Source organism: Mytilus californianus, unplaced genomic scaffold, assembly GCF_021869535.1.
Source record: "Mytilus californianus isolate M0D057914Y unplaced genomic scaffold, xbMytCali1.0.p SCAF_18, whole genome shotgun sequence".
Classification (NCBI taxonomy): Eukaryota; Metazoa; Mollusca; class Bivalvia; order Mytilida; family Mytilidae; genus Mytilus; species Mytilus californianus.
This window is the reverse complement of record NW_026262666.1, coordinates 9,957,146-10,021,574: the sequence shown is the minus strand read 5'-3', so window position 1 is coordinate 10,021,574 and position 64,429 is coordinate 9,957,146. Positions and strand designations below refer to the sequence as shown.

The 64,429-nt window shown below is 31.0% G+C and overlaps 1 long non-coding RNA gene across 2 annotated transcripts; it reads right to left on the bottom strand.

Moving 5' to 3' along the window:
- Positions 1-30,794: 30,794 nt before the first annotated feature.
- On the bottom strand, positions 30,795-41,153 carry LOC127726696 (uncharacterized). Of its 2 annotated transcripts, XR_007993645.1 has the most exons (6): positions 41,078-41,153; positions 40,579-40,642; positions 39,726-39,797; positions 38,970-39,040; positions 31,329-31,441; positions 30,795-30,895 (listed from the first exon to the last, which is right to left on the bottom strand). It is a non-coding gene; the product is annotated as an uncharacterized LOC127726696 (long non-coding RNA). The 2 variants fall into 2 exon arrangements; XR_007993646.1 differs by lacking the exons at positions 40,579-40,642; positions 41,078-41,153 and adding an exon at positions 40,202-40,258.
- Between the last annotated feature and the right edge of the window lie 23,276 nt (positions 41,154-64,429).

The following is a 64,429-nucleotide window of genomic DNA, read 5'->3' as shown; positions in this document are numbered from 1 at the left end:
GTTCGCTACAAGATCGCCTTGAATTTAACATGTTCAACTTAAATATATACAATCAGCCATGCAAAAAGGCATAACATTTGTGTCAACTAATTCTGCCTCTTTAAAGGTCAAATGAAAGTTAGTCATTTCACTCTTCTATGGAATTAAATGAACGAGAGAACTTTTGACGTGGTATAGTTATAATATAACTGTTCTTTATACTTAACATACTGAGTTTGTACTGCAAGCCGAAAAATCCACTTTGCTCTCTGGTTGTCTCTTGGTTTTTGTTTTTGTTTTTGGTTTGTTTGCTATATTATTGACGTAAATAAAACCAACAACTCCTTTTATTCAGATATATAATTTGAGTTCTGTAAATTTCTAGACGTACGTAAGAATGAAAGACGAAAATGCAGGTTTCATAAATGGTCATCAAAGAGCGACACAATTAAAAACAAATAAAAATATAGTTATTACAGCTACAGTCATTTTTTTTTCTCTATTAAAACATATTTGATACTTTTTGCGCTATTGTCATATATCAAAAAAAATCTAACATTTCCATAAGCTTTCTGTGATTTCCCCGATTCACCATTATGATGTCATGCCACTTGCTATATGGATTCAGAAAACAAATTTACGAAATCTATGACCACACAATTGTAACTGTTCCTATCTTTATTAACAAAATTTAGCGTAAATATTTACAACTATAAAAATTAGTAACAGTGGTGGTCTATTCTGCCCGGAAAACAATGCGGACTAAATCTGTGTACAGTGCACGTGGCGGATCCAGTCTTTTTAAATGGGGGTTCCCAACCAAGGATAAAGGGAGGGGATCCAACCGTATGTCCTTATTAACAATAGGGGGTCCAAAATCCGCCCCCCCCCCCCCCCCCCCCCCCCCAATCCGCCACTGTGTGTACCACTGACATTAAATTTTACAAATATGCAAATCGATACTTGTTCTGTTAGGACATTTTACAATTTTATATAATAGAAGTAGGTGAATTAAACAGCAGACATATTGGTTTTCTTGGTTTATATAGAGGAATTGTCTACCCCCGATCAATAATCTCATTAAATTGTACAGATGTGCATACGTATTAGTCTAATATAATCTTTCATCTTATCAAATTTGAATCTCATGATTTTTGTAAAAAGGCGGAATTAAATTTCCAAAGTGATATTCAAACTTATTATTCAAAGACAAACTGACAACGCCATGGCAAAATAAAAAAAAGTCAAAATGACAAACTGTACAGATATGCTAACTTAGAATATATAGAACATACTTTATGACTTCATAACCATAGAAAGACAACGAAAGATCATATCATAAACAAAATTGTATTGAAAGGTCAATGATGAGAAAATTTTAACATTTGTTATACCTAGTACTTCATAATCTTTTTCTAAAAAGTTTTGTCGTCCTGAATATGCATGAAATGTTTGCCACTGGATGTTAAGCAACCAACAATCAATTAATCTTTTGCTCTAAAAAATTAATTAAACAATATAAGCCACAATTGTATCCATCACTTGGTGTCTGTTTAGGGGCCAGCTGAAGCACGCCTCCGGGTGCGGGATTTTCTCGCTGTGTTGAAGACCAATTGGTGGCCTTCGGCTGTTTTCTGCTCTGTGGTCGGGTTGATGTCACTTTGACACATGCATTCCCCATTTCCATTCTCAATTTTGAATAGTATAAAAAGTTGTTTTATTTAAAAGAGACTTTGAATAATAACTTTAAAACACAGTTATATTATAATTGAACGAGTTCATAAAAACTAGAAATAAAGGACTATATATATACTGGAGTAAAACCAAAAGTTTGTTCCGACACTAGACTTGTAGGCAACGGCTCAGATGTACTTATTTATACTGGATAACCTATATGTGTGGTCATAAAAATTACAGACTAATTTCCTCTATGTAAACACAAGGAGATGTGGTATATTAAGAATTGCTTATGAATTTACAACTATCCGTAAAGTTCAAATGAGGTGGACGAAAGCCACCAGAGACAACCGTACGGCCTTCTAAAAACCATTCCGTTAAGTTGGCTAAAAACGGTCCCAACATGAAAAATATGAAATAATCAAACTCTGAGAAAACTAACGGATTTTACTCAGATCCATCCATCTTGACACCTCAAACATTCAAACACTATATAATTTTAAACCTAACTGACTCGCAATTTTATAATAAACAATAATTATGAACTTTTTAAAATAAGTTATCCATGGGGAATACTTAAAAAATCATCTTATTCACGATGTAAAAATGAATATTTAAAACTTTTCCGTTATATGTTACCTGTGAAATGGCGCCAATGTAGTTTTATTTTTTTGGCGCAAATGAAAGATTGATTTTTTTTTTCAAAATTGGCGCAAATGCAATGCACCCCCTCTTTGGAATCATTTAAAAAGGTAAAATTCACCTGTATTGGTATTGCTGGTGTATATTTGTCACACGTTCCATCTACAATATACGGAAATGACACGGCTTGGTATTGTAAAGTTACTGAAGAACGTTTAATGTCAAATTCATATCCCCGGGCGAAAACATGATTATTTACCGGTTTGTCAAAACGCCGTTTGTACACTTACCAAAGTGTATTGATCTTTCACGCTGTCTAGTCTAAGATTAAAAGTTTAGGCAATTTTTGTAGGTTTTTAAAGTGAACGGAAAATGAGCTTTGCAACAGTGTCTCTAACGATAAAAAAAAATAATGTGGTCCGTCAATATGACATATTACAGAGGCAGGTATAAATATTTGTAAAATTGGCTTAAATATTTCATTTAACAGCAATTTGTAGAACTGATTATTTTGATCCCTCGAATACGTGTAAAATAATGAGTATTTATATTATTTAGATTCTTTCATATAATTGTTTTTGTTTATTGTATTCACGAATTTTATATAAACTCATGACGTTTAGACCTTGACATTTCGTGTAGACACCTGGGGCACTATTTGATTTTTAAGAATAATCTTAAACTGCACAAAAATTCGTCAATGTTTGTCTCGAATATGATCAAAAAGGACATCTTGTTTATTCAATTTTTTTAAAGTAACCAAACTGGATTATTTTTGTATAAAGCAAAGATATCGGAAAGTTCTCAAAATCATTTTTCTCTGGTGGTCCTTGAAGAAAATCTTCTGTTCCTAACTATTATTTCTATTGCATAATTTCGATGGTCAAAACCTTCGGACCACCACTTTTCAAAAATTTTCATTGTATATGGATCTATATGCAAGTATATATATACAATGTATACCAGACATTTCTCTGACTGTTTTTTCTTCTTTTTTTTTAATAAATCCGTTGGTTGTGTACTGATTGATACTTCAGTCTTGGAGAACAAGATTTATTTCAGTACTATAGTTGTAATTAGCTTTGAGCAAACTTCCAGTAATTGCAAATACCCTTATTTCCCTGCTTTGTGTCTATTGTCTTAATGTAAGTTTTTTTTTGTGTGTCTCGTACCGATCTTTTGAGTTAATCTAATTGCAATTGATTTGTGCAGGTTGTTCTAATATTGTTCTGTTACACCACTGTCCCAGCCTCGGGGAGGGTTAAGCGCTCACAAACATGTTATTGTACTGTTACACCACTGTCCCAGGTTAGGGGGCTGGTTGGGCCGGATCCCGCTAACATGTTTAACACCGCCACATTCTGTATGTATGCTCTGTCCAAAGTCAAAGTCAAATGTAATTCAGTGGTTGTCGTTTTTTGCTGTGTTACATATTTGTTTTTCGTTCATTTTTTTTTGTACATTAATTTGACCGTTAGTTTTCTCGTTTGAATTGTTTTACATTTGTGATTTCGGGGCCTTTTATAGCTGACTATGCGGTATGGGCTTTGCTTATTGTTAAATGCCGTACGGTGACCTATAGCTGTTAATTGCTGTGTCATTTGGTCTCTTCTGGAGGGTTGTCTCATTGGCAATCTTCGTTTTTATATCAACCCTGCCATATTCTGTGTGTGTCTATCCCAAGTCAGGAGCCTGTAGTTTAGTTGTTGTCGTTGGTTCATGTCTCGACTCATATTTGATATTTTGTAAATTATTTTGTTATATATAATTAGGCCGTAAGTTTTCTCGTTTGAATTGTTTCGCACACTTTTCACGTCGGGCCTTTTGACAGTATCGGGTTTTGTCATTGTTGAAGGCCTTAATTACGGTTGTCTATAACTGCTTACATCCACTTCATATTTGAACTCCGGTGGATAGTTGCCTCATTAGCAATCATACATTTCTTCGTTTTTATTTATTTACCTGACTTTTAAACTCGTGTTTTGAACCGAGTCCTGAGCATGCATGACATATTTGTCACTGGGCGTTAATAATTAGCAACAAACAATCAACCAATTAAACTTGTGTTAAATAAGAAGAAAAACCATTTGATATTCATTCATTTAGTGGGGTGGGCTGGTAATTAAGAGCTGAAAAATATGCATAATAAGCGAAAGATTAAAAATGTTAATAATGCCCTCTATAAATTTAAACTGACCACCACGGAATAGCCCAACTTAGTGTTGAAAGTAGCGTTAAACACCAATCAATCAAAATCCCTTCCCTAGAATATCAAATAGTCGTCCCTTAACATTTTTTGTCCGTGTAGTTCTTATATTTATCCAGCTTATCGTCATACAGGGATGTCCTATTAAGACTGTCATACCATAAAAACGTTTATAACACAGCTCACATTCCAATATATCTGCATTCATAAATTTATTAATGTCATTTAGACTAAACGACGCCATGTTTGTTATGTGCCTCTGCCGTTTAAACTACCTATCAAAAACGAAGAGGTGGAAGAGGGCCAGAAGATCTTCCCTATGCAACAAAACAGAAATGGACCTCTTCTGGCTCACTACCGAAGAACAAAAAAACACGCCCCTGTTTCTTGTTGAAGACTGATTTACCCGGTACGTCTAAACACCACCTAGGCCGCCTTGGTGCACTAAGCTCTGAAAACTGCACTAAGCCCATGATGGAACAGTCATATAAGTACCAAGGTCATTCAGTATGATAATGTTGTAAATAAAGAGCATATATTTAAATTTTGGTGTAAATATATTTAGAAATGAAAGAGTTATAAACATTTTACATGGCACGCGCCGACTTTTGTATAATGTGTCCAGTTATCATAGTGTTGATTGAATCCACCGAAGCTTGACGAGTTCATATAAACCAATACCAATATCTTTATTCCCATAACCATTGCAGATACATAGGTACAGAGAGAGTGCAAAATATGTACATGAATATGCATCTATTTACAAAACATATATACAATACAGTGGTTTCCAAATAATATACATTTTAGCTAGGAGGACCCACATGTTTATTTATACACTTTGTAAACTTACATAATCTTTTTAGCTCTGAATTTTTGTTTAATTTGCTCATCAATTTTCTAAACTTAAGTGTATTAACATAAGCCAAATAGTACTTATCAAGGTATAATTTTCTACTGTCGTTAAAAAATGGACATTCTAGCAGATAATGAAATTCGTCTCCAATGCTACCAATATTACAAAGATGACATTTTCTATCATTTCTATTAACATTATTCCTCCTCCCTGTCTCTATTGAGAGTCTGTAGTTTGTGGTTCTATATCTACACAAAATAATACTTTCGTGCAACATATCAAAATATTTTTTTTCAAAATTTAATTCTAACTTAAAAATTCTATAATCTACTGATTATGTAGACTCTTGAAATTGTGTATTCCACAACTGTTTGTATTGGTCTTGTAATCGCAACTTTAGTGCATTTTTTAATCATATATCATTACCAAAACATTGAGAAATCCAAATATTTGAAAAACCACATTCATCCAATATATTTTTAACTTCACTCACAAAAAATGTACATACATTATTAACAGTAAATAGTGTTTTTAATAGTGTATATGCGATAGAAGATAACTTAGTCTCTTTAGCAGATACTAATTTACACCAATAAGATACTATTTTTAATTTAAAGGATATCTACCAAGTTCTCCGTATACCATATAGCTAGGTGTGGAATTTTCAGTTTCAAAAGAAGTTTACAGAATTTCTGATGGATTCTTTCTATAATTTCAACATCACCATGCCCCCAAATTTCACATCCATACAAAAGTATGGGTTTCACAACTTTATAGAAAAGATCTAAGTGACACTGAGTGGAAAGATTATGTATGCGGCCTGATTTCAACACCTTAAACATAGCTTGTGTGGCTTTTTCTGCTAGGTGTTTCTGTGCTATTTTAGTATTACCAGTTCTAGATAATAATATGCCCAAATAGTTAAATTCTTTTAATATTTTCAATGTCAGTGCCGTCTATAGCTATATAAAAATGTAAATTTGACGGCATTCTGCCTCTAGAAAAAATCATCACTTTAGTTAACTTTAAGCTTCCAAATATTACAGTATTCACTGAAAGAATCCAGCTGTTTCTGTAAATCATCAGCACTTTCTGCCAATAGTACTATGTCGTCTGAACTAAGGATATGAATGGAAAGGTTAAATATGCACCAAGATCGTAAATTAAGATTGATTATTATAATGTAAAAAAATATGTTCAAAGTTGGTTCGAAAATCTTAAGAGATTTAAAATTATCATAAAAAAGAAGATGTGGTATGATTGCCAATGATACAACTCTCCACAAGAGACCAAATGACACAGAAATTAACAACTATAGGTCACCGTACGGCCTTCAACAATGAGCAAAGTCCATACCGCACAGTCAGCTATAAAAGGCCCCGAAATGACAATGTAAAACAATTCAAACGAGAAAACTAACGGCCTAATTTATGTACAAAAAATGAACAAAAAACAAATATGTAACACATAAACAAACAACAACCACTGAATTACAGGCTCCTGACTTGGGACAGGCACATACATAAAGAATGTGGAGTTAAACATGTTAGCGGGATCCCAACCCTCCCCCTAACCTGGGACAGTGGTGTAACAGTACAACATAAGAACGAACTATAAAAATCAGTTGAAAGAGGCTTAACTCATCAGATGGATAAAAATACAAATACTACAAATACAAGTTAACATTTTTACGGGGCACGCGCTCTTCTTGTGTAATGTCTGATCACCTTGAAAATTGATCCAACCAATCTTTAACTGGTAAATTATGTTTCCTTGTTGCTAAGTAGTAATGATAAAAGGGCTGTTGATCTTTTCTTTGATGCTTTGTTAGAAAAAATATATTTGGAAAAAGTGATTGTTTAATTGCGCTAGTTGAAATAAAAACAGTGAAACAATAGAAATTGGCTTTTACTCAAAGACATATCTGATTTACCTATGGCGTTTTTGTCGTTTGGTTGCTGTCAAATTGAAGTTTATTCCACATCTCCTATAGTTTGAGTTCTGTTTGATTACTTTTTATTACCGTCTCGTCGGAGACGGTATTAAGAGTTGAACGATGGACAGTCTGCGGGCTGAAGGCTTTCTTACTACCTAATTGGAAGATATTACTTACGCTGTCATAATTAAATTTCGTTCATTGGTTGGGACAATTCAAACCTAGTAAATGTCTTTTAATCCCGTAGAGTGTCGGATCTGAACTCTTTATTTTAGTAAATAGATTTGCCTCGTTACCAATCATGCATATCGGTACACAGGTAACACTTATCTATAAATAGCCAAATCTCCTGAAGATTTGTAAACACACACGTGATTATTTCATGTTACGTACATTTTATACGTGAAAACATAAGAAAACTTTTAGGAAAATGCCTTTTTCTTAGGTTATATTTATTTATACTCAGTAAGATTTGATTTGATTTGATTTTGGTGTTTTAACGCCACTTTGAAGCACCGCTTTTGGGCTATTTCGTGGCGGCCAGTTTTTATTGGTGGAGGAAGCCGGAGCGCCGGGAGAAAACCACCGACCTTCGATAGGAAAACTGACAATCCTAGTCAATTAAGATTGGAGTCGAGTGCACCCGCACGAGCGGGGTTCGAACTCACAACCTCAGTGTTGACTGGCTAGTGATTACAGTAGTAACTACTTAGACCACTCGGCCACCGAGGCCCCCTACTCAGTAAGATAATCTAAAGGCAACACAAACATTTTAAAACGGAGATATCAAATAATTTCTGTTCGATTAATATTAATTTACACAAGAATTTTTATCTCAGGGGGCGGGGGCGGCGGCGGCGGCACTTCGACCTTTCTATGGCAGAGGTGAGCAGCTGAGACATCCAATACCCCACCCTTTATATATGTAGTACAGCTTGATTTTATCATTTATGTTAATAAATAGTATTTGTACATATTTGTTCATGCATTGACTTGTTGACTGACTCTGACAGAGTATACAGTATGACAGTACTTTGATTTTCTATTCACTTGGGTATTTACATCCTGGGTATTCTATTTCTTTATTCTGATTGGTTACTCTGTGAACTCCTTTGATATTGAGGCACTCTTTTCAAATTCTACACAGAGATATAGAACACTGACACTTTATTGTGATTTATAGATATTTATTCTTCTTATTCTGGAAACCATTCTTTATATTCAGGTCAGTTATATTCTTTACATTAGTATTTGATGCATGTATTTCTGTATTTTTATCTTGGTATAAAAGATATGAATGTGTTATGAAAATGTGTATGAAAGTCCACTTTGATTTCCATGAGTATGAAAGAGTTCATATTTTTACTTTAAGTTGGTATTTGCAAGACAGAAAGAATATTACAGCTATTATATTATTTTTCATATTTGGCTGTTATTAGATTTCAGCATAGAATATTGTCTTGCATTGAGTTTAACTATATTATTTACTAGTTTTGACATTAAGACTTATGAAGTCATATTTCTTTATATTCAGATTCCAGTATGTGAAGTATAAGAGTATACAGTAACTTTATAGAGGAGCACTGCTCAGCCCTTGTATTATATACACGGTAAGCTGTGTTCTGTGTTTACATGTTTATTTATTTACGTGTTGTCTATTTGTCTTTATGTGTTTTAATTAATGTGTGTCTTGTCTGTGTTTGTAATGTGTTATTGTTTAGTTTACGAATATCTCCGAATAGAATAGTGTATCAGAATTGATTACTTTAGATAATGATCGTTGACACAAGGTGTTATTGATATCTGTAGAATTGCATATTGAACAGTTACCGGAAATAGATTTTGGTATAGATGCTTATGATTTGTAGTTAAACATACTTTATTAAATATGGTATATTTCGAACTGAAGTTAACTACTTGGATAATTTATATTTTATTTTATTAATATGGAGATTATAATTAGAGTTATCGTTCTTTGAACGTATGTATTGTGTCTTATTGTGTGTTTTATATGTTACAGGGTGTTTATTTGAGATTACTAAAATAAACCAATAGAACCTTACTCAGATGTTATTTACGCCCAACTTGTTGAGTCTACAAATGGCGCCCAACGTGATTTTGGTAATGGTAATCGTTTGCGCTAGTGTACCCATACAGACCCCCTCGGTGGTGATACTTGCGCATGTGTGAATTGTGAAACCGGAACATCCTAGATATTGACATCAACAGAAAAACAGTGTGGTTTTTGTGAATGAAGATTAAATTTTCAAATATTTTAACCCGATACAGTGATTATAATGTAGCGAAGATTATTTATATGGTGAGAATATACACTTTGGTAATGAATTGAAGTATTGTCATAAAAATTATATGATTTATTTATGAAATACACGTGTTGAAAAACTTAGAAAACAAATCCAGAAAATTTATTTTGGTTTTTGTTATTGAACATTGGGTATTGTGTCATTATATTTTGAATTTCTTGTGTTTATTCCATTTTGACATAGTCATCTTGCATAAACATTTGAATTTCTGAGATAAGCTAGCTAGCAGTAAACTATTTATGTGTTGATTCTTTGTTTATTTGTGTGTGTTTGTACTTAGTGAATTTTGTGTTGATATTGTACTTCAACTTCACTGGATGTACAGTTTACATTTATGTTGAAATGTACATACATCGCAGTTGATTATTGTGCACATTTACATTAAACCGGTTACATTTATAAGGTTTATTTACTTGATCAAGTGTATGTATAGAATATTTGGTATAACATTTTTGTGAATTTGAAAATAGGTCATTAGTATAACCTTGACCTTTATAGATACTTGGTATTGGGTACATGTGTACTTGTGTACTTTGTAAATATTAGATATTAGTGGGTATATCATAGCATTTGACATTGATTTTAGTTATGCTACACATTATTATTTGCGATTAGTGTAGTTAGGGTATACATTTTTTTTTTATGATTTGAATCTGTGTTTGTGTCCGAGAATGTTACTGTGAGTGTTTGAACCCTTATCTACTACTTCATATACTTATACCTGCTTGTGCCCGTTACACATTTTGGTATTTGACTTTACTGTTTTATAGTGTTACTTCACACATCTAGACTTTGCTAGTTGGCATACTATTGACCCATCCTTGTACTTAGTTGTCATTTTAGTGATTTGAGACTAGTGTCATATTACGTGCTTGAGACTTATCGTACTGAGTTTGACATTTTACATTCGACTTAGACTAGTTTATTCGTTTTGATAGATAAGATTACTTGAGTTACTATTTATGATGGTACTGTAGATATACGTATACATTGACATTAGTTTGAGAATATTTTGATACTAGTATTTTGAGTATTTTAATATAGAATAAAATAGATATTGCCCAAGCCCCATATTGAATTTTCAGATATTTACGTGTCATCTAATATCAACTATAGATACATCGATAAATAGTCAGCGATACTTTACTTGATTATATTTAGTATAAGACAATTGCGTACACCGTAACATATATCTGAGTCATCACGTTATAATTAAATTGGAAAAATGGCCGGTCTTGGCGAGAAATATAAGGATTTGTTAGAAACATTAGAAGCAATGAATGTTGAACCGAAAGCGAATACTCCTGAGGAATTTGCTGCATGGATGCAGAGCTATTTACAACAACAAGGAAAGCAAGCGGATATTAAACCGAATGTTACTGAACCTCAACCTAAAACATCAATACCTTACGTTCATCCACCTAGAGTAAATACTTTTCAGGGAAATGATAAGACAGTAAAAGGTGAAAACACAAGGTATGATTTATGGAGACATGATATCAGATGCCTATTGAATGAGAAAACACATTCCATTGAAGCTATTACTCAGGCCGTCAGGCGATCAGTCAAAGGTGAGGCAGGTGTGGTACTTATGCATTTAGGAGAACATGCATCAATATTTGACATATTACAAAAGTTCGATTGCATATTTGGAAACATCGATGAGAAAGAAACTATTATGTCCGAATTTTATAATGCCAAACAGAAAGAGGAGGAAGATGTTTCAACATGGAGTTGCCGACTTGAAGATATATTGAGTCAAGCAATATTAAATGGCAAAGTGAAAAAAACTGAATCTGACGAAATGCTTCATGATATGCTGTATAAAGGTTTAAGACCTGAATTAAAAGACAAAGCGCATTATGAAAAGGAGAAATATAAGACATTTGATGAATTTAGAGTGGTACTTCGAAAGATTGAACGAGAACATATAGTGGATAACCCATCATTGAAAACCAACACTAAAAACATATGTAAGAAATCAACAAAAACTGAAGATGAGGAAACAGAACCTGATTTGAAAGCGCTTATACAGCAGATAAACACTAGATTAGAAAAGATAGAGAAAGGTGCTCCGATATATACAGGTGCTCCGGAGAACTCTAATGCTCAAGGATTCTTAGGTGCTCAGGGATACTCCGATACTTCGGGATACACAGGTGCTTCGGGATACACAGGTGCTCCGGGATTCAATAATCCATCGAGATATTCTGATGCTAGAGGTAGGCAACCGTATAGAGGAGGATATAGAGGCAATAATAGACGATATAGAGGTTATAATAGAGGATTTCAACCAAGGTACAACAATCAGAACTTTAATCCAAATACTAATTACAACAAGGATACACCAATTATATGCAGGAGATGTAAGATGCCGAACCACATTGCAAGATTTTGCAGGGCAACACACGATAAAGATGGCAATCTGTTAAACCGGTATTAGCCTGTGATGCGAGGCCGATTACAGACTTCCACATCAAAGGCCCAACAACCGAAAAGAAAAACATAAATTTTACTTTGAAAAATATTCTACCACCTGGACTTTTAGGTACACCAACAGAATCAGAGGTAAGTATAGAAGATATCAACGTTAAGGCCCTTTTGGATACAGGATCAACTGTTTCAACTATAAGTAGATCTTTTCATCAAAATTATTTGAGCAACATAGAACTTCAATCTTTAGATACTATACTCAAAATTGAATGTGCAGGAGGAACAATGCTACCGTATGATGGTTTTATTGAAGTAAACATCAGTTTAAAAGATATAGGAGGACCACATCCATGTATTTTACTTGTAATACCGGATAGTCCGTATAACAACCAGGTACCGTTATTACTAGGAACGAAAGTATTAACATCAATTATGGAAAAATGTCGATACGAATATGGAGAAAGATTTTTACAAACTTCTAAATTGACAACTCCGTGGTATTCATCGTTCAGAAGTATATTACTTAGAGAAAAGGAACTTAGCCGAAACAACCATCGTTTAGCTATTGTCAAATTTGCTGGAAATACCAACATTATTATACCACCAAACAGTAATGTTACTTTACCAGGCTACATAGATAAAGAAATTCCGTACTGCAATACATCAGCTATGATACATCCAACTAAAAATTCCGTTATACCATTTGATTTAGATTTATCACCGTCACTCATTGAGTATAAATTTCATCAGAATCATGACATCTCAGTTGATATTAGCAATGTAACAACAAGAACAGTAAATATTCAACCACATGCTTTACTTTGCGAAATACAGCCTGTATCTATTGAGGACAATATAGGATCTGAAAACTTGGAATTTACTCCACCTCTTTTAGAACAAGTTAAGGTTAGCGCTGATAACTTAACAACTCAGGAACTTGAAAAAGGAAAACAGCTTATCCGTGATTACTCAGATATATTTTCGAAAGGTGACTCAGATATGGGACATACTACAATTGTACAACATAAAATAGAACTAGAGGATGATAGACCGTTTAAGCAAAAATACCGCCGAATACCGCCTTCAATGTTTGAAGAAGTCCGATCCCACTTACAGCAATTAATGCGAACAGGTATTATAAGGAAATCACATAGTCCTTTCTCATCAAATGTAGTTCTAGTAAGGAAGAAGGATAAGAGTCTAAGAATGTGTGTAGATTTTAGACAACTCAACAAGAAGTCTCGTCTTGATGCATATGCTATTCCCCGTATAGAGGAAATACTCGACTGTCTTGCAGGAAACAAGTATTTTTCTACCGTCGATATGAAATCAGGCTATCACCAAGTGGAGATATACGAACCGCATAAAGAGCGCACAGCTTTTACTGTAGGCCCTTTAGGATTTTTCGAATTTTGTAGAATGCCGTTTGGGTTATCTAACTCACCTGCAACTTATCAGCGTCTAATGCAAGATTGTTTAGGAGACTTACACTTGAAAATATGTTGCATATTTATAGATGAGATCATTATATTTTCTAGGACATTTGAAGAACATATGGAGAGATTGAAACTTGTTTTTGACAGAATTAGGGATGCTTGTTTGAAAATGGCACCAGCTAAATGTACCTTCTTCAAACCAAAGGTAAAGTATGTAGGTCATATAGTCTCAAAGGAAGGAGTTGAAACTGACCCCGATAAAATAGAGAAAATTAAGAATTGGCCAACACCGAAAACTCCAGAGGAAATTAGGCAATTTATTGGTTTTGCAGGATACTACCGCAGATTTATTCGAAACTTCAGTCAAATTTCTAAACCGTTAACTGAATTAATGCCGACACCAGCTAAAAAGACCAAAAAGAAAACTCAAACTCAAAAATCATGGACTTGGGGAGAAAAACAGGAAAATGCATTTGTAAAATTAAAAGAACTTCTATCAACAGCACCAATTTTAGGATATGCCGATTATACAAAACCGTTCGAATTACACACTGATGCTAGTGGATCAGGGTTAGGTGCTGTATTATATCAACATCAAGAAGGACACGACAGAGTAATAGCATATGCAAGCCGTGGACTATCGAAATCAGAAAAGAACTATCCCGCACACAAATTAGAATTCTTAGCACTCAAATGGTCAGTTTGCGACAAATTTCACAGTTATCTTTATGGACATGCATTCAAAGTATTAACCGGTAATAATCCGCTCACCTATGCGTTAACAACTGCCAACTTAGATGCCACAGGACATAGGTGGTTAGCTGCTCTTTCAGTATATGACTTTGATATTACATACCGTCCTGGCAAAAACAACTCCGATGCAGATGGTTTATCAAGGATACCAACCAACAAAGAGACAAATATACCAATGGAATCTATTAAAGCTATATGTAGAATGATTTCAACACCATTAGTGGAAACTCTATCAATATCACCAGAAGTAGTTGATGAAACAACAATAGATACTCAACATCAAGTTTACAACGACATAGATTGGGTAAGTATACAACATCAGGATAAAGAACTTCAACCATGGATTGAATGTGTTAAGATAGGAAAGAAACCGAAGAAGGGAGAAATCATACACAGTCCGTTACTCAGACAGTTTGAACATCTGAAACTGATCGACAACATCTTATACCGAGAAGTAACAGATAGGATGGTAAGATACTAAATCAGCTTGTACTACCATCAGATTATGTTCAAACAGTATTAGAGGCTCTACATAATGAAATGGGACACCCTGGACGTGATAGAACTACATCATTATTGCGTGATAGATTTTATTGGCCAGGTATGTCGAAAGATATTGACAATTGGATTGAGAACTGCGATCGGTGTATAAAAAGAAAAAAAACAACCATCAAGAGCACCACTGGTCAGTATTACAACTTCACAACCTTTGGAATTGGTATGCATAGATTTTTTAACTTTGGAACAATCAAGAGGAGGACATCAGCATATGTTAGTAGTGACAGATCATTTCACTAGGTACGCTCAAGCCTATCCGACAAGGAATCAGACTGCTAAAACTACAGCAGAAGTTTTATTTCACCAGTTTATTGTCCATTACGGAATACCGAAACGCATACATTCAGATCAAGGAGCAAATTTTGAAGGGAATTTAATACAGGAACTTTGTAAACTTTTGGGAACTAAAAAATCTAGAACTACACCGTATCACGCAATGGGAAATGGAATGACAGAAAGATTTAACCGTACTTTACTCTCAATGTTAGGAACTTTGGAACCGAATCAAAAACTTAATTGGAAATTACATGTAGGATCACTTGTTCATGCGTATAACTGTACAAAACACGAATCAACCAATCAATCACCATACTTTTTAATGTTTGGAAGAGAGCCGCAATTACCTATAGATTTAGCTTTTGGATTAGTTACAGAAAAACAACGCAAACCGCAAACAAAATATGTTCAGGAGTTAAGAGAAAGATTAGTTAAGGCGTATGAATTAGCAGCTGCACACTCAAGGAAAGCTCAGGCGAAACAAAAGGAAGGTTATGATCTCAGAGCAAGAGGTGCAGTGATTGAAAAAGGAGATAAGGTTTTAGTTAGGAAAGTTGCATTCGACGGAAAACATAAAATTGCTGATAAGTGGGAGGATGAACCGTATATAATTTTATCGCAACCGAATTTAGAAATACCTGTTTTCAATGTTAAAAAGGAAAATGGAGAAGGAAGATTAAGAACACTCCATAGAAATCTACTTCTACCTATTGGCCATATTTCAGACAAAACCGTTAAAACTCCACCGAAACCGAAACCTAGATTAAAACCGACGAAATCACCACCGAAACCGAAATCAGTTATAGTTACAGACACTTCAGACTTAGCTAGTGAATCTTCATCAGAGGATGAATATTATATTGTACCTGTTATGACAACAGATAGTGCTCCAACAAGTACTGAGGATACTGTTGCATTACAGGAAGTGGAAATTGAACAGGATACAACAGAATCAGTTGGGGACGCCCAATCTGATATTCAGGAAATCAGAGATGATTCTGAATTAGGAAGCGCTTCTGGAATTGATGAATCTAGTCATGAATTATTGAACGCAGATGAAACCGTTCAATCTGATAATGATAGTGATACATTAGATGATTTGGTTCTTACTCCGATACCTCCACCTAGAAGGTCGCGTCGTGCTAGGAGAGAACCAAAGTGGCTAAGGTCTGGAGATTTTGTTGTAAAAAGTGCAGTGATTTGTGATTGGAAAGCAAAAGCAGAATTTATGGCTTCTGCAATTAAGGATGGAACTCTATCTGGATTAGAAAAAGAAGCTGGGAAAGCTTTAATAGACATTATTTTGAAATCATCTTAGAAATTCAGTGATTGAGATCTGTGTTTTATCTTTTTATATGTTTGATAGTTAATTTCATGAATTGTTATTAAAGAAGTACTGAGAGTCAGAACTTCACATGTGTATTATATATTGTATTTTGTTAAAACTTGACTGCAATGACGGGGACGTCATTTCCCAATGCAGGGGAGTTTGTAGTACAGCTTGATTTTATCATTTATGTTAATAAATAGTATTTGTATATATTTGTTCATGCATTGACTTGTTGACTGACTCTGACAGAGTATACAGTATGACAGTACTTTGATTTTCTATTCACTTGGGTATTTACATCCTGGGTATTCTATTTCTTTATTCTGATTGGTTACTCTGTGAACTCCTTTGATATTGAGGCACTCATTTCAAATTCTACACAGAGATATAGAACACTGACACTTTATTGTGATTTATAGATATTTATTCTTCTTATTCTGGAAACCATTCTTTATATTCAGGTCAGTTATATTCTTTACATTAGTATTTGATGCATGTATTTCTGTATTTTTATCTTGGTATAAAAGATATGAATGTGTTATGAAAATGTGTATGAAAGTCCACTTTGATTTCCATGAGTATGAAAGAGTTCATATTTTTACTTTAAGTTGGTATTTGCAAGACAGAAAGAATATTACAGTTATTATATTATTTTTCATATTTGGCTGTTATTAGATTTCAGCATAGAATATTGTCTTGCATTGAGTTTAACTATATTATTTACTAGTTTTGACATTAAGACTTATGAAGTCATATTTCTTTATATTCAGATTCCAGTATGTGAAGTATAAGAGTATACAGTAACTTTATAGAGGAGCACTGCTCAGCCCTTGTATTATATACACGGTAAGCTGTGTTCTGTGTTTACATGTTTATTTATTTACGTGTTGTCTATTTGTCTTTATGTGTTTTAATTAATGTGTGTCTTGTCTGTGTTTGTAATGTGTTATTGTTTAGTTTACGAATATCTCCGAATAGAATAGTGTATCAGAATTAATTACTTTAGATAATGATCGTTGACACAAGGTGTTATTGATATCTGTAGAATTGCATATTGAACAGTTACCGGAAATAGACTTTGGTATAGATGCTTATGATTTGTAGTTAAACATACTTGATTAAATATGGTATATTTCGAACTGAAGTTAACTACTTGGATAATTTATATTTTATTTTATTAATATGGAGATTATAATTAGAGTTATCGTTCTTTGAACGTATGTATTGTGTCTTATTGTGTGTTTTATATGTTACAGGGTGTTTATTTGAGATTACTAAAATAAACCAATAGAACCTTACTCAGATGTTATTTACGCCCAACTTGATGAGTCTACATATATATATATATATCAAGTCTAAATTGAAAACAACGTTCAAACCTATGATTGGGTTGGATAAAAACCGCAATTTTTATACGTGTGCATGCAAAACAAATTTCTTGGTAGAGGGGTCTAAATACAGCACAAACAACATTTTCCAAAAGACCAAATGAGTGAAAAAGTATATTTTAACAAAACGCATTTGACTAGCAGGTCGAACAACTGATGTTCTTAAACCCTGCTGACTGCCATTGGCGATTGACAAATAAACGGATCACAAGATGTAACAATTAGATCTTATCATTAATTTATTACCAAACAGAAAACAATAAACTTGCGGAAAAGATGGTATACCGCAAACATGAGGTGCAAACATTTGTACACCATATCCGGATTTCGACAATTAATGTCTCTTCAGTGATGTTAGGAATCGAAACGGTATTTGGAAGGCCATATAATTTACCTCAATTTAGGATAGACTCTTGAATTTTGAAAGAGTCAAAATAGGATGAACGGATCATATAAGTCCGAAGGCAAATATAATACAAGCCCAAACGAAAAAATGTAAACAAGTCTAAATTGAAAACAACGTTCAAACCCATGATTGCGTTGGATAAAAACCGCAATTTTTATACGTGTGCATGCAAAACAAATTTCTTGGTAGAGGGGTCTAAATACAGCACAAACAACATTTTCCAAAAGACCAAATGAGTGAAAAAGTATATTTTAACAAAACGCATTTGACTATATATATTGAATGATAAAAGAACATACATGCAGTTACCCTAGCTATCATATATGTTTTACAATACGTATATATACCTGCCGTGACATAGCTATCATTGTTACGTTATTTCATGGGGAGATACTAGTAAATAGATTTGACAAATATCTTAAACATTTACGAAAGTGATTTTAGAGACATATATACACAATCTCTGGTGATTTTAATTGCATCTGTAAAAAAATATCGACATCTGATTAGTTTCAGATTCAATCATCAACCTTGTCTTATATTTCACCTAAATTTCTCGACCTCATGCAATTTCATGAAGCTTCAAACAGTGACCTATCCCAGCGACTCATCCATTCCACTCATTACATAATAAGTGCCCCCACACACACCCCAAGATCGTTTGGCTGAGTTGGATGTTGTCTAGATCTACCTAGCTAGCTCTTCCTAGCAAGATATAGCAGAGGTTGAAGAACAGAAGACTAAAAATATATCTAAAAGGGAATATAAGAAGAGCAAAAAACTACTCTCAGACGATGTATGCTAACATATTTTAAGCAATGTTTAATTTCTATGAATGATTTTAAAGGAGATGTGAAGTATACATAATTAATTTAGACAGCAACCCAATTAAGCAACAAACAAAACGTGACAATTTACTTCTAAAGTTCAATCTACGGTCTTCTTCAATGGACATGTCATTACAACATTTTAAAGTTTTTTATCCTCCCAAGTCTAACCATAATATATAGAATAGTTGTGAATATGTGAGCCAAAATTAGTTCCTGTGAAAAAAGTTCCAGTGGAACAAATATCACAGGAAATATATTCTGGGAGAACTTTTTTCACAGATAATTTCTATATGATTTGTTCCATCTCTATAAAATAAGTTCAACAATTTACCTGGTGAAATAAGTTCTGGGTTTGTGAAATTTGTTCCTTACCTAGTGAAATAAGTTCCAGGTTTGTGAGATTTGTTCCTTACCTGGTGAAATAAGTTCCTTGTCTGTGAAATATGTTCCACTGGTTATACAAGTTATCTTTTATACTGAGCATTGTTATCAGTGAGCTTAAAGTTATAATTCAAGTTCATTATAAAAACATGTATTATATTGATAATGTAATAAATAAAAGGTGTAAACATCCAATATGGATTCTGTGGAGTATAGCAAAATGTTTAATTACATTATGCATACAAAAATATCCAAATGACAATAATTTAATGAGGCAGATAAGCGAAGAATAAGAAAAATCCGTCAGAAATTTTTTATAGATCAATCATTTATTTATGAATATTGCAATTCAACATATGTTACTTCATATCAGAATTTGTAGATAAACTGTTATCACAGAAATATGTCTCATCCTTTTGTAATTTTGATTATGCAAATGTTGAAATTAAAATAGCAATACTTTAACATGTTTCATAAGTTATGCAAATATTCAAAGTCAATGAACCATGACTGAAGTACATGGCTAAACAATTTCCATGTAAATGAGATGTGCCAAAGCTAATACAACTGCACACCAAATACCATTGAATTATTATAAGTCGTTCCCTTTAAACAAACCTAAACACAAACATTAACTTATAAACTATGTAAAAGTTTCAAAGTCAATGAACCATGAAGAGGGGGTGAGGCTATATAATATCCATGGAAACGATATTTGCAAATGCCAATAAATTTGCATACCAAATATCGTTTACTTAACATTAGCAGTTCATCTTAAACTGATCTAATCACAAACTAATACATGTAAACTAAGCAAAAGTTTCTTAGTCGATAGACAATGACTGAGGGGGCGGGGCCAAATATTCTCCATGGTAATGAGATGTGCTAATGCTTATACAACTGAATACCAATTAACATTTGCCTACCCTAAATGGTTCCCCTTGAACTGACCTAATCACAAACTAATACATGTTAACTTAGCAAAATTCTCAAAGTCAATAGACCATGACTAAGGGAGCCAAATAATCTCCATGGAAATAAGATATGCCAATGCTTATACAACTGCATACCAAATATCATTGACCTACCACTAGTGGTTCCCCATAAACTGACCTAATCACAAACTAATACATGTAAAGTAAGCAAAAGTTTCAAAGTCAATAGACCATGACTGAGGGGACAGGGCCAAATAATCTCCATGGAAATGAGATGTGCCAATGCTAATACAACTGCATACCAAATATGATTGACCTACCACTTGTGGTTCGCCATAAACTAGACCTAATCACAAACTAATACATTGTTGACGACGCCGCCGCCGCCGACGCCGGAAACAGCATACCTATGTCTCGCTTTTTGACTCCGTCAAGGCGAGACAAAAAATGAAATAGTGTGTTTTAAATATTTATCGCAGTTGTTAATAATAGTTGTGCATTTGTTTTTTAATCATATTATCTACGTACAATATATATGCTGACTTAATTTGAATTTCTCAAAGATTTACCTTATTTTGAACGTTGTCGTGTTGTTTAAAGACTTCAATGTTGAATATTAAACTTGTCAGGTACAACTATAGAATGTTTTGCTTGATATAAAGTTAATGCATCATGTTAATCTATAACACCCGGAACTTATTTAATATTTAGTAAAAAAATTAGTTCCGGAACAAATTTTACAGTGCTGGAACATATTTTCTTAAAATATATATTCCGGGTAAAAATTTTCTGTGATATGAATTCCGGTGGAACATATTTCCTATGAAATAAGTTCCAGCGGAACAAATGTCACGCCGGAACATTTTTTTTGTTACAAAAAATAATCTTAATAGCAAAAAATAATTCAGATATTACTTGGAACTATGAGCAGGGTCAGGAACAAACTTCTAATGTTTGTTTTGAGGTTTATTGACTATTTATACTAGACATGCTAAATGAGAAAAAGAGAAAGAAAAGAAAATTATAAATTTAAAAGACGAAAATACTGTTGGCACTTTAAAAGATTATTCTTAATTGTATGTTTTCTACAAGAATTGTAAAAACAAGTATAAACATACATATACTATGATCATAAAACAAAAAGACATTTATATGTCAACATACGAACGGTCTCCCACAAAAGATTATGTCAATCCAGTATGTCAAGCTTTTAAGGGTAAGTATGATAAGGGCCTTATTCGTCATCCAACATTAAATGGTATAGTAAATAAATATGAAGATATGTACAAGTAAAACAATAACAAAAGATACAGTATCAAGCTGTATGCTTGATTAAGTTTTGGTCAAATTTGTTGATTCTCTTATGTTGATGGCCTCATAGTGAACTTAAAGTAGCTTTGCAGAACTTATCACCTTCTTTATAACCAACGACGTCTATTATGATTTGAAAAAAAATGGCGGCAAAACTACTTTGTTTTCAGGCGCTTACAATAGGTCTTATATAACAAATTACCCGTCTCACGACTCTGAGTATTTTTCATCAAAAAATAAAATCAAGAAGTCCAATAAAACCAAATAATCTGAAAAAAGAAACATTTAATTGTTAAGGATACTCATTATTCAAATATAGAAAAAGAGGCGTGGGGCATTCCACATTGCAGTCCAACTACAATGAATAGACAAAATCTTCATCGACAACAAAAATAACCATACATATATGTGAAGCTTTACATTTTAAGGATCATTTTTGAAAAGATGTGAGATACCGTTGGAAATATATTAATTGTGTTCTTATATGTTTAAATTTTACTACGTTTCACTCTCTATCAGGCATGGGGCGAATTACATTGCAATGTAATGCATTATATTACAATTACTTTGACCAAACCATGCATTATATTACAATTACAATTACATGCATTTATCAAAGTAATGCATTATATTACAATTACTTTTGCAAAGTAATGCCTTGAATTACACATTACATTTGAAAATTTTATTAGTGAATAGAAAAATTAAACATTTTGAAAAACAACTACATTTCACAAAAGATTATAGCATATGCAGTAACTGTTCCATGAATTGAATATAAGTATACATGTAAAAAGTCTATTTAATTTGACTTTTACAATTTTTAATTATTTTAACTTAATGTTGACTTTACTTTTATAAAAATATTTTTTGTTGTTTTTCTTTAAATTTTAAACGAAATATTTAATTACTGTGAATTACTTCCCTAATTATAAAATAAACATAGACCTTAATTAAAATTAACATATTCTTAATTAATCAAGAAATCTTAAATTTGGTTTAGTTAAAACTCCAACAATATGTTAAAGATGTAGTATGTGAAAAAAGTAATGACATGTAATGCCATGTAATGCATGAAATTACACAACTTTTTGCTAAAGTAATGCATTATATTACAATTACATGTAATGCACAAATTGCTGCATTACACATTGCATGCAATAACTTGGAAAAATGTAATGCATTACCATGCATTACAATTACAAATTTGCATTACCCCATGCCTGCTCTCTACACTTTTCGATGCCTATTATGAACGCAAAACTTTCAGGTGGAAGCGGCCATACTTTTCTAACACAAATAAACAAGCAAACAACCAAAGAAAAAGCCAACGAACAACTCCGATATCTGTTTGAAAAAAAATAATCGATAAAAAGACATTACCCCCAATTTCCAGTTTTAATACTTTCCCCCAAAAAAAATTGGTAAATCTAAAAAAAGGTATAAGCCTTTTATAATTTTTGTTATCTACTACAATTTACATACAATTTTGAACGAATTGAACTACAAAGAGAAAACATTTTCCACTTTCATCAGCTATGAGACGGCTAGCTTTTTAGAAAAGCTATTACTTGTTCAGTTTATAAGAATTCATAATTGAAAGGGTTATTTGCATGAGTATAGATCAATTGCTTTTCTTTCACCCAAGCCATGCATATACTCAGAGGACAAAAAGGATAAAAAAAACTTGAACACAAGTACAGTATAAGTAAACTTTTTGAAAATAAAATAGTTCCCTACTTTACCATCTTACTATTTTATGACGTATTAGGACCTAAATTAAATAAATTTTTTTGCAAAGTTTTAAAATATCCAGTTACCTTTAAAGAATAATGATAAGATCCGAAATAAGGTAACTTTAAACTGTGAAGGAAAACATGTATATATGATGAATCGTTCTAAACCCCAACCCTTTTACATAAGTCTTATAAAATAACCTTCTCATTATAAATTCTGATGTACGTATAGCACCTTTAACTAACAATTATAAGAAAGTTTAATTTAAGACCACTTAAATTCTAAATTCTTATTTGTAAATATATCCAGTTCTTACTTAACTTATTCTTACACTTCAGCACATTATGAATATTATTTTTAAAATTTTATGATGACAATCCTATGAATTAGTTATAATATTAATTATTTAGTAATTATTATTGCCTAAATTCAGTCATCTGTACATAATTAAATGTTTCCTTATGTTCTAAGGTGTATATAGTTGCTACAATTATACCCTATGGGTAATGCTCCACAATTAATGGAGGAATATACAAGAAACTGAACTGAACTGAACTGATTAATCGTAGCATGGAAGTACTATATTCAATATAGTACTTCCATGGTCTTAATATCCATCCAATGCATAGTAATATTTCTTTTTCATCACTTTTTTTATTCTTAAATATAAGCGTTGTCTATTTCTATCTGACAAGCACACACATGGACTTTTTCATTAGTATAGAAAGTCCCTGGCCAACAATAGCAACAACGTCCTTTTGATGACCAATTCATTATAAAAAAAACTACTAAACTCTCTAAACTAAACTATGTGGACAGTGGGTCATCGCACACAGGTTTGTTTAACAAGACAGCTGATTGGATAAATGTGATAGATTGTCACGCCTACATTAAACTGTTGTCCAATCAAATGCCAGCAGAAACCTGTCAATAAAAAGGTTATTGCAAGCGTGGATAAGTTAGAGATTTGATTGTGTATTCGATATTTGAACAAAAAGTTAGATAATCACTATTCGTTTAGAATTAAATTGCGAAGAAAGTGTTCGTGTAACAACCCTCCCCTTTTCCCGTTTTCGCCTTCTAATTTTTACACTTTCTTTTTTAACAGAAAAGTATTAAATATGAGCGTACTGCAAGTTTCTGAATTTTACAAGCATTCTATATAGCGACTTGTGATTTCGGGGAACGTCATATTTTCAAGATTTCACAGACCTCTGAAAAAGTTAGAACATACAAGTTTCATCTACCATTTGCAGAAAAAACAATACCAAATTATATTTGTAAATTGGAAGAGATTAAGAATTATAGTTTAATATCCGTACTAAAAATTGTCTGAAATATAACAAAACATATTTCTCTCTGCCTGAATGCAATCGAAAGCAAATTTTCATTTTATTCTTCATCTATTTGCAAAAGACGAAGAATTCTCCTTAAAACTGTAAATTATTAAACAGGCATACTAACTTTAAAGGATAAAATACAAGTTTGTACTACCATCCAAGGAAATAAGTGTTCCATAAAGTAACTAATCCTTAATTCACAACCGTCAAAACTCAGGACTCATTTTTGATATTTACCTGAGAGATCATAAAGGACATACATCTACCAAGAACTTATTATAACCAAAATGGCAAAAATGAAACAATATCTATTTTTTTTTGGTAGACGAGTAGCAAATTGAATAAGGAAATGTTATTGAAAGAGAATTAAGATATATGATAATTTTTCCAAGCAAAGTGGCAAAAACATGCATATATAGAGTTACGTAGGTGCAAAACAAAACTATATATTAATAGTCAATTTCGACTATTTAATAAAGGATTATAGGTCGAACACGACACACGATTCTTGATTTCCAATGTACATGATTTAAAACCGTGTTTTTCTTCTACAGATTGCATTTTGAAGAACACATGCTTGGCCATGATCGTTGAATGTTCAGCGTACAATATTACATAATATTTAGGATGATTTCAACGAAAAGCAAACGAAAAAGATTTATTTTTTTAAATCCGAGCATTCCTTAAATTCAACATTTAAAACCGTTTTGTTTTACGCAAAACATATAAAATTGAGAATGACTGATGTACTTTTTATTCTCTCTAACAATTAGGATTGGTAGTCCCGACAGCTTTCTCTCCATTAGTAAGGGAGGTCCTGGGTAAGGGAGGTCCTATTCTTAACAGTAAGCGAACACTGAAAAGTCACAGGACAAAAAGTCACAGGACAGGAAGTGACAATTGTTTAAGTATGTAAGAGAAATATCTTGAAAAATTACTTTGTATTACATATATTCTTTTTACAGTTTATGAAATTGTTCATTAGCCTTGGTAAATGAAGATTTATTAAATTTTAATCATGCAAATGATATAATATTTCTTAGCACCATGAAGCTGTTTAGGTACCAATCCACTTTGATAGTTTGTTTACTAAACAATTATTTGTTCATTTAATACATTTGTTTACAGAGTTGGTTTATATATACAATAGTTCAAGATACATACAAAATATATTTTTTTAAATAAGTAGTTTCTCTTTTTCAAAGAAAATAGTCTCAGAAACTGAATTGTGACCTTTCGTCTGTGACCTTCTGTCCACAAGCACGCATTATTTATGAGTAAAGTTGGAACAAAGGTCAATTTGGCTCTGATTCACAACAATTGTTCTCTTGTTAACATGACCTTTTTTGTCGACACGCGCTCGCCGTATCAGGCTAGAACAAACCAATGCATATCAATGTCACATGTGTCTTTTCCTCGACTGAATGTTATAACAATATTAATATTGGATACAATTGTAACGTAATGAATTGCATTTGATCCTAGTCCTAAGTTTAATTTTTGGTTGAATCAGTTGAACATCTAAGTGATCATCGATGTGTAATATTTGACACTGGACATTATTTTAGGAGCGATGCAATACAAATAATGTATTTCTATCAATCATTTAGTTCAGTTAAAGACTTTTGAATGTAACAATATGGTACAAATCGATTTGATTTACTGAATTGCATATTTCTTTTTATCGAAATGAAAATATTATAAACTGCTCCCGGTTAATATAAATAAGAAGATGTGGTATGTGTGCCAAATAATCATCTCCATCCAAGTTACAAAGTATAAAACAATTATACATTAAAAATACGGCCTCAACACGGAGCTTTGGCTCACACCGAACATCAAGCTATAAGGGTCCCCAAAATGACTAGTGTAAAACAATTCAAAATGGAAAAACAAAGGTATAATCTATAAGTACAGTCATTTCGCTACGTTATTCTATAGCTTTTTGGTCAATTTCGAAAAAGCAAGTAAGCATCTCACTGTTTTTTAAATGAGAAGTAACGCTGGTGTTATAAAAAAAATCTGATACGAAACAGAAATATAAACCGTACACAAGATTTTATCAATCGTTGTTTGATATTTTTCTATATGATTTATTCTTGTATTAGTTCTTTCTAAAAAAAACTCGATGATAAAAAAAAAATCAAGAGAGGTATCGAAATCGGTCTTTATAGGTACCTAATGGTAAATATAAACTGTCAACTAAATTCTTAAAATATTCTTTATTCTTGTTGCATTTTTTTTGAAAAAATAATGTTTTATTTGTCAATGTAATAATTTTACCCGGTAAATCCTTATATAAGATAAAACATGGAACTTTATTCATTTTACGTCCATAGATAAAACATCATAAGCGTTGCATGGGTAATTATTTAGATAGTTTATGACAACCCGTTTCGGTTGACTGCTTAGATAATCCGTTTATTGAAATGTAAATAACTTTCACCAAGCAACTGTCATCTATATAATATTTAAAAATTTAAAGTAAATTAGATACTTAGAATATATTTTTCTTGACAAATTTTATATGGATCAGAACTATTATTTTACATTAGAAACAAAAAATGTTTAAGAAAATTTCAGAACATCTTTGGAATATATTACTTATCATTATATCTTTACGGGCGGAATGAATAAATACAGGACTACTTTATGTCAGAAAGCACGACTGCAAAGTTTTAATGACTAACACATTTCCCGGTTAAGACAATTAATCTTTTCTTATATAACCAATTAAATGTTAAAAATTCTATCGGGAAAAAATGAATTGTACGTTTGCATACGTTATTTAATGAAATAGATATACAGTATTACATTAAAAGACCACAAAAGAATATCCTCCTAGCTATGCCGATTTTATTCATAAAGGGGAGTAACCCCTGATAAACACAGATAAAGTGTCGCTCGTTTTATTTAAAATATTTAAAATCTTAACACGACTGAACACGATCTTACAGCAACTAAACAGATTTTTTACCTTTGGTCTTATTTTATCTGAACGTGATCTAATCAAGTCTTATTTGAACGCTAGAAGAATCTGTCTTGTTTATCTTGACCCGACTGATCTGACTGAACACGATATATCGGAACAGAGTCTGAAAGTCTAAACCGGTCTTAACGTTTTTCCCTAGCAGTAAATCAAGGCGATTAAGACTTGATCAGACCAAAATGACCGTTTCAGACTTAAATCTTGCTACTAGTGAGAACGTCAACGTCGTCGAAGATTATACCTATATTGTGACGTCGAAATATTGTTACGTTTCTAACGTCTTGGCAATTTTAAATTTTGGTCTTGGCACTGAAAGGGTTAATGTTTTTTTGTCTATCAGCTTATAGACATAAAATGTGGTGCACACGGGTTATTCAGTGTGCACCACATTTTTTATGTTATTTCTTCATAGACATAAAAAAAATTACAGTCATTCCTTAACCATCTCTGTGCCATGGGCCACTTTTGGGCCATTTTTTTCGTACTACGTTCAGTGCCACGGGGCCACTTTTGAGCCATTGTTTTTTTTTTTACTCTGATGCTATGAAATGTACTATGACGTAACGTCATTGTTCGTGCTTCTTTGAAATGCACAAAGCGCGCCTAATTCTTTAAATATTGTATTATTTTGGAAAGGTGCGTATACTAAATACGCTGATAAATTGTTTATTTATAAGATAATATATTTTTCTGATAAATCAAACTATGCTATATGTCTCTTATACATATCTTTTTTTTTCTCTCAAACTTAAGTTTAGTTATCATGATTTAGTTTGCTTTCATCATTGTCTATCTTTTATTTTCTTTACCAAGTCAGAAATTTAATTGCCAGTCGTTGAATGTTGTAGACATAAGTTTTTGACAGTTACCCTTGAATTTCTCGGGGCACATTTTGAACTGATTTCTAAATATATCTTTGAAAAATAAACGGGAACATTTCTGTATAAAGTGGTAGGTTAAATGCATATTTATGACGAGAAGATGATATAGGAGATTTGAATATTTACCAAGCTTTGAACTAGACGAGGGAGGGGGGATACCTTTTTCTGTTGACCTGTTTTGGGCTATTTCAAGGTGTTGTTAACTGTTATTTGAAATATATATAAACTGTTAACTGTTTTCAACCCACTGTCAGTTATCTGTTCTGTTAAAATTGGCAATGTTGTTAACTGTTTTATATGAAAATGGGATTCATGTTATATGTTACTTGACACTTAAAGTGTTCACTATTTTTTGACATAATTTATCTCTGCTAACTGTTTATGTATATATGTGTATATATGTCTCTGACTAAATTTTGATGTTCGAATATCGAATTTCCGAATAAAACTGGCAAATGGATAAAACTACTATGGAAGAGACATGGGGCACGTTATGTAATAACAGTTCGGTCGAATATGAATTCCACTATTTATATATTTGTTAACACTAGATATCAAATTTTGAGAGAAAAATAAAACCAGATTTGTTACAGAGAGTCCTGAATAGTTTGTCTATCTATCTTAAGAAATTGCTAAATATCTATGATATTATTTAGATATTTTATTCACGGATTACTCCAGTTTACAACATTTAATTATGTCTAAGAAAATGTGTTTTAAAGTTTTTTTAATACAATCTTGAATCTTATATTTGGCATAGAATTGTTGATCGTTTTACAGATAATTATCAAAGTTCTGTTAAAGATTCTGGAGAATATATAATATATACATATATATAATTAAGTGACGATATTTTGCAAAATATGTGTTCGTACATTTTAAATATACATTTAAGTGAAGTTACGAATTTAGTAATCTTTGTGCAGTGCTATGATTATTGTCTTAGGGTGACTTGAGTTACAGTTAGTGCATGTGAATTGTAGTTATGTATGTCACACAGGGTAACTTGAGTTCGAATTCCAGTTAGTTTGACCTTGAGATACAGTAAGTTTGAACTGTAGTTATGTATGTCACACAGGGTGACTAAACCGAGATCCAGTTAATTTGGACTGTAGTTATGTATGTCACGCAGGGTGACTTGAGTTAGTTAGTTTGAACTACATAGTGATGTACTGTAGACATTACTTCACTAGATCGCTTGGTGCGATATGTTTGGTCGCCATGTGCGAAATTTGATTAATAGTTTGATATATATATATATATATGAATTCAATGTTAGATTTTCGTTGAATGTAATTTTGATTTTATTAACTATTATGAAACATAAGAAGTAGAAATAGAGAGAAATGAGATCTGTGAATATTATGAAATTATAAGTACTAAACTGATGTCAATTAGAAAACTTCTTTCAGTAACATCGGTTACACTTTATATTTAAAAGATAATTAAAATTGACTGGATCATATAACAGTAGTGTGCAAAATATGTGTTGGTACAGTTGTTAACTTTACATTGATGTTATGATGTAGTAATCTTCGTGCAGTTAGTGCATGTGAACTGTAATTATGTATGTCACGCAGTGACTTGAGTAACAGTTAGTGCATGTGAACTGTAATTATGTATGTCACGCAGTGACTTGAGTAACAGTTAGTGCATGTGAACTGTAATTATGTATGTCACGCAGTGACTTGAGTAACAGTTAGTGCATGTGAACTGTAATTATGTATGTCACGCAGTGACTTGAGTAACAGTTAGTGCATGTGAACTGTAGTAATGTATGTCACGTAGGGTGACTTGAGTTAGTTAGTGCATGTGAAATGTAGTTATGTATGTCACGCAGTGTGACTTGAGTTACAATGAGTGCATGTGAACCGTAGTTATGTATGTCACGCATAGTTACTGACTCGATATACCGAATGACAGCCGTGATAGGGATTTCTCTGTGTTAAATATAATCATATATAATCAAACTGGTTAGAGTAGTTGTAAAACGGGTTATTGTTATTTTGGATTTAGATATATTGGTAGCTACTTCAGGAAAAAAATTCAACTTCACTACAATCTACTTTTCTTCATAAAATATTCACCTGGAGACCTTCACCTAATTTGTAAATATTACACTTTTTGATTGGATGCTATTTTAAGGACGTTATTGAAGCATCTTTATACAGTAACAAATAGGCATTTCCCAAAAATTGACTTGGCAAAGAGAGATAACTCTTATTCATTTTTATTACTTACTATAAAAAGTTTGATTAAAATAAACTATAGTCTCTTTCTTAAATCAATATCTGAAAAATAAAAAAAATTTATTATGTTGACAGAAAAGAACAATGGAACAAATTGTGATCACATAATTCTTCGATTCAATGTTCAAATGATTTTTTTTATCGTCAACATTTTTTGATAAATTCTAAGTTTTTTTTCTACAAATTAAATTAAAATGACCACTTTTAAAACTGTCTGAATGGGTAGCTTTATTTGTTATTATTACTTTGTGAGATCATGTTTCTCTATTCTTTATGTTTTTCATTCATTATTTCTAACTCTTCAGATTTTAGCATCACATTATTTTCTATTTTTTTATTTTTAGGATATATTTTTGATTTTCAGGGTCATTTTGAGTCCTTCATGGACATACTCCTACAGTTCCAAGTTTTCCTTGTAATTTCAAAAGATAACATCTAAAATTATTTCAATTTATAGTTATTGAAGAACACTTACATAATCTTTAAAGTCCCTTCACTTATGTCATTTTTCAATTCATTCACTGTTAAGTCATACTTTTCAAGGTTTGTGTTCTCTATTTGGCCCTCCAGTTCATTCCAATATATTACCTGTTAAAAGAAATATATTCTTATTTTAGCTTTTGTTAAAGTAGATTCAAAGTCGTATTTCACAACACTGTACAGTATTAGTAAACAAATAAATTTTCTCAAATCATTATTTAAAAATAAAATAAAAGCAACACAATAATTAACTGGCACAAAGCAGCAACATAAAATGACATGAAGTAACATAAACTAAAAAATGCAATATGAAGTAACACAAAGCAACATAAATTAACACAAAGCAACATAAAGTAACTAACACAAAGCAACATAATATATAAAAGCAATGCAACATAAAGTGACAAAATGCAGCATGAATAAAGCAATGACAAAGCCACAACTTAAGCTATGAAAGCATTATTGAACAATGAAATAAAACTAGTGTTTTGTTACATTTAGGGGAGCAGACTGAAGTAGTTATTCTTTATGGCAGCCATATCAGTAATTTTATTGCAATGAATTAAATTTTGCTAATTAACATATAAAAGAGTCAATTTTTGTGGTAGGCTTCAATTTTTCTTGTCAAAGTTTATATGGTTTAATATTAAACTTTCAATTTGATCAGTTCCATTGTACACAAGTCGCTAAAATATTCAACATGGAAAATTTTAGGAAATTGAGTATAATGGAATTACAAACAGGAAAAAGATAGACTTGGAATTTATTTTTAAATACTGAATAATTGCAGTTCCATATATATATATATATATACATGTATCTACATTCTACAATCTATATATACATTTACATAGCTGACTATACGGTATGGGATATGCTCATTGTTGTAGGACGTACGGTGACCTATAGTTGTTAATGTCTGTGTCTTTTTTGTCTCTTGTGGAGAGTTGTCTCATTGGCAATCATACCACATCTTCTTTTTTATATATATAATTAATAAATACAACCTGTAAATGAGTGTAAACACTTGAAATTAAGTTTGTACAATGTGTGAAATATTGTGTTCCTACCATAACTTGTGAAGGGATGGTGTGTGATGATGTGTTGTAATCCTACACATTGGATGTAACATGATATATATATTTAATGATAAAGTGTGTGTTAAAAATTGCATGCAACAATTGCAATAAAAACCTTTGCGAATATATGCTTCAACAATGAATAAGGAAGGTATTTTGTTCACCTCAATAAGGTTGTTATATTATTATTTTCCCATGGTGACAATGTAAGTCTAATTTTTCAGTACACCATTAAAACAAATGTGAAACAAGGAATCTACATGCACGCCAGATAAATTTGAAATTTTTTTTTACCCTAAAAGTTTTTCTGCGTGCCGCATAATGTACAATTTTCCCATGGTAGGTTGTCAATTCTGACCCCTCATCCCAAGTATGTGTTATGTACTTCTGGTTAAACCAGCATGGTGGTTTAGAAATTAATTCGTGTTGTGTTGGTGCAGATGGAGATGCAGACTGATTACGTTTTGGAACGGATGACGATGATGGCGACTGAGAATTATTAGCTGTTGATGGTTCAGGTATAGATGGTGACTGATCAGGGTTTGAAATTACGGTTGAAGAAGCTGGCAATGGTGATGATGGGTTGTCATGGTTACTTAATATTCCACTCAAATTGATATCTGCATCTACCTCCATTGGAACTATGGCATCCTCAAGATTTGTTATTTTGTTTTCTTCTTCCATCAAATTTATCAAATTTTTCTGTAATTGCTGTATATCTAAATTTCTTCTAAATAGGGTTTTGTCACAAATTTGTTTTTCAACATCTTTTCGGAATAGAATTTGGGTTTTTAAAGCATTCAACTTATCTTTTTTATACTGCAATGCCTGAATATAGCTGTTCTTTTCAAATTCATTTTTCCATTTCCCCCCCATTTTGTCAATTTGGTTAATTACATCTTTTAAATGTTGTTGTGATTTTTTCAATTTTGCCTCTTTTTCTTCAATTCTTTCTTTGATAGTTTCTCTCCTTTCCTGCTCTATTTTTATGTCATCTGCAATAGATTTTTCTTTTAAAATTTCAGCATCTCTTCTTGCCTGGGCCATAATTATACTTTTATCCTCCTCATTTTTTCCCCTAGCCATGCCATTGTCTTGTTGTTTTTCAACATCAACTTTGCATTTATTGTCGTCAAACTTATGTTGGGTGAAATGGTTTTTTGGCGGTCGAGTTGTCCCATCATTCTCTCTAAAGAAATATTATTAGACGGACAAGTTGATGACTCATTAATTGTTTTTAAAGATGGATTATGGTATTTTCCTCCTGGAAGATAATTTGTGAAAAATTTCCGGCATTTACTTAAGATAGACAATGCCATTTGTCCAAGACATTCTATAACTGTAGCATATGCTACCAGTGGTTTTAAAACTGCCATATTAAAAGTAGAAATTTCAGAAGGATGACCTGGAAACATTATATATTCTGTATCTAAAAGTAAAGCGGGATTTTTAACGATTTTTTCTAATTCATCAACCAAAGTGTTGTAAGTTGTTGCCATTTCCAGTGCAGGCTTGTTCTGAGATGCCAAAGAAAAATAAGGAGCGGTAATTTTGATGTAGATGATTCCAATAGATTGTATTATTGCTGTGATGATTTCATTCTCAAATAGTTGCAGAATAGATGTGAACATAAAATTTGGTTTATCTTTTGAAGAAGTAATGTATGATGTCAGAAGATCTTTAAGGCAAAAAGTACCACAAGCATTATAAAATAGAGTATTGAAGCGATTGCCCACAAAGTCTAATATAGGGACATGTACTATATCATTTTGCCGTAAAAAACTTCTACAAAAAAGGGGGTCTCCAACTTTGTCACTATGAAATAACTTGGAAACACACCGTATCAAATTATGAGAATACGATTCGCCTTTGTTTCGGAATAAGTTCTTAAACTTCACATCATACTTCTTTTCAATTTCCTTTGCAACTTTTTCCACTTCATCTGCAAATTGTAACAATGGGTGTACGGAGCACTGAAACTCATTGAGTTCATTGTCATTTGTCAATTCCTCTGTTTTTAGTTCGCTAAGTAACTTGTTGGATTTCAACTCGGTCGCACTCCTGTCTGTCATGCAATTCGTTAATTTCCCAACAAATTCAGTAGTGGTTGAAGCCTCATTGACCATATCTAATGTCGCTTTTACATATTTGTCTGCCGTCCCACTTGATATCTCTTTTAATCCTGCAAAGCATATGTTTGGTGATTCACATATAATAATAATACTATGTGTTCATCCGGTCTTGTCAGGAATATGCATGAAATATTTGCCACTGGCTGTTATGGTTTTCATTCTTTTCTCATATTTTTAATCAATTTTATGATACCTTAAATATGTTCACAGTTCACAACTAAATTATATGACAGAAGAGATGGAAAATCTTAAAATGTGAACATTCCATTTCTCTATAATTGAAATCATGCAAGGCCTGTACACAGTTTAGGTTTATATTTTGGTGGGGTCCTTGTTGTTGTTGGACCCCTATTTGTGACCAACCGAATTAGACTATTTACATGCTTTGTAACCACATGCACCATGACATGTCCCACATGTGGAGCTGGTTTTGCTTTCCTTATAGGAGCACCTGAAACCACCCCTTGTTTTGGTGGGGTCCGTGTTGTTGTTGTACCCCTATTTGATTTATCATTTGATTTTGCCATTATATTAGGGACTTTCCGTTTTTTAATTTTCCGTTTAGTTCACCTATATATGGCCAGGTGTATTATTTAAACAACCCTTCATAAAAACAACATCGCTCTCACCCCATATTGAATTTACTGACCCAATATATCGTATTAGGTCACTTACACACCATGTAACTAATATTATATTCCTCAGAAATATTGCTATCTGGAAGTACATTACAGTATTTCACCATTACCTAAACTTAGACCACCTGATTATGAAAGGGGTTGGTTGAATATGTGGTCGCCATCAGACAAACATTGCCTCTTCAAGTTGCTTATTGCATATTGCTTTGGCCTCTCGTTAACGTTTTCACATTGACAGTCATACCACATCTTCTTTTTTTACATGAACTTAAAGTAATATCAATTACCTAAAGTAAATTCTCCTGTGCTGCAATTTATTTTCGCACCATAAAATTGTCTCCCTTGTTTTGTTGTAGCATCTTTCATTATGGTTAAATTGTTAGAATGTTTAATTACCTCTTCAAGTTGCTTATTGCATATTGCTTTGGCCTCTCGTGAAATGTTATGAATTGATGCAACTGAGGGCAAAGTGTCTATTTCCTCTACATTAAAAATTTTGCATATATTGCCAATCACATCTGAAATATTTTGCATTGGCACATTTTTCGAAATGCATGCCAATACACATTCCCTGATTTTATGGGAGAATGGATTTCCTCTAGTTCTTTTTTCACCGATGGTACAGGTTGATCTGGTTCATTCATTTGGTTGATTTTGATGACTTCATTTTGCCAGTAAGTTATTTCATTCTTTAATTCCATGCTGTCTAGCCTTGTCAAATTACACTGGGAGCCCATGCTGATTTTAGGTAATGTTTTTACTGCATCTGTTTGTACGTACTTTGCTGTAGATTTTGGCCTCTTGTTCAAAACTTTAATAAAATCAATTTCTTTCTTCAAATTTGTTATTTTAGTATTTTTTCTTTTCACCTTTTTCTTCTCATTTGCCAATTGTAAGTATAAAACAGAAACTTTCTTCTTCAGGGAGATTAGTTTATGCTGAGAGTCCAAATTTGTGCTGGTTGGTTTAATGTGAAATCTCTTTGGAATTTGGAATAAATGTTTTTCATACGCATCAGCTTCTTCATATCTTCGTGTGGTTTTTAGTTTTCTAAGATTTGCAATCACGGATTTTATTCTTTTGAATAAACTGCTCAAATGTATTTCATTTTCATTTTTATTCAAGAAAGAGCATACCCATCTATGCAGGATACGCTGACTTCCTGCTCTAAAATGCGTTTTACTTTCTTGAAATAATTTGATCACATGTTTATTTGTTAGAGTTTCCATGTGAAATGGAAGAGGAGGAACGTGATCCATTATGTGCAAGTTTATTACCTTTGTATAAAAAGTGTGCTGTAAGTAAGACACATTTTGTCAATTCTAATCGTAAAATAAACATCCCTTATACATGTTACCCATAACACGTTCTTTTTTTATATGAACTAAAAGTAATATCAAATACATAAAATTTCAATTTCATGAAAGGGACTGTACTCTAAATTCATTTTTTGTAAATGATCTGACAATTTGTAAAAGTAAAGATTCTAGCAAAACATCATAAGTGTTGGAATATCCAGTACCACTAAGATAAGTTTTGCTTATTGAATCATTGAATCAATGTCAAACACGTTAAAGAATTTAAATAATTCATATTCCAAATTAGTTTTTAACCTGAAATAGTGGTAAAATGTATTGAAAATATTGTGCAATAACAAATATCAAAAGCATGTGATTTTTATTAAAGCTTTGGGAATAATTTCTCACCTTACAAATAAATTTTAATTCCTTTATATAAATGATTCTGGTCTTATTAGAAGTCATTTCCATTATTAAACATTATATGCTCATTTGCCATATTAGGTTTTCTTCATTGGTAGCTAAAAGTGTGTATTATATCCCGGAGTTTGGAATTTCAAAATTTACCAATATAACATCACAGATTTAAAACAAACTGACTGACTGATAAACATGATAAAAGTTTTCAAACACATAAAAATATTTATAAATATATGTATTTTAATTGACAAAGTTTTAAAATATTTTCATAACCATTATTTAAAATAAAGAGCTGTTGTGATAGTATGAAAATTGCAAGTAGCTATTTCTTCATAAAAACTAGAGTACAGTAAAAAGAAATCTAAATCCAAATGTATGTGACGTTATCACAATTATAGTTATACTCTAGCTTTTGTATAGACATTGATAGAAGACAAATAAGATGTAAACAAGAGTCCTGAGATAAACAGAAATTTATTTATTCAATTTGTTCAGACATGCAATTACCGAAAAATTAATTCAAAGTAAAAACCATTGAAAAATATACTCATTAGTTTGGAATTTAAAATTGATTGCATGTCTAATTGCCTGCATTTTGCAAAACATAATTTTTAAAAATGTAATAAGTATAAAAGGAACACATAAAATTGCACCACTTTACTTCATTTTCTTGAATTTGATAAGGGAAACAGAATTGGATGAACAATCTGTATCACTATCTTCATCCCGTTCACTTACCAAACTCTGGAAACAAAGTATTCCTCCTTCAAAATCAGTTGGCCATTGAGTCTCGGCATCACTGAAACTTGGTTCATCTGATGCTAAAGGCAATCCATATACAAAACCAGCTGGTGCCTGAGTTTCAGCATCACTAAAGCTTGTTTCCAATAATTTTAGGGATGGTAAGCCATCAACAACAGATGGTAATTGAGTTTCAGTATCACTGAAACTTAATACACCTGCTGCTGAAGGTAGTTCATCCTTAAAATATATGGAAGGCTGAGTTTCAGTATTGCTGAAACGCGCATCAACTAGTTTTGGATATGGTGTACCAAAATAATCATTTGAGCACTGACTTTCACCATTACCAATACTTAGACCACCTGATTCTGAAAGGGGTTGGTTAAATATGTGTTCGCCATCAGACAAACATTGGCTATCTAAATCATCATAACTCTTCGAGATATTTGATGACTCAGTTAACCAATGTTGATCTAAATCTAATTCCTCATCAACTGAGAACGACTTGCTTTCAACAAATATTGAAGCAAATGATTCATTATGTTGGTGAGGAACTTCAATGTCCTTGGAATCAGAGGTTATCCAACTTTCACTATCACTAAAATGTGATGGTGAAGTAGGAACAGCCTGTGATTGCCATGAAAGTTCAATTGAATCTGAAAACCTGTTGCTTAATGCAAACAGAGAATCAGATGAATCAATTGTACTAGGTGCCGCAATAGTACTTGCTCTTCTTCTACAATTACAACAGTCACAATCTCCTAGATATGTACAAACATTAGATAATTCCTCAGAAATATTACTATCTGAAAGTACATTACAGTATTCTCCAAAGAGAAACCTATACATAATGGCATCACGAGCATTTGTATAATAAGGAATAACTTCAGTCCAAAATTGACATCTTGCCATTGTCTGTAAAAACAGATTAAAGTAACTTCTTAAAAGATAATACACCTTAATTCATATTTATAAACAGTTGCAACAAGGAATTAAAAACTATGTGTTTAAAGAGCTTTTTTGGTCATCTAGCTGGCACCTAACGTGAAATTAATTAGCAGCCAAAGCTTTTATCAGCAGTCAGATGAAATATTTGTTTGTTGATAGAATGTTATGGATCATCTGTATGTTAAAAAAAAATAACTCAATTTATTTTTTTGATAAAGGGCCATAACTCTGTGTACCAGTTTTGGTGTAAGAATATTGATTGTTCAATTATGCCTTAAAATAAAATACAGCAGTATTGAATTGCATGCATGTTTCCCTCATCTAACCATAATTCATTGTATGATTCTACAATCAAAATATTGAAAACAAAAGGTACTTACTTAACAGTGAGGTAAAATATAAATTTTCTGTATCTAATATAAATATATGGTCTTCTAAGGTTGCAGATTCTCTGTAAAATAAATAAAGTATATATACATTTATCTTACCTCCTATAGATTTATAGAGATATGATTGGTTAAAGGACTACACGTGGTGACTATGTATATTTGATATAGGGTGTCCTAAAAAATATACAGTTAGCAACCATACATGGTTAGTTACCATATGGGGTTAGTAAGGAGTTACTTCCCTTTCAAAACATAAATGATGCCACAACCCTTCATTAAAACAACAATGCTCTCACCCCATATTGAATTTATTGACCCAATATATCGTATTAGGTCACTTACACATCATGTAACTAATATTATCAATTAGAATTTATATGAGGCAAATTTAAGTTAGGAACAGAAATTTGGCCAATTATAAAGGGGCATAACTTCAGAACGGTAAATGTTTGTCCACATGTGTCAACTGTTGTGAAGCTCATGTAATTCTCTAAAGTCGGTATATAGTATTAATTGAGAGATATATACTACGCATGCAGGAGCTTCTGAAAGCGAATCCACTGTAACACAAACTTGATCTGTATGTTGTGGTAATGTATTTATTATTTTGTGTGTTAGGATGGATTCTTTGTATGTGGCTCTGATCAAATAAAGCAGTATTGCATTGCATGCTAGTTTCACTTATCTATCCATTGAATAGTCATGATAATCTTACAATTCAAAAAAACTAAAAATTTAAGTACTTACCTCAACAGCAAGATTAAATATAAATTTCCTGTATCTTAATGTAAATAATTAAGGTCTTCTAAACTTGATTCTCTGTAAAATAAATAAAGTATATATATATTTATCAATTAGAATTCAAATTGGTTGCCTCAAGTAAATAAGTTGATTAATGATCTGAAAAAGTGCATATTAAAGAACAATAACACTTTGTTTAGAGTCTGGCATCTGCAAACAATTATTAAATGTATGCCATAACTGTGTTTAAGAATTCAAATTTTACTTGCTTCAGTTAAAAAAAATCTATGAATATGTGCAGATCTTCATTGATAAAGGGACGTAACTCAATGTATTTATTATTTTGTGTGTTAGGATGGATTCTTTGTATGTGGCTCTGATCAAATAAAGCAGTATTGCATTGCATGCTAGTTTCACTTATCTATCCATTGAATAGTCATGATAATCTTACAATTCAAAAAACTAAAAATTTAAGTACTTACCTCAACAGCAAGATTAAATATAAATTTCCTGTATCTTAATGTAAATAATTAAGGTCTTCTAAAACTTGATTCTCTGTAAAATAAATAAAGTATATATATATATATTTATCAATTAGAATTCAAATTGGTTGCCTCAAGTAAATAAGTTGATTAATTATCTGAAAAAGTGCATATTAAAGAACAATAACTCTTTGTTTGAGTCTGGCATCTGCAAACAATTACTAAATGTATGCCATAACTGTGTTTAAGAATTCAAATTTTACTTACTTCAGTTAAAAAATATCTATGAATATGTGCGAGCAAATAAAGCATTATTACATTGCATGCTAGTTTCACTAGTCTTATAATTAAAAAAAGTAAAAGCTTAAAGTACTAACCTTTACAGCGAGAATAAATGTAAATTTCCTGTATCTTAATATGTGGTCTTCTAAACTTGATTCTCTGTAAAACAAATAAAGTATAAATACATTTATCAATTAGAATTCTGGTTTGTTTTCAAAATAAGTTGTATAATTATGTGCTTTTGGAACTACCTGCAATAAGATGTGTTATCTCTATGTGATTGCATTAGCAATTTGTTGCCTACTTTTTTTTTTATAAATTTCAGAGGAAATCAAGAAAATGTGACGTAATTATTAATTTTCACCAAAGAATAACTGAAAACAAACAAACCACACCTTCATTAAATAAAAATAATCAGCAGGTCAAGAAAATGATTAATCTAATGAGAATAAGCATAAGGGACATAATTATTAATTTGTGTGTGACTCCAAATAAAAAAACACAGCAGTATCCATTGCATGCTTGTTTCCTTTATCTACCTATAAGTTGTTGTATAGTTCTATAATTCAAATATTGATAACAAAAGGTACTTACCATAAAGGTGATGTCAAATATTACTTCTTGTAAACATTATACATGATGTATATATATGGTCTTTGAAACTTGATTATCTGTAAGAACAAATAAAAGTATATATTCATTTATCAATAAAAGAACTAAGTTTCAATGTCCCACACATTAGGCATATTTGATTTATTCAAGGAAGGGCGACTAGTAAACAAAATAATTTAAGGGGTTCTTTAAAACTTTTTATTAAAATGAATACATTGTAACTAGGAGAATTAAAGGCTTCATAACAATTGTACACATGAATGAGGTGACAAGACCTGTCGGACACACACAGACAGACGGTATTTATATGTCCCCTGCATGGCGTTTCGCAGGGGACAATACGAACTGTTTGTTTATTTTTGAAAACCCAGAAATTAATTGGACTAAAAATTCAAAAGAGAAGTGCATAATCATGATAATGGCAATACATCAATAATGTTCTGAGAAATGCATTCATTTACTTTAACCAAATGTGAATGTGTTGTTAAATGTGATGTGTAGCGAAAGAATTCCATTTTGTATGATTAGAATACAAAAATGGAATTATGAGATTTGAAATAAGTATTTTGTCATTCAGTAGTTCTCATTTGTTGCAGTATACAGATGTACACTACATGAAGTTGTCAGTGTCAGATCAACAAATTTTATGGGCCGCGCCCACTGACTGCCTCAGAGGGGTCCTGCTCTGGTCATGCTTCAGTGATTCTCTATATAATTAATCATTTTCTTACAGGGAAAGGGAGGGCCGGGCCCTGCCCCTAAATCCTACTCTGGTTGTCATTTGTTGCTTTATACATTTACAGTACATAAGGTTGTAATTTGTTGCAGTATATTAAAAATTTACAATATGTCATGACTCATGAGGTTGTCATTTGTTGCAATAAACATGTACATCACTACATGTATCTAGTTAGTTATATTATGCCTTAGCCTTATATGGAAGATTGGTCATTTAGTTTTAAATAAATCATTAAACAATTAGGACAATTGATCATGGCTTTGAATTGTATTCATGATACTCATTGATGTTGATCCTTGATTGCTGCATAGATATATCTACATGTATGTGACCCTCAGGCAAAGCTTTCAATTAGGTTAATCATATTTGATAATCTGTTTGGTAAAAGAAATGATTGTAATCAGAGACTGAAAGTGGGATTGTATTGAAATGGTTTTTATTAAATCACATGTTAGTAATCAACTCATTATGAATTAAGGGTGACAGCTAGGTTTTGAATGACTACACCCCCCCCCCCCCCCCCCTTTCCCCTTCTTTTGTCAATATCAAAGTTTTTATATAAAATTTGGAAAACAGGATTTCATCATTGAATGATATTCCCCATGAAAACCTTTTTGGGCAAGGTTTATCATTCTTTTGAAGAAAGAAAAAATGACTATAGATCTAGGGGACCAAACTTTCATTCTCAAAATAAACTTTTTTTTTCACATACTAACACACAATTTTTTGGTCAAAACTATTACATCCAAGAATAATTGGTCCCTATATATACGAAAAATACAGGTACTTTTAGGTATAATCAATTCTTTATTACAATTTTTGAACTTTTAAAAAAAACTTCGTACCTTCTTCCGCAAAAACTCTCCTTAAAAAATCGCTTTTTCTCAAATAACATGCTTCAAAAATAATTTTTACCTGTATTTATATTAATTGTTTTATATTATGATCTGCATGCAATATCCTTTCAAGTCAAAATAAGTTGTTCAATAAATGATATAGGTATATCCAACCGTCGTGCATCCCGTGCGTAATAAGAGTGATGACCTAAGCAATTTTAAAGTCATTTTTTTCCTGGAGTTATCTACCCTATCTTATGCTCTCTACAAAAAGGAGGTCGTTTTCTGAAGTAGCTAATATTGGTTATTATATGCACGTGAAATCCTTTGGTACATATCGCGAAAGTAAGTTGTATGTACAATTTTTAAAAGTCTTATTGGGATTGTTTCAGTTATCGGATATATTTTGTGCAACGCAATAACCTTTGCTGATCAATCGATCTAATTTGCGTTCGATATTCGTTATTTGTACAACCGAAATAACATTGACCACGAAAATCAGCAGACTGGTATTTTTGTTTTTTTAAAAGAGAAAGTATCAAACTCATTTTCTGTGCGTTGTAGACGCTACTTTAAATTTTTCATTGTACGAATGACATATACCATTGCAATAAAAAAACTTAATCATCGGTACTTTATTTCCTCCTATGGGAGATTGACAAAAGAAAACATGCATATTTTATGTAAAATTATCAAGTTTTAAAATCATAAGATTAGAAATGTCACTTAATATTTTGGATGAAAACTCTTTACCCTCTACAGTACTTTAGACAGGAAAATCCTTCGTTAAGGACTTCCAAACAATGCTCTGATGTTAAAATATCCCAGAGATTTTCTTGGTTGCCAAGCAGAAAACATGAAATGTTCTGGTCTGATTTTAAAAACAGCGTGTATATGAAATTGTCACTGGTCAATTCTGTTACTTTAGAACAATTGAACTTTAAAGACAATTTGTGAACTATTGAACATTTGAACTTTAGAAACATTCTTAACTTTGTATTTACATAATAAATCTTATTAACTTACGACTTCGTTATACTTATAGCCCCTAAATATAAGCGTTAAGAGTGGAATGCATTCGAATAATTTAAAGGATTATTATTATAGTTTTTTATATTTAGGACTAATTTGTTATTTCTGTTGCCAAATATGATTCGAGATTTGACAATTGAGCTTATAGGGTGCAAATTTACAATTTTTATCCAGCTGTTCAAGTTGAATAACAGTGACCTTGACCCATTACAATTGAAATTTTTTTATAGAAGATTCTTTTCAAGTGAACTCTAGTGATGTTGTTTTTCTAGATATTAACATTTATAATTGCCCCCGATAAATGCTGTTTTTTTCATGTTTTTTGATAGAAGGCGTTCGTCACTTTCTGTGTTAATATCAAATTTCCTTTTGATGAGCGCGGAAGCACATACAATTGTACTTGCTCCAATACTTGTGTAATATTAAGGATGTTCGCTACTCTGTTTCAAAATAATAAGCTTTTTAAAAGACTGTTTTAAAATGATAGTATATAAATAAAGGAACTAAAAAAGCAGACAAAAATGAAGGGTCCGTGTGCTTGTTTCCGAGATATAAGTCATTGAAAATTTGGCTGGAAATGATTCTCTCTAGATTTTTCATACTTTTAACATTGGCCGCTTTTTTGTTTCAAAAACTATGAAAAAATAACAAGGATTTTATAAGATTTTCAAATATGGCTTTTTAAACTATAAGTAATAAAATTATGAAAAGAAAAGTAGGGGTTAGCGGGCAAAATTTTGTAATGGCAATACATGGATAAAACCAGAGGATTCCGAAAATCTGGGAAAAATTCAAAAACAAGAGGAGCAAACATCCTTAAGGCAGAATGGATTGAATTATCAGTTCTCAGCGTATTTTTGCGTTTTAGAAATGAGAAGTACTGGAAAAAAAGAAAAGGAGAGGGATGTGTCAATGCTATGAAAACAAATGTCAACTAGGAACAAATAATATAACCACTCCATTATACACATGTATGACTTTCTTTTAGCAGAAATTGGCTATAAAATTGAAACGAAGTTAAAGGGGCACTATCTTTCAATACATGTTCACCGATTTGATCCAAATTCTCATATTTAATTTATAACCTACTTAAACGTATATACTATATATATATGTAAGTCTAAACTGAAAACAACGTTCAAACCCTATGATTGCGTTGGATAAAAACCGTAATTTTTATACATGTGCATGCAAAACAAATTTCTTGGTAAATGGGTCTAAATACAGCACAAACAAAATTTTCCAAAAGACAAAAAAGTGACAAAGTATATTTTAACAAAACGCATTTGACTAGCAGGTCGAACAACAGATGTTCTTAAACCCTGCTGACTGCCATTGGCGATTGCCAAATAAAATGATCACCAGATGTAACAAAATGGATCTTAAATATAATTTAATATTAAATAGAAAACAATAAACTTGCGGAAAAGATGGTATACCGCAAATAAAAAGTGCAAAAATTAGTACACTATATATATATATTCAAATTACAAAAAGTCCAAAAAAAAAAAACAATTAACAATGCACGGACTCGTTATAATGTATCAATCAGCATTTCGTGCGTATTCTATACCAGAAACCATCTAATTATTCTTCGAGATGACCTTCGAAAACTACCAACGGTTATATAATCCGATAGAAACATACATATAAATTTAAATAGACAGTCAAGCACGCGCAATAAATAGACCACTTTCGAGTTATGTCCTTCACCGGAAAAGTTCGTCAATTATGCGCGCCTTTATGGCGTCATTTACCAGATAGAGGGGATTGTCTGTATCCCTGCACTATTAAAGTTCATCAAGCGTCTTCGTGGTCGTCATTATGCAGGATAAACTAGAATAATGTTTGTTCCGTAGGTACTTAATCACAATTCCCTAATGACAGCAGTGCTGATTATCAATTATAAGAATTTAATTTGCCGAATAATTTGCGCAATATAGAATCATATTTTTTGAACCGCTCGCTCAACATGGGAAGGAAGTGACAATGCCCCTAAACGCACGAATAATGTTCATTAAAACCGAAGTTTTTGACGGAAATGCAACGAACTCGAAAGTGGTCTATTGTATTATGAATATTTTTCTAGGTCTGTTTGATTTCGTGTTATATATCAAAAATATATGTTTATCTTCGTTGTATCTATATATCCGGTGGTGTTGCTACACATTGATGAATTAACCACATGTTAAACACTTGCGTGACCATCTCCACTGAAAGTTAAATTAAAGGTTACATGAATACGGATTCAAATACGGATGCAAGTCAATAATACACCCGCGATCTATTTTATCAAATGTTGACGAAGTTGAACCAAACTGGCTGCTGATAGCTAAACATTATGTCTATATATTCTGCTTTTATAAATGTTTGAAATAAAAAAAATCATATTTTAGTTTTTTGTCTAATTCGAAGCTAATGCCCCTTTAAAGAATTATATCTACAGTTCTGTACAGCATCGATATATTTTACAAATACCTCCAGCCATTTCTAAAAGGGGGTTCCAACCCAGGATAAAGGACCATTCTTTCCCTTTCAAAAGCATTGATCGTAAAAAAAGGGGGGTTGCAACCCCTGGAACCCCCCTTCCCCCTACTGCTACTACTCAGTTCATGGATCAGTGTTCAAGATTAAGTTATCGTGGTCAAGTCCGTATCTCAGATACTATAAGCAATGGATCAAACATATTTGGTGTATTGAATGCTATCAAGGTGTACATGTCCTTGTGGCAGAGTCCATCTGATCTTAACATCATTTACATTGATCATTGATATTGTTAATTTTATGTAATGCTTGTTGTATAACCTTTTATTTAAGACTTCCAACATAAATTCAGACATGATCAGTAAAGCAGGCTGGAAATTTCAGCGTGTGCACTCTTGTTTTTTTCCCTTCTCTTTTTTAAACCAATATCAATCACCACTAGGAATAAAAACTGTTTCTAAACATATTACATAAATATTGTTGGCAATTTCGGAATACACTATAGAATATCATTATGGACTACAGCTAACCTCGACTGTACCTGTATATCTCTTATTATTAAAAAAAACTGGATATCAAATCCTAATTTTTACGTTAATGATGTTTATAAATGCGATCTATGTAAACGTATAGATCCTTTGATTAAAGTTATTCTTAAAGGATATCATTTTAACACCATAGTAAGATAATTGAATATATATTTTATTAGTTCTTATATTGATTTTGTTATTTTGATAAATTAAAACATAGCTAGATATTTATTGCTTTAAATGTTTGATAAGTTATGATACTAAACCCTATTGATGATATCGTGGATAGTATGTACTTATATTTTGACATAACACAAGGCTATGCTTTTTTCATACTGTTGATGACGTCTTTCGCAATCTTTCAGTAACTGCCAGTACTTTCGGATTGGTATTTTGTATTTTTTGTCTTTAGGTTAGTTGTTTTTGCGCTTCATGTCGATTTGAGAGTGAAGCCATTTCCAACTTTTTTTTCTTATAGTTTAATAAAATAACAAAGGATATGGGGTATCCATCCATGACACAACATCAGTACATGCACAGCAAAAAACACAAAAAGCCAAGGAACAGCGCTTTTATTGCTCTTCTTCATCTCAAAGCCACAGTGAGGCCTTCAACATGGAGCAAAAAAAAAAAAAAAACAACTCTCACCTCACTGCAAGTTTAAGACGGCTGTTAGCACCGGTTTGAGCGGATTTGTTCTTAGTACATATATTGGGTTGTTTAACCCCAACATATTCTGTATGTGCCTGTCCAAAATCAGGAGGACATGTAATTCAGTTTTTGTCATTAAAAGATCGTTAGTTTTTTCGTTTGAATTGTTTCACATTTCGTCTAATCGGGGTCTTTTATAGTCACTATATATTTTGAAGCCATCGATCTTTTTTATGTGTATTGAATGATGGTTTAAAAGATCAACCTTTATATATTCTTTCTTTTTTTACCTGACTGTATACTTCATCAATAACAATAAATGTGTCAAAGGATAACAAAAGTACCGAGCTGCGAGGCAAATTCAAAACGTGACAAAATCAAACGCTATCAATCCACGAAACAAGTAAAAGATAACTACCATATTTGCGACTTGAAATGAGCTGGGAACCAGGACCAGATTTTAGTATAACCAAATTCCTAAAATGTATTTTATGTAAACAAAAGCTAAGCGATTACTCTTATTTCAACCTGCTTAAGGGAATAAAATTTAACTTTTTTTCTTTTTTTGCCGAATAAACAATGTGAAATATTTCATCTTAAAAAAAAAAAAGATTTGGTATGATTGCCATAATGACAGCTATCCTCTGTATCATAATATTGACTGCACGGTTTTCAATGATAAGCAAATCCAATACAGTATCGTTAGCTATTACAGGCCTCTTAATAGCAAAAGTGAAACAATTCATTAACTTCAAGTAAATAACACCAAACAGAAAAGCGCTTAGGACGCATGAAATGTATATAGTGTTATCATAATTTTTTATTGTAATTTGAAATATAAAGACGAGTCAATTTATAATAATAACAAAACAAAAAAATGTAAAAATTTTACAGCAATAATACTGTAAACTTTGTCGATATGTATATTACACCAAATAGTAGTAAGCGAGGGATATATTTGTGACTCGTTTGCCTTGTAAAGTCATGACCATAAAGTTCTGTCATTTAATGTTTATAAGCGGAATTAATCTACTGCTAGCGCTGTAAGTTGTATTTGAGGTAAAATTTTGAAAGAATACATTGAAGATTCTAACATAATAAAATCCTTGAATGTTTTTCATTAGAATAAAACGTTGCGTTCATTAAAATAAAAAACATTGCGTTCATTAAAATAGAATATTGCGTTCATTAGCATAAAATATCGCGTTCATTAGAATAAAACATTGCGTTTATTAGAATAAAATTGCGTTTATTAGAATGCAAAATTGCGTTCATTAGAATAAAATATTGCGTTCACTAGAATAAAACATTGCATTAAGAATAAAACTTTGCGTTTATTAGAATAAAACATTGCGATCATTAGGATGAAACATTGTGTTCATTAGAAAAAAACCCAAAAACATTGCAGTCATTAGAATAAAACATTGCGATTATTAGGATGAAACATTGTGTTCATTAGAATAAAACATTGCGTGCATAAGAATTAAACATTGCGTTCTTTCGAATAAGCATTATGTTCATTAGAATTAAACATTTCGTTCTTTGGAATAAAACATTGCGTTCTATAGAATGAAATAGTGTGTTCATTAGAATGTAACATTGCGTTCTATATAATTAAATAGTGTGTTCATTAGAATAAAACATTGCGTTGTTTACAATAAAAAAATGCGTTCATTAGAATAAAACACTGCGTTGTTTACAATAAAAAAATTGCGTTCATTAGAATAAAACATTGCGTTCTTTACAATAAAACATTGTGTTCATTAAAATAAAACATTGTGTTCTTTAAAATAAAACATTACGTTCATAAGATTAAAACATTGCGTTCTTTCGAATAAAACATTGCGTCCTTTGGAATAAAACATTGCGTTCACTAGAATAAAACATTGCGTTCTTTATAATTAAATATTGCGTTCATTAGAATAAAACATTGCATTCATTAAAATAACACATTGCATTAATTAAAATAACACATTGCGTCTTTTAGAAAAACACATTACGTTCATTAAAACAAAACATTGCGTATTTTAGAATAAAATAGTACGTTCAATAAAATAAACATTGCGCGAATTAGAATAAAACATGGCTTTCATAAAAATAAAATATTGCATTGTTTATTAAAATGAAACATTGCGTTCATAAGAATAAACCATTGCGTTCATTAGAGAGAAAAAAACATTGCCTTCGTTAGAATAAAACATTGTGTTAATTAGAATAAAATATTGCGTTTATTTAAATTAAACATTGCGTTCTTTAGAATAAAACATTGCGTTCATTAGAATAATACATTGCGTTCATAACAATAAAATTGTGCGTTCATTACAATAAAACATTGCGTTCTTTACAATAAATCATTGAGATCATTAGTTAGAATGAAATATTGTGTTCATTAGAATGTAACATTGCGTTCTATAGAATTAAATAGTGTGTTCATTAGAATAAAATATTGCGTTCTTTACAATAAAACATTGCGTTCTTTACTATAAAACATTTCGTTCATTAGAATAAAACATTGCGTTCTCTTTTACAAAACATTGTACACGTTAGAATTAAATATTGCGTTCTTTAGAATAAGACACTGGGTTCATTAGAATAAAACATTGCGTTCATAACAATAAAAGTTTGTGTTCATTAGAAATAAACATTGCGTTCTTTAGAATAAAATATTCCCTTCATTAGAATAAATCATTGCATTCAAAACAATTAAACATTGCGTTCATTTGATAAAACATTGCGTGCATAAGAATAAAACATTGTGTTTATTAGAATACAACATTGCGTTCATTAGAATAAAATATTGCGCTCACTGGAAGAAAACATTGTGTTCATAAGAATAAAACTTTGCGTTTATTAGAATACAACATTGCGATCATTAGGATGAAACATTGTGTTCATTAGAAAAAACCAAAAACATTGCAGTCATTAGAATAAAACATTGCGATCATTAGGATGAAACATTGTGTTCATTAGAATAAAACGTTGCGTGCATAAGAATTAAACATTGCGTTCTTTCGAATAAGCATTGTGTTCATTAGAATTAAACATTTCGTTCCTTGGAATAACACATTGCGTTCTATAGAATGAAATATTGTGTTCGTTAGAATGTAACATTGCGTTCTATAGAATTAAATAGTGTGTTCATTAGAATAAAACTTTTTTTTTTTAACAACATAATTAAATATTTATTTCAAATATTGGCTTGTTACAATATCCTTCAGGAGTCCAAGCTCCTCCTGATGTTCCCTGTTACAATTCACTAATCACTTAGGGTAGTGATTAGTTGTAAAATACATATTACATTTGTACATCAAATATATATTAAATAATATCACTTAATATGACTATTCATATGTTTTCTAATAGTTGCTTAAATATTACTTTTAATTTTCAAACATACTCTTCTATTGAACTCATTGAGAAAAATTAAGAAAACATTGACATTTTTTGTCTTTTGATCAGATATGTAATAGGCTTTGTAAATTGAAAAGCCAACAATCGTTAAAAAAATAGTTAAAGTCAAATATTCTTCGTCAAAAGTTTTATATCCAAATACCAAGTGTCTTAGTTTTATCTTAAAAGTTTTTTACTGTTCTTTAAAACTTCATTTATTTTATTACAAAAAAGTTTTAAATACGGATACAGTATAAAGTAGTGATCATAATCCTCTTCTTGTGTACAAAAACTACAAGAACTATTGTTTACAATTTTCCACCTGCATAAAAGTTTCTTTGTAGGTAGAATATGTTGTAGTAATTTCCATCTAAAAATTCTAAGTTTATTTTCTTTTAAATATCTGAATAAAAATTTATATAAATTGTTTTGATATAACACATCATCTATATCAAATATACGAAGCCATTTTTTTGGTCCGATGGCTGGTTCAAATTTTTTATTTATCAGAGACTTATATAAAAGTTTATTTGATAGTGATTCTAATTTTATAGGTAAACCTTCCAATATAAATTGGTTTCTTTTTATATTAACAATACTTTTTACAGAATTTTCCGATTTTAAAATTGCTGCCCAGTCTTTTGGTATTGATTTCTTTACTAAATTAATTTCAGCTATCCAGTTTGATTTTTTTTTAGTTTATTTAAAATTATGTCTTGAGAAATACAGCCTTTTTCATCTATGATATCATTTACATAAATAAGATCGCTTTTAATCCAATTTTTTAAAAATATAGCTTTATTTTCAAATTTAATAAATTAATTGTTCCAAAATATTTGTTTTCTTATATCTGTAAATGTTTCTGGTTTTTTTGTTAGACCTCCACCAGTTAATTTCCAACATTTAATGATATCTTTATAAAAATCTGGGATGTGTTCAATGCTTTCGTCTGGCTTAACCTCACTGTTTGTTTGAAACACTAACCAGTTTGACCCAAAATTATAAAAATAGTGCTGAGGTATAATTTTCCAACCTCTTTCACAATCATTTACTAGTCTTTTTACCCACATAGCTTTTAAAGCAGTGAAATAACTCCTTATATCTATCATATCCAATCCCCCCTTTTTATAGGGACCAATAATTGAATTTCTTTTTACTTTATCTGGTTTATTATCCAAAACAAATTTAAAACAACTTTTTTCTATTTCTTTTAAATATTTCTCTGGAACTATGCAGGCAGATCCCACAAAAGTAAAAATGGGTACAATTAGTGTTTTGATAAACAAAATTTTTCCAAAAATAGTAAGATTTCTTTTTTGCCAAGCACAAACTAATTTATTCATCTTTTCAATTTTATTTTCCCAATTAAGTTTTTCACATTCCTCTCTACAATGCCCAAAGTATATACCAAGAGTTTTAACTGGTCCATTGCTCCAGTTGATTCCCTCAATTTTGTCTTTACATGATTTAAGCTTTCCTACCCATAACCCCTCTGTTTTATTTCTGTTTAATTTCAATCCTGAATAAGAACCAAAAATTTCAATTTCGTTCATAGCAACTTGAACATCATATTTAGAACAACAAAATAAAGTAGTATCATCTGCTAGTTGCGAAATTTTTATACTATGATTTTTGCAATCTAATTTGATTCTGATACCTTTAAAATCAGTATTGCTTCTTAATCTTGAAGCCATAATTTCCACAGATAAAACAAATAATAATGCAGATAACGACATCCTTGGCGTATACCCCTGGTGTTTTTAAAGACATCAGATATCCAACCATTATTCATAACACATGTTTGAATATCGCTATATAAAGTCTTAACCCATCTGATAAAAGATTCATTAAATCTAAAATGTTTTAAAACTGAAAACATAAAATTCCATTCTAGAGAGTCAAACGCTTTAGAAAAAATCAACAAAGACTATAGCCCCCTCAATTTTGTATAAATCAGTGAAATCAATAATATCTTGTATCTGTCTTAGATTAAAACCAATAAATCTATTCTTTACATATCCAGTCTTGTCTTCTTTAATAAGTTTTGGTAAAAAAATTTTCAATCGTTGTGCTAGAGCGTATGATATAAGTTTCATGTCAATATTTAAAAGAGAAATAGGACGGTAATTATTTAGTGACAATGGATCACCTTTTTTAAATAATAGCGTTAATACACTTGTACGCTGTGAGTATGTAAGTGTTTGATCTTTATATCCAATATTAAGAATGTTTACTACTATGAACTTTAATTTATCCCAAAATTTTCTATAAAATTCAACTGTTAAACCATCTAATCCAGGGGATTTATTAAGTTTCATTTTATAAATAGCATCTGAGCATTCTTCTATTGTAATATCCCCATCGCAGAGTGATTTATCATTTTTATCCATTTCTTTCTCGAGTTTTGTCTCAAATATATATTTATCGCTTGATGTTTTATCAGGGCTTTGCGTCGAGTATAACTTTTTATAGTATTCTTTAATACTACATAGTATATCACTTTGATCCATTAAAATCTCATCATTTTCCCCTTTTAATTTATTGATTGACTTTTTTACCTGTCTCTGTTTTTCTAAACATAAAAAGTACGAGTTATTTTTTTTCCCAAATTCAAACCATTTCTCTCATGATCTTATTTGAGCCCCTTTAGCCTTTTGTTCGTAAATTTTGGCAATATAATTTTCAAGTTCTTCAATATCTTCATGTAAATAATTATTCTCAGATTCTTGCTCATCTCTAATTTTCAATTTTATTTCTAATTTTTTTTCAGGAGTTCGTACGTTTTCTCTTATAAATTTTGCTTTAGATTTACAATAAGCTATAGTTGCCTCCCTTACCTTTATTTTAAATATATCCCATGCTAAACCAAGGTTTTTTAAATTACGATTACTCATAAAGCAGCTTTTCATTTCTTTATTAACTAATTGTATGTAGTCATTATCTTCTAATATAGAATTATTTATTTTCCAGTACCCCCTTCCCTTTTCTGATGCACCAGTTCTAAATTTCATAAAAACACTTTGATGATACGTACAATCAATAACTGCAGGTTTAATTTTACAACATTCTACTGGTGGTATGAAGTCTGAACCTATCAGAATCATATCAATCCTACTTGCCTGAGATTTATCTTTTCTTCGCCAAGTATATTGTTGTTTATTTTTTTTTGAATATCTCCAAATGTCTGCTAAGTTATTTATTTTTTTTAAAGATTTTGAACTATTTACTGATTGAATATTTTTTACCTCTGAACGAGTATTTTCTTCTGTCTATCGCTTTCATCGTATCATTGAAATCTCCCCCCATTATCGTAATTCCTATTCCTTGTTCTTTTAAAATATTATTTACTTTTTTGAAAAATATATTTCTATTACTTTTACAATTAGGTGCATATATACACATTAGTATAAAAACGCTTTCATCAATTTCTACATTAAGAAGAACTAATCGTCCATCTACATCGGTATGTTTATTTATCAACTTATAATTCAATGACTTTTTAATGAGAATAGCCACAACCTTCTAGAGGTCGTTCCGTGACTGCAAAATATATTAAATTCTGAATTATTTCTTATTTCTGTTTCTATGTTTTCATCAAAATGAGTTTCTTGTAAAAAACAAATAGAACTATTTTGATATTTAATCCATTCAATTACTCTGTCTCTTTTAGCTTTATTTTTAGTACCATTTACATTTAAACTTCTTAAGTTTATTAAAAATTTAGATGCCATTTCAAAGTATAATTTCATATTTTTGTATTATTTCCTCACATAACTGTACATGCCTACAAACAGTACAATTAAAACACATGCTTATAACAATCATACAGATATCGACAATGTATATCAATCTATTTCTACAAACACAAAAAGTACATTTCATCAGGCTACATATAATTACAGGTAACAAATAAAACACGCTACCTGTGAATACGGCATTTAATTTACTGGCCTGATTTGACCTTGTTATGCTAAAATTAATAGACAATAAAATTGACACTGAAATAATCAACATCCACGTGTGATTTGTTACAGTCTTACAATGACTTTTCGAATGGATACATATTTCTGATATACATGTCTTATTCACATAATGTGTGCATATACACTTATTTGGATAAGTGAAATTTAGAATGTAAACAAATTTAAGATAATAACGTATGTCAACTTCACCGTTTGCTTTTAAATTTTGTTGGCTATGTTTACTAAAGAAGCAAACTGTTTGCAAGATATTTTACATGTATCTAGTAGGAAGTGTAAAGGAATATCCAATAGTGCATTTCGTGGATTTATTACACGTACTATATTCAAATAGAAATAAAACATTGCGTTGTTTACAATAAAAAATGCGTTCATTAAAATAAAACACTGCGTTGTTTACAATAAAAAAATTGCGTTCATTAGAATAAAACATTGCGTTCTTTAAAATAAAACATTACGTTCATAAGATTAAAACATTGGGTCTTTCGAATAAAACATTGCGTCCTTTTGAATAAAACATTGCGTTCTCTAGAATAAAACATTGCGTTCTTTACAACTAAATATTGCGTTCATTAAAATAAAACATTGCATTCATTAAAATAACACATTGCGTTTTTTTAGAAAAACACATTACGTTCATTAAAAGAAAACATTGCGTATTTTAGAATAAAATAGTACGTTCATTAAAATAAAACATTGCGCGAATTAGAATAAAACATTGCTTTCATAAAAAGAAAATATTGCATTGTTTATTAGAATGAAATATTGCGTTCATAAGAATAAACCATTGCGTTCATTAGAAAAAAAAAACATTGCCTTCGTTAGAATAAAACATTGTGTTAATTAGAATAAAATATTGCGTTTATTCAAATTAAACATTGCGTTCTTTAGAATAAAACATTGCGTTCATTAGAATAATACATTGCGTTCATTAGATCAAAACATTGCGTTCTTTACAATAAAGCATTGCGTTCATTAGAATAAAACATTGTGATCATTAGAATAATACATTGAGTGCATAAGAAATAAACATTGCGTTCTTTAGAATAAAACATTGCATTCATTAGAATTAAACATTGCGTTCTTTCGAATGAAGAATTGTGTTCATTAGAATTAAAGATTAGGTTCTTTGGATTAAAACATAGCGTTCTATAGAATAAAATATTGGGTTCATTGGAATGAAACATTGAGTTCTATAGAATAAAACAATGCGTTCATTAGAATAGCACATTGCGTTAATTGCAATACAACATTGCGTTCTATAGAAAAAAACATTGTGTTCATCAGAATAAAACATTGCGTTCTTTACAATAAAATATTGCGTTCTTTACTATCAAACATTTTGTTCATTAGAATAAAACATTGCGTTCTCTATTACAAAAATTGTGCACGTTAGAACTAAATATTGCGTTCTTGAGAATAAAACACTGCGTTCATTAGAATTAAACATTGCGTTCTTTAGAATAAAACATTGCGTTCATTAGAATAAAACATTGCGTTCTTTACAATAAAACATTGAGATCATTAGTTAGAATGAAATATTGTGTTCATTAGAATGTAACATTGCGTTCTATAGAATTAAAAAGTGTGTTCATTAGAATAAAACATTGCGTTCTTTACAATAAAACATTGCATTCTTTACTATAAAAACATTTCATTCATTAAAATAAAACATTGCGTTCTCTTTTACAAAACATTGTGCATGTTAGAATTAAATATTGCGTTCTTTAGAATAAGACACTGGGTGCATTAGAATAAAACATTGCGTTCATAACAATAAAATTTTGTGTTTATTAGAAATAAACATTGCGTTTTTTAGAATAAAACATTCCGTTCATTAGAATAAATTATTGCATTAAAAAAAAATAAACATTGCGTCCATTTGAATAAAACATTGCGTGCATAAGAATAAAACATTGTGTTTATTAGAATACATCATTGCGTTCATTAGAATAAAATATAAGGCTCACTGGAAGAAAACGTTGTGTTCATAAGAATAAAACTTTGCGTTTATTTGAATAAAGTATTGCGATCATTGGGATGAAACATTGTGGTCATTAGTAAAAAAAACTAAAAACATTGCAGTCATTAGAATAAAACATTGCGATCATTAGGATGAAACATTGTGTTAATTAGAATAAAATATTGCGTTTTTTCAAATTAAACATTGCGTTTTTTACAATAAAACATTGCGTTCATTGGAATAATACATTGCGTTCATTAGATCAAAACATTGCGTTCTTTACAATAAAGCATTGCGTTCACTAAAATAAAACATTGTGTTTATTAGAATAATACATTGAGTGCATAAGAAATAAACATTGCGTTCTTTAGAATAAAACATTGCATTCATTAGAATTAAACATTGCTTTCTATCGAATGAAGCATTGTGTTCATTAGAATTAAATATTGCGTTCATTGGAATGAAACATTGAGTTCTATAGAATAAAAACAATGCATTCATTAGAATAACACATTGCGTTAATTGCAATACAACATTGCGTTCTATAGAAAAAACATTGTGTTCATTAGAATAAAACATTGCGTTCTTTACAATAAAACAAATTGCGTTCATTAGAATAAAACATTGCGTTCTTTACAATAAAACATTGCATTCTTTACTATAAAAGATTTCGTTCAGTAGAATAAAACATTGCGTTCTCTATTACAAAACATTGTGCACGTTAGAATTAAATATTGCGTTGTTTAGAATAAAACACTGCGTTCATTAGAATAAAACATTGCGTTCTTTAGAATAAATCATTGCATTCATTAGAATAAAACATTGCGTTCATAACAATACAATTTTGCGTTCTTTACAATAAAACATTGAGATCATTAGAATAAAACATTGCATTCTTTACAATAAAACATTGCATTCTTTACAATAAAACATTGCGTTCTTTACTATAAATTATTTCGTTCATTAGAATAAAACATTGCGTTCTCTTTTACAAAACATTGTGCACGTAAGAATTAAATATTGCGTTCTTTAGAATAAAACACTGGGTTCATTAGATTAAACATTGCGTTCATAACAATAAAATTTGTGTTCATTAGAAATAAACATTGCGTTCTTTAGAATAAAACATTCCGTTGATTAGAATAAATCATTGCAATCAAGAAAATTAAACATTGCGTTCATTTTAATTAAACATTGCGTGCATAAGAATAAAACATTGCGTTCATTACAATATAATATTGCGCTCACTGGAAGAAAACATTGTGTTCATAAGAATAAAACATTGCATTCATTAGAACAACACATTGCATTCTTTACAATAAAGCATTGCGTTCATTAGAATTAAACATTGCGATCATAAGATGAAACCTTGTGTTCCTTAGAATAAAACATTGCGTGCATACGAATTAAACATTGCGTTCTTTAGAATAAAACATTGCCTTTATTAGAATAAAACATTGCGTTCTTACGAATGAAGGATTGTGTTCATTAGAATTAAACATTGCGTTCTTTGGAATAAAACATTGCGTTCTATAGAATAAAATATTGCGTTCACTTGAATGAAACATTGCATTCTATAGAATAAAACAATGCGTTCATTAGAAAAAACATTGCGTTCTTTGGAATAAAACATTGCATTCTATAGAATTAAATATTGCGTTCATTAGAATGAAAAAAATGCGTTCTTTAGAATAAAATATTGCGTCCATTAAAATAAAACATAGCGTTCTATAGAATAAAACATTGCGTCATAAGATTAAAACATTGCGTTTTGTAGAATAAAACCTTGCGTCCTTTGGAACAAACATTGCATTCTTAAGAATCAAGCATTGCGTTCATCAGAAAAAAACTTTTCGTTCTATCGAATGAAACATTTTGTTCTTTAGAATAAAACATCGCGTTCTATAGAATTAAATATTGAGTTCATTAGAATAAAATATTGCGTTCATTAGAAGAAAACATTGCGTTCTTTACAATAAATCATTGCGTTCATTAGAATAAAATATTGTTTTCATTAGAAAAAAACATTGCGTTCTTTCGAAAGAAACATTGTGTTCATTAGAATTAAACATTGCGTTCTATAGAATAAAACTCTGCCTTATTTAAATAAAACATTGCGTTCTATAGAATAAAACTCTGCCTTATTTAAATAAAACATTGCGTTCATTTGAATTAAACATTGCGTTGATAAGAACAAAACACTGCGTTCTTTACTATAAAGCATTGCGTGCATTAGAATTAAATATTTCGATCATTAGAAAAAAACATTGCGTTCATTAGAATAAAACATTGCGATCATTAGGATGAAACATTGCGTTCATTAGAATAAAATATTGCGTGCATTAGAATAACACATTGCAATCTTTACAAATAAATAATGTGTTCATTAGAATAAAACATTGCTTTCATTAGAATAACACATTGCGTTTTTTAGAATAAAACATTACGTTCATTAAAATAAAACATTGCGTTTTTTAGAAAAAAATATTATGTTCATTTAAATAAAACAATGCGCGAATTAGAAAGAAACATTACGTTCATAAGCGCGGGAGTGTTAAGGTAGGACATACATTTTGTTGTAATAAAAATAGTGGTTTGGCGACATTATTCTTTCTGTGTTTGCTACAAAAGCATTAAGCGAGAAAAAAAAAATTAAATTCTACTGTAATATAAAAAGATGAATGTCTACTTTCAAATTTTAACAAAAATATTGCCTTTGTCATAGTGACGTGACCTGTCACGTGATTCTATTTATATATATTTACCAAAAAGAGTAAATCGAAAAGTACAAGCTTTTATCGACCACCTTTCCTCACAAATTTAGGCTTATTTTATTCAGAAAATTTTATTTTATGTTGAAAGTGCTGTCCGCAGAAATTGTTCTGTACAAAAGAAAACGCTAGATATAAAAGTTCACCAGATTTTCACACCAGGGTCAAAACTACGGAAAACATCAGTTGTTTTGATATCCTTATTAAGTGAATCTTTTAAACAGACAGAACTTTCTATAAATTATTTATATTCAAGATTCTAAAACCGTATGGTTTATAGAGCATCGATGGTTATGAAAGCTTGTTCTTTCAGTCTGAAGGTTGGTCGTTGATCGAAATTTAGACTTCTCCATTGCCATCAAGCGCTCAACTGACGTCACAAGCGATATTACCAAATATTTGCTTCTTAAAACTGCGGAAAATTACAATTCCAGAATCAAAGGGCGAGTAATTGGAAGCCTTCTCACATTTAAAAATAAATTGAATTTTATAACCTATTCTCAGCCTTTTTTTTTCATTATTTGATCCAACAAATTAATAATATATCTGGTTTGTAGCAGTGTTATCCATATCCATGTTTAATACAAGTCTTTTTTCCAAGATAGGACATCATCCGTCACCCACGTATGTTTGTGCAATCAACTGATCCACATATGTGTATGAGATCTAAACAGATGACAAACAACATGTGCAATTCCAACAATATAACTCGATGCTTATAGTTGAAGAACGAATAGAAATATAAAAAAGGGGGAGAGGGATTAAAATTGCCTTCTGAATTCTAAACTCAACACATTTCGATGAAATGTTCATGCTCAATTATCCTACACTTCTATTTTATCCACTGTGACTTAATAACGAAATTAACTTACCTTTCACAACTTTCTCTATAAATCATTTATATAAATTATATGTACTCCATACATATATTTTAGTATTGATCAATCTTTGACATCTAGGATTGAAGAAAAAAATATTCAGGTTTGCCACATTTTTTTTTCTCATTTAACTTATTCATACACGTCCTAAAAAAAGCGTTTTCAGCTTTTATATCTTTAAATATGTTGGACTATGTACGAGGGTTCGATTCCCTCACTGAGCTTAAAATACAAAAACATGCTGGTGCAAAGAGGGTAAATTGCTCAGTGACCCCGCATAGTCCATCACACTTCCACGATTCATTTTATTATTTTTCTAATGAACCAATTTCTCATGTTGTATATCTCGGCTAGATTTGTTTCCCTGTAAGCGCTGTCATTTTTTTCCCTCCCTGAACTTGCATTTTTTGTTTTTACAATGGATGCCACCTGAAAGTCAAAGACAAAACAAAAAAACAACGTTTTTCCATCTTTAAAATTTTATTTCATAATCATGATAGATGCAATTTATTTATTCAAACAACACAACAATCTTATTTGACAACATATATATATATAGAAAGAAAAGAAAAATCATGAATTTTTGTATTTTGCCAAAGTAATAATATCAAGGTCAATAAAGGATAAATCATCAATTGAACTATTTAACTGTGAAGACAATGTTGCAACTCAGGAAAAAGAAAACAATAAGCCTCAATACAACATCTCTATAACCCTACTCCACCGTCATGGGAATTATAATATATTCATGCACATTTTTAGGAACAAAGTAGTGAAACTGCAGGATTTCACAACCAAAAACAAGTACACTGTAAAATTTTAGAGAAACTCCTCAAGAAAAAAGAAAAAAAAAAAAACCAAACAAATCAAATTCTAAGAGAAAATACAAAATCTGCAAATGAAGCAATTCAAAATGATAATGAAGATGTTAAAAAATTTCTGTCATCAGGAAAATCATATGCACAGTATGAAAGGGAAAGGAAACTTTATTTTACAACCAAATCAAAGGCAAAAGAAAGCATGATGCTAAGGGTAAGAAAGAAGTTAGAAGGCACCTGTAAACCAAAAAAAAAAAAAACATAATGGAAAGTTTGGTAATTATATCTTTGAAAAAGACAAATTTCTGGAGGAGATATCATCATTATCTGCTGGCAGTAATGTAAACTGGTCAGCTTTAGCCAGAAGGTACAACGATAAAAGATCAAATTCCCGATAACAGAGGTCAAGTTTTGATGATTTTTGCAAAAGCCAATGGCATCAATGTTTATAAATTTAATACACAATCAAGGCTAAGTGGGCGTGACTATTTAAGAAGAGTCAAATAGGCAAAGAAAAAAATAATGAAATCTAAAGTTACCATGCCACTTCCAAGGTCAGCAAAAAAACTGAGAGCAGTTGTTAAAAGTAAAATAAAGGACGGCATCCATGGGAAAAGTCATTCAGAGATCGCTATGACAAAGCAAAAGCTATCATTGGATTTAAAATTCTTGCCAAGCATACACCGATGAAACACAATCAGGCACCTGCAATACAGCACCTACAAAAACAAACAGAATTACTTTTAGACAATTAGAACATCAGTACAGAACATTAAAGATTTTGAGTGTATAACAGAAACAGTTGAAATAACTTCTGTTGTACTGTTATTGTTATATTTAAGTTATGGTCCAGCAATGAAAAGAAATTTGGTTTACAAATGCATATTCCGAAAAAATTGAAATATGCATTAATCATAGTTTTTTGTTTAAAATTAAGGATATGGGATTTCTTCTGATTGAATAAGTGTTGGTGTATGAATGACTCTTACTCATTATTATAAATGTGGTGTGCTTAGTAGTATAAAGGCAGCAAATACCAATTTTCATAGGCACATCACTAAGAGACTACTGAATTGATGTAAAAAAATTAAATCTAAGAATAAAACATTGCGTTCATTATAATAAAACATTGCGTCCTTTCGAATGAAACATTGTGTTCATTAGAATAAAACATTGCGTTCTATAGAACTAAAAATTGCGTTCAGTAAAATAAAACATTGCCTTCTTTAGAATAAAACATTGCGTTATATAGAATAAAACATTGTGTTCATTAGAATAAAACATTGCGTTCATTAGGTCAAAACATTGCGTTCTTTACAATAAAGCATCACGTTCATTAAAATAAAACATTGCGTGCATAAGAAAATAAACATTGCGTTCTTTAGAATAAAACATTGCGTTCAATAGAATAAAACATTGCGTTCTTTAGAATAAAACATTGCGTTCATTAGAATAAAACATTGCGTGCATTAGAATAAAACATTGCGTTCTTTCGAATCAAGAATTGTGTTCATAATAATTAAACATTGGGTTCTATAGAATAAAACATTGCGTTCATTAAAATAAAACATTGCCTTCTTTAGAATAAAACATTGCGTTCATTAAAATTAAGCATTGCGATCATTAGAATAAAACATTGCGTTCATTAGAATAAAACATTACTTTCATTAGAATAAAACATTGCGTTCATTGAAATAAAACATTGCGTTCATATGAATAAAACATTGCGTTCATTAGAAAAAAAATGCGTTCGTTAGAATAAAACATTGCGTTTTTTAGGATACAGCATTACGTTCATTTGAAAAAAGAAAAACATTGCGTTCATAAGAATAAAACATTGCGTTCATTAGAAGAAGTATTTTATACATGGAAAAAAATTATGTTTTGCTTGAATTCCTGAAGCGTAAGGTAAGTAATATTAATGTTAGTATTATTAACCAAATAAATCATTAACAAAGAAATGATGATTGTTTTACTTTTTTGTCAATTACGTAGGATACAAAATAGTTAAAGAATAAGTTATATAATTTCCAGCAGACAAACGTGTTTGCATGACCTTCATTTTATAAACTAAGAAATTTAGAAAAACTAATAATCTAAAAAAATATACATTCAAGAGTATGAAAACTTACTAAAGTTACCAGGTTTATAATATTGTACGCCAGATATGCGTTTCGTCTACAGAAGACTTATCATAGGCGCTTGAATCAAAATAGTTTTTACTGACTTAAAAGCTATGATTAAATCATAAGCGAGTAAAGAGTGACTGTGGCGAGGGCTGCTTTGACCGAGAGTGACCAGTTTATGGCTCATTTTGCAACGTCTATCTTAATGTCATGACTGGGTTCTGCTTACGTGCTGTTGTAATTGACTGATTTATTATATCACTGCAGGTATTATAACAAGGGTGTCTTGGCTCCAATATTCAGCATACTAGTATAAAAATAAGGAGATGTGGTATGATGCCAATGAGACAACTATCCATCAAAGTTCAAATAAATTGGATGTAAGCAATTATTGATTACCGTATGGCCTTCAATAATGAGAAAACACCATACCGTATAGTCGGCTATAAAAATACACCGACATGAAAAATATGAAACAATTCCATTGAGAAAACTAACAGCCTAGTTTATAACAAAACAATTTAGGAAAAACAGATATGACAGACATGTAGTCCTCCAGGTAACAGTTTGTCCTTAATTTCGAACAATACAGCTCTTGACCTAGAACATTATCGGCGAATAAATATTGTTGCTTGATAATTCATATCTTTCATAAATATTTTCATTTTGTTTTATTTTGATGTCATTGTTTGAATACATTTAGCTATCGTTGGTGACACACAATGAAATATAGTATTATGATAAAGTTTGGACTCTGTACATCAGGATTCAAATTTTATGTTCAAACACAACGGGTTTGGATGAACTGTATTTTTTAAAAATAATTGATAAAATATTTCATAAATATTTTTATTTTTTAATTTTAAAAAGAATACGAAGGTATATGGGGCATATATCAACCATATAACAGATTACAAACTACATAGAATACTAATAATTAATCAACAAGACAATCAACATGAAGGATGGAAAGGGGTGGAGTGAACTCATGTGCTACGTTTATTGTATAGATTGATGCTTGGCTTAAATCCTAAAACTCTTTAAACGGCTTAAATCCTAAAACTCTTTAAACGGCTTAAATCCTAAAACTCTTTAAACGGCTTAAATCCTAAAACTCTTTAAACGGCTTAGATCCT